This window comes from Impatiens glandulifera, chromosome 3 (genome assembly GCF_907164915.1).
Source record: "Impatiens glandulifera chromosome 3, dImpGla2.1, whole genome shotgun sequence".
Classification (NCBI taxonomy): Eukaryota; Viridiplantae; Streptophyta; class Magnoliopsida; order Ericales; family Balsaminaceae; genus Impatiens; species Impatiens glandulifera.
Genome location: NC_061864.1, coordinates 59,695,749 through 59,767,495, shown reverse-complemented (window position 1 = coordinate 59,767,495; position 71,747 = coordinate 59,695,749). Strand labels below are relative to the sequence as shown.

The following is a 71,747-nucleotide window of genomic DNA, read 5'->3' as shown; positions in this document are numbered from 1 at the left end:
ACACATCCGGCTGGAATACGTCTCGACCGAGCAACAAGTAGCGGACATCTTCACGAAACCGCTACAGGAAGCTAAGTTTTCACATTTTCGAAATATCTTGGGTCTTACTAATCTTAATCAATTGATATAATCATCATGTATGCATGTAAGAAACCGGGATATGTGTTCAGGGAAAAGCTAAAGCTTCTCAAACCATATTCAAATAGGCCATTAATAAGTCAAATATGCTAATCGGGAGGAAGTCTTCGGTTATACCCGATCACTTCATAATTTCGAATCAAATGTAGGTTTACTATACGGTTGAAATAACCGGGCTAAAGTGGATAAGTCAAAATCCAAAGATGAATAACTGTTGACATTAATCAACTTTTCTTCACAAATGGAAATATCCTACTAAAACCGGTCATGGAAAACCGCTTAGTACAAATGCATTCTGGTCTGATGAAATGAACTTTTCCGGTTAACCTGGGATAACTGACTGAGTTTTCATGCATATTTTGAAAAATGAAGCCTGTAATTAATAAAAACAAGTCTACCACAATCGAGATGACGACATGTGTCCATCATCAAGAGAGGGAGACTCACATCTTGTCAATAGATATTCTTCATCAATGTTATCTTAGTAATAATTAGATTTACCTTGGAAATAACCATTAGTTACTTCACCAAGTTAAGTCTATTAAGTAGTTGATGACATCATCAAGCATGCTTAACCTCATTAAATATCAGCCGAATCCCGGGCTATATAAACCACCCTCAATCCTTTTCAAAATCTCACAAGTTCACTATTCACAAGTATCATTCATGAGATAAAATCCTCTCTCTCAAAAATATGAACACCAACTCATTAGCAAAGAAAATCCTATTGGCAGATTTTGAATCAATCTACCAATATGAAGATCATGAGGTCAAGGAAATGTTCTTAGTCATAGAAAGGAGCGGGCTAAGAAGTTTTCTTGAGAACAGATTCATCCTCGACTACCTTGTAGTCGAAGAACTCTTTCAGACCGCGAAAGAGGTGCATCGAGATATACTCGTTGCACAGGTCTACGGTCAGAAATTCCTATTCAGCGAGACGGATTTCGCTGTATATTGCGGTTTGCCCAATGAAGGGGTAACCGATCTAACATACTCCCCGGTGACAATGGAAGAGATGTGTCGCCGGTTCTCAGGATCTGACATCCCGGTTAAACCCTGGGTGCTAAGAGTCAACTTTCTCACAAGTACCAGCTTTTCTGCGAGATTCTGGGAAAATCTGTCTTGTGCAGAGAGAAGAGTTACTACTACACCCAAAGGGTCTTAGAGATGATGATCGCCGTAACGGTTGGGACACCGGTTAACTGGTCCTAGATCATTTTCAGTAATCTAAAGAAGATGATTCTCTCCAACAAAACCGGCTACGCTCCCCAGCTGAGCGGTTTCTGTGCAAGTCTGGACATCCACTCCGGACCCTTCGTCACTCTTCATCCAAGGCATGTGCTCACCAAGGAAAGAGTACAGGAGATGATCGACCGGTGGGAAGCTGTCAAAGCCTGAAGAATTCAAGCGGCTGAGGCATTAAACGCTCAAACGGCTGAGTCATCAAATGTCTAAACCTGTCCCTTCTTCTTTCTTTTTATCTCTCTTTCACAAAACCGGTAATTTTGCTGTACTACCGGTTTTGCACATCAATCAATGAATCAGAAATTCTTCCTTTTTCAAGATAGAATTTCAAAAACTAAAATGATCAAATAATCAATGTGCCGCATTTAAGATCAAAATCAAATCTATTGGAAACAGAAATCCTTTGAGCATGCTTGGCTTGATTTGACAAGACATGCCTTTATTCCCTTGGAAAATCACAAAAACATTAATGACTAGTCATAAACGGCTAGATTTTTCAAATATTCTCATTAAATGCTCTCATTCATTCTAGGCTATAAAAGGGGACTCAACCCCTCATTTTCAAATCACGCTTCCAGCATTTCTTCTCTCTAAAAACTCGAAAGCTCAAAAATCCTCTCAAGATCTTCTTCACTACTCATCATGTCTGTCGAGTTAAGAAACACTCTCATTATCGACTTTGAGGATATCAAACATAGCGCTTTCTATGATTGCATTTTTCAGCATATCATAGATTCTGGGCTGCAAGGCTTCCTTAAGGGTTCAGACACCATACTCGTGGAGGAGGTGTGTGAATTTTTCAACAATGGTCACATCTTGGATGATGGCAGCATTCGCACCATCGTCGACGGTCAGTTCCTCTAGTTCACCGAGGAGGAATTCGCCACCTTCTTTCACCTTCCGACCGAAGGTTTTTCTGATTTTCCAACGCCGTTCTTACCGGCTAAGGAAACCTTCTTCAAGATCTTCTCTTCTTCCTACACTCCTATCAAGGACTTCGGGAAGAAAGAAAATCTCACTCCTCACTACCAGCTCTTTCACGATCTGGTCCAAAGGTCTATCATAGGCCGAATGCCCAACCAGAACTACAGCCGGGAGGCATTCGACATTATGATAGCCATTATCCGCAACTCCGCCATCAACTGGGCATCCTATCTCTACAACAAGCTGAAGCAGCTTATGACCGATAAAAGAGGGAAGATCAGCTACGCTCCTCAAATCACCCGGTTTCTCATGTCCAAGCGTCGCAACCTTGGAACCGGTGTTCCGGTTGGACCATCCAACACCATCACCATAGACATGATTTATAGGTTTACGTCAAGAATTGAGGAACGGTTTCCCCAAAACACCATTGACAAATGGTATGAAAGGAGGATGGAAGGAGGATGGTTCACGGAAGACTAATTTCCTTTCTTTCTTTTCGTCTTCTTTCCGGTTTCCGGTCATTTTGCTGTACGACCAGAGCCGCCCCAATGTTAAACATTTTTCTTATATATTAATGAAATATATTCAAAGTCTCCGGTTCTCATTCATAATATTCCTTCCGGTTTTCTAAAACTCATACAAAAATGTTAAAGTTAACCTAAAACTTTCGGTTAGCAAGTCGTCAAGTAAAACCGGACCTTCGAGCAAAAATAAAAGTTTAAAAATTTAAACTGCCCACAGTTTTACCTCTCAAAATTTACCGCCCACTGAAATCCCGCTTTTACCGCCGAAAGTTACGGCAGTAACTTTTTGGAGGGAAAATTGGCGCCAAAAACATCAAATCGACGGTTCATCTTCAAAACCGCTTGAAACCACCACATATATAAGTTCATATCAATCCATTCAACACTTATGTTTTCTCTCTCTACAGAATCTTCAAATCTTCAAACCTTCATCTCTCCGATCTTCATCGTTCTTTCCAAAAACCATCATGGATCTAAGCAAGGATCCATTTCAATGGATGTTACAAGTAGATTTCGCAGATATTGACGAGCATGCTGACGATAAGAACAAAGCTGCTCTTCAACTTCTACGGGAATCTGGGTTGGAAAAATTTCTTTCTGGTCCGTTCATCATCCATCCGGCAGCGGTGACGGAGTTCTTGGCGATGGCGACGCTGTCGAAGAGGAAGATCTCTGCATCCGTCAACGGGAAGGCCATCCTCATAACCGAATAGCTATTTGCTGAAGCTCTCGGTCTGCCAAACACCGGTATGGATCTGAAGACAGACCTAACCGATGGAGAATCCAACGCTGCTAGGTTGGTGGTTTCATTCTCGGATCAAGATCTAGTGATCCACTCCAGCCGGAAGATCAAGCTCAAACCGGAATATAGATGGTTAGTGACCGTCATTGCCAAATCAATCCAGGGAAGGGGAGGTAACTTCGACAACCTCACAAAACTCAAACTTAGAATGTTGTTAGCTATTGTCCGAGGTGACAAGGTGGACTGGGGGTACGTCATCTATGAAGAATTTTGTCAAATGGTAATAAAGAAAGATGGCCGGGTGCAGGCCTTTGCTATGCAAATCGTCAAAATTCTTGAGTTCCTCAAAGTGGAACTAGGTGAAGGCATACCGCTTCCGATCTCCAACATTCTTGACTCAGAGTTAGTGATCGAAAAACCGGAGAAGACACTTAAACCTAAATCCTCAAGGACCAAATCATCCAAGGGAGCTAGTTCATCGGTTCCGGTTGAAGAAGAAACCAGACAGAAGAAACCGTCAAGAAAAGCGGTTGAAGCAGAAGTTCCACCAGAACCAAAGAGGAGGAAGAAGGTAGCTGCGAAGAAGAGCTCAAAGAAACCGGCAGACTCCGAGAAAACGCTCTCCTCGGACAACCCACCGGAAAGAACCGCAGATGTATTCCAACCCATTCCCCTCAACACAGTTATCCCCGTTCCCGTTCCATCCCATTCTCCAAGGCAAACCGAGTCTTCGGGGAGCAAGGAGAACAAGTCAATCTCCAAGGAGGAAGCAGAGGTAAGCATTCACTCTGAAACCTCCAAGTCACCTAGTAAACGAGTTGGAGAGGTATTGGCCGATGTGGGCTTAAATACCTCTGAAGCAATTCAGAATGCGGTCCAAGAGATCACAAAGGAAACCGAAGAGGACGATGTTTCAAGTCGTCGGAAACCAGATGATCAGGTTGAGATACCTGATCAGACAGAAGCTCAACCGGTCGATGAGGCGGCCAATACAACAGAGGTTACACCTCCGGCTCAGGAGGGAAATTATGAAGAACAGGAACCTTCCGGTTCCGCATGAAGGAAGACCATCTCAGAAATCCAACCGGCCACAACACTTGACGGTTCCACTCAGGTAAACAAAGGCAAAGGAATTCTTATTGAAGATACAACGGTAACCGGAACGAGCGCGCTGCAAACCGACCCTCAACAGGAAGCTATAACCGGAGACGAAGTCACCTTCACCGCAGAGCAAGAAAATGAGATCTTCGAGGAACTCATTCAAGACATGAACCAAGGTGCAAGTGAAGCGTTAGCTCCATACATCTTGTGGGTGAAGCTCAGATGCGAAACCAAGTTATCCGACATGGTTCCAGGTTTAAGTGGCAACAAACAGTGGGATAGGCTCATCAAGCTGGAAGAGAAGGCACTTCAGCTAGCTAACACCAACCTAATTCAACCGGCGTTTAGCAAAGCTCCGGTAATCCTTGAAAACGCACGGTTACAGGCAGTTGAGAATGCCTTTCAAGAAACCTAAGGATCGACGCTAAACCCGATTGAAATGAGGATGGCTGAACGGTTTATTGCGGTACGAGAACAGCTTGTGCGAAATCTTGATCATCTTGACAAGTAGTGGAGGAAAGGTTGCCAACGCCAACTCAACAACGCCGAATCATATCAAAGCAAACCATTCTTTATGAGTGGTGAGACATCCGGAACCTCTGAAAATTTGGAACAAGAAACTTCTCAACCGGTCAAAGCTCTGGAAATTGATCAGATTAAGCAAGCGATGGCTGAAACAGTTGACTCATGCCTTGGAAATTTTAAAATCGTAACCGATGAAAGAGTTGTAGTGGCTGAAGATAAACTGGCAAACTCTCTAGGGTCCATGATGGACACGGCCATGCAGACAACAGTAAAAGCCATGATAAACGAATCCGTTCAAACCACAACCGCTCCACTATTGGATATGCTGCAAGCAATGGCCATTCAGATCGGGGAAATGTCCAAGGTTCAAGACACCACAACTCTGACGCAAATCGAAAAGGATGCTGAAACCGCAAAGAAATTGCAAGAGGAAGAGATAGAAAGGGAACGGTTACAGAAGGAGACTGAAGAAAGAGATTTTGAACTCGCTCAAAAGTTTACCGAGGAAGAGCAGGCCAACATCCAAGAACTTCCACTGGTTCAATCGTCCCATTCAATGGATACAAGGAACAAGAAGAAGCGAAGCGCCGTCAAGAACATGATCAAGCGGGCAGAACAGAAAACAACTTTACCAGTCATGATAAATACGCCACCGCTTGATGAAGAAGAAGAAGAAGATGTTGAGGAACTTAACCGGCGAAAGAGAAGGACAACCGGAGAATCCACCGCAACTCCAAGCTTCAGACCTTCAAATGCTCCACCGCCTCCACCACCGAAACCGGTTTGTGCAAACTTTAGTCTCAAGAATAAGGGCACCGGTCACTCAAGTGTATGGTCCGGTGTGCTGATTGATGCCGAAAGACGTGATAGAGAGTGGAAAGCAAGAAAAGAAGAAGAGAGAAGACAGAAGGAAAAGGAAAAGGAGCTTCACAAGGAGGGACCATCCAAGCCCTAAATCTCTTTCTTTATTTATTTCAAACAATTATGCCTTACTATGTTTCAGAACTTGGTTACTTTGCTTTTTCTGATAGGTTCTCACATATTTTCTAAAACAATCAAACTCATGCTTTTGAAACACTTTTCCAACAAGACAAAACACATGATTTTCAAAACCGGCCATACATTACAATTTTTGAATATTTATTCTAAATAATCAAAAAGGGAGAAATTGATAGAAAAATTAAGTAGATTAATTTTTCTAAACTGGCTAAAAAGCAAAATCTTTTAAAACCGGCCACACATTACATGTTTTGAATATTTATTCTAAATAATCAAAAAGGGAGAAATTGATAGAAAAATTAAGTAGATTAATTTTGGAACCGGCCATACATTACAATTTTTGAATATTTATTCTAAATAATCAAAAAGGGAGAAATTGATAGAAAAATTAAGTAGATTAATTTTGGAACCGGCCAGACGAACTAAAGTTAATCTTCGTGTGCAGGTACTTCTAAAACCGTATGAACAGGTTGGCGTTGTAAAACCGGCTGATACTACAATTCAAAGAAACCAGTTTCAAGTGATCAAGTTAAAGATCAAAGGAACCGGTTTTCACCTTCTCAAGCAACCGGTTAGCCAAGACAGAAACTTTCATTCCAACCGGATCATACTGCACAAGACACAAAAACCGGATGGTTCAGAACAAAAGTCAGAAGATTCAAACTTCAAGAGTGACGTACCATGACGGAAGAAACGTGTCTTGAAAGAATAAAAGAAGATCGGATCCGATCGGAAGCATGCGAGGAAAGCAATGATGCTTTATTGATCTGAAATTGACAACCGGAAGTGCATGTTCAACACGTGTCCAAATCTGAAAACCGGCTACGTCATCTTTTGCTCAGAGCTGCCTGCATGAATGCCAGGTGTTGAGGAAAGTGAAGCGTGCAAGCAACCTTTTCTGCAACAGGCGTGATGACGATCGACCAATCCGCAGGAGAGAGAAGAAAGTAACCGTTGGCTACTTTCAGCTATAAAAGGAAGATCAAACGTCTTCATTTAATGCAGTTGTGAGCATCATCAGTTCTGAAAGTTGTAAAAGCATTAAATTCTAGAGAGATAAAGTCCTATATACTGTAAAACCGGTGTGTCTAAAACCGGAAGCCTTTTGTGTTGAGTTGTTGTATTACATCAAAGTGTGAGTTTGGTGTAACCGGTGAGTAGCGAAGTTGGGCTCGACCGGCAGTATTGTTGTAACTCTAAAGAGTTAGTGGAGATCCTTCTCATAACCTGAGAAGAAGGGGTGACGTAGGAGGGTTTGCTCCGAACATCCATAAACAAATCCTTGTCTCGTGTTCTTTCCTTTGCTTTTATTACTTAGCCTAACCTCAAACTAATTATACTCCTAAAACCGGTCATTCACATCCATCAAACCGACTCCTTCTTAAACATCATCTAAGGTCGCATTCGTTGCTTCAACCTGAAACAGACATTTCCGCACTTGAACCCGGTTCAAGAGTCTGTGACAGTTTGTGCAGTGCTGAGAACGGTTTTAGTCTTTAACCGGACTATCACCAAAGAGTGTTGTGTGTTGTAAGCGGCCACCCTTCCTAAACCGGAAAACACCCCGGTCCTCCAAGGGCGTCCCCGATCCTAACAGAAACCACCTGCCAAGTGTTTGAAAAATATCTCTGACGATACTCTAACTCCCAAACAGCCAAAAATGAGACCAGGTTCTAAGAAACCGCTTGAACCAGGAACAACAATTGAGAGAAAGAATCTCAACATTGTTTTTCTTGAGGCTAGTAGTATAGATTTCTCGGGTGTTCCTTCTCCTTATTGTTCGTGTACTGGAATTGCTCGTGGATGCTACAAATGGGGTGTTGGCGGTTGGCAATCTTCTTGTTGCACAACAAATATGTCTGAATATCCACTTCCGATGAGCTCAACTAGGCCTGGTGCTAGAATGGCTGGTTGGAAAATGAGTAATGGAGCTTATGGGAAACTGTTGTGTAAATTTGTGGCTGAGGGTCGTGATCTTTCTCACCCAATTGATTTGAAGAATAATTGGGCGAAACATGGGACTAACAAGTTTGTTACTATTAAGTAGGATTTGTCCAGCGAATTTGTCCAGAGAAGTAAGATTGTTTATAATGACTGTTATCGTGTTGATGACATTCAACACATGGGAATATGGTTGTTTCATGTGTTTTGTTTTCATTGTATGATTGTGAATTTGGTCTGTTCTAGCTTTAGGTTATTACTCTTGACATTCTCAAGTAATGTTAAAAACTTATTTACCACTACAGCTAAATTGCTAATTAAAATTAATTTTAACAGCTAAATTGGTTATAAAATCTCAGAAACAAATTCTATTAATATTTTCCAAATTTCTAAACTAACAAAGAATAAAACAAATCAAGATTAGAAAAAGTAAATATTACTATTATTTTCTTCAATCATTACTCAACAAATCTTAGATTCATAATATTTCGCATTATCCTTATTCAACAAATTCAAGATTCATAATACAAATTTAACATTATTTCTCTTATTTGGCACGAACAGAAAGTAAAGAGATAGATTGATTAGGGGGCTTATTTATTTATTTATTTTTATTTTAAGTTTATCACCTAAATGACATTATTTTGGTGAGCAGTTGTTCAGGTCGGTTATTTATAATTAAATCGTAAAATCTTAAAGCTAGAACCACATTTTTTTTCCACCCGATCCACTTGTAGCTAGGATCACTCCCCTATTATCTAAACACATAAAAACTTAATTACGAAATTATAAAATAATATTGAAATTATTATATAACTTATTTGCTTTAATTACAATTTTATAAAATTATTATTTATTTAATTATGGATTTAATATGTAATTAAAGATTTTCTTATCAATAAACATGTAAATTCTTATTTATTGGACTATGTATTTATAAAATTGTAAAATTATACATATCAATACTGATTTAAAAAAATTATAAAATAATACTAAAAATTATATATATATATATATATATATATATATAATAAACCGAATTACTCCCTCATATTCGCCTCCCCTTTCATTTCATTACTCAATACATATATAAATAAATAAATTTAACTCTCAGTCCATTTTAAATCTTAAATTTTAAACTTTAAATCATAATTAAATCTTAACCAAACCCTTACATTCATACGAAATTCAATAAGACAGAAAGTTCCATTATTATTCAAAGTTCAGAAAATAAGAACTAAAAAATATTAAAAAAGAAAGCATTCTAAAATCATATCAGCATGAAGATCCCAAACGAGATATACTTTGTCCACTTCGCCCTTCATCTTCTCCAAATCCGTCTTCATCGCGGCCAAATGTTCCAAATCCTGCAACTCAAGATCATCGAAACCCATACTGTTCAAAATCCATCCGATCAGAAACCCAGAATCGTCGGAATCGTCACCCTTGATATCCTCTACGGTAGAAGGATCAGAAAGTTGCAAAATTGGGTCAACTACAACGTCAAAAGCGGGTCCGCTGTTGCCGGAGGTGTACATTTGACCGGCAGGGGAGAAGACTACGGCGGCAACATCTTGATGTCCAGTAGATTGTCGAAATTGAGTCACAGCTTGAAAGAGAGTGGCTTTACGCTTAGAAAAACAGACCATTCTTTGAGATTTATTCTCGATTCGCTTAATCTCGATCTTCTTCTTCCCTTGACCTCTATTATTCCTTCTCCCATCAGTTGTCGGCGTCTCCTTCGTCATGATCTTCTTCGTTCGTTGGTCGGATGAATCGTTGGCCGGATGAATCGCTTGGAGATAAAGGCACTCTGAGATTAGAATATAGCTTGGAGATAAAGGCACTCCGATAATACAATATGCCGATACCGGAGCAGCGATTATATATATATATATATATATATATATGGATAATATTTCGTCCGTCAACTTATATATATAATCTATCTAGGCAGTTTTAATTATTTTTGAAATATTTCCTTTATATTTAAATGCAGGGTAAATATAAAGTATATGTCAGTCTGGTGTTTATTGAAATCATATTAATTTATGTTATTCAAGTAATTAAGTAATGATGAAAAAAAATTAAATATATATAAAGATTAATAACTTTAAAAAACTACAAAAATATTAAATAACTAATTCATGTATATTCTTAATGCGTATATTATGGTTTTGATTATTTATAAAATATATATATATATATATATAATAATAAATAATTTGATTACATCTAATTTAAAAAAGGTTAAAATTAATAAAGTTAATTTTATTATAATAGAAATTTGGGAAAATATTATAAAATATTTAAATATTTGTTATTATTAATTATAATTTATTTTAGAGAGAAATATGATGGTTTATATAAGTATATCGTGTTGATGACATGTAAGAATGTATGTTTTTTTTAAAGGTAAACAGTTTAGTATTATTACATTAAAAAAACTCAAAAGAGAGAAAAAAAAATATAAAGATTTAAGATTAGATCTAGACAATTTTTAGATTTGATAATGAAACAATATTTGAATTACAAACAACAACAGCAATCAATTAGCGTTTTTACTTTAATTCTACTTGTGATTTTTTCAAACAAAATATCTCATATATCTGGCAGAACTTTATATTCTTTTCATTCTTTTCGATTCTTCTCTAGGATTGAATGAGTGCATTTTCATCTGAAGTTATATCTCCCCAAATATCTCCAGTATCCATTATGAGTTCTTTAATTTCTATCTTTCAGATATTGTAGATTACAGTTCCAAAGTAACATTTCAGCATACTTACATAAAAGGATCTTCATTTTGCTTTATTCTTCATCCACTCTTGGATTTCTTCCCATGTTCCTGGAAAGTTGGTAATGTTCATATTTGCAGCATACATTCTCTAGATTTGTATTATAAAAAAGTATTCCACAAATAAATGGTTTATGATTTCATCAACTCCCGAATATAGGACACAGTTGATATCAGGAATGTTTATGTATTTTCAAATACTGTCTTTTGTTGTTAATCTTTTCCCTGTATAACAGCTAGAGAATAAATTGGTGATGAGGAATAATCTTTGGAAACCATACCACATTATGTCAATTTACCTCCTATCCTCTTGTTCTAATCATTTCTCATGTCTTTCCTGTATTGAACTTCTCATTGTTTTCTGTTTTCCAGCATATTTTATCATTTCTTTCATTGAGTTGCATCTCTCTCATTAGATTTAGGATTCTATCACCTTCTGAAATACTCCTTAAAAGTGATTCATATTTACCTTCATAAACGTCTCTAAATGAGTACTTGATGAATTCTCTTCTAACTCTGCTTCCTTATATTTCTTTTTTGAATATAATTATCCAACCAAAGATCATGCTAGAATAGTACCCTTCTTTCATTTCCAATTGTGGTTTGCACCATTTGAAATGCATCTTTTCTTGTTTTAGGATCTTCTTCAATGACCATGTCATTCTTTCATTGATGTTTTGTGTCCAGATACTCTACTCTTCTGTCATAAATCTTGTATGCACTAATTTGACCCACAGGGAGTCCGCTTTCTGCTCCAACTCCCATAAGCTCATGATGGTGAGGGCTTTGTACCATTCAACACAACTTTTTATTCCTAGTCCGCATTCTTCTATGGGAGTGCAAACATCCTCCCATTTGACTTTTTTGCCTCATCTACCTTGTGTTCCCAAAATGTAATCTCTCATGATTCTATCGAGTTCATCCATTACTTTCTTTGGGATAACTATCTGTTGTGCCTAGTAGCCAATAATTCAAAGATGACTCTTTTAACAAGCTCAATTCTAACTGAATAAGACAGTTTTTTCGTAGTCCAACCCAATACGGTATTTCTAACATTTTCTACCAGTTGTCTAAAGTGATTATATCGGAGTTGTTTTGATGACAGGGGTACTCCAAGGTATTTCATTGATAGTTCACCTTCCTTGATTCCTATAATATTGAATATGTTTTCCTTCCTTTCTTCATTAACCCCTCCATAGAAATTCTGACTTTGGTCCTCAATGATGTATAAACTTATAATACTCGAAAAGATTGTTAGAGCTTCTTTGATTATACTAAAAGATTCAATATCCGCATAAGCCACAAAAAATAGATTATCTGCAAAACATATATGGGTTATTGCTTCTTCTTTGCAGTACGGGTGAAATTTAAAATGATGACTTCTCAAAATCATTTTAAAAATGCAGTAATAAATTTCCATTATTTAGACGAATAGGTAAGGAGATATAAGGTCTCCTTGTCCTACTCCCCTTTCACCCTTGAAAAAACCTCCATGAATATCATTCACGCTCACAACTAAGTCAGGAGTGGAAACATATTGCATAATCCAATCAGTGAAAATGATTGGAAAACTTGCAACAAGGAGGAATTCGTGGATTGATCTCCATCTGATCGAGTCAAAAACTTTTTTAATGTCAATTTTGAAAGTCACATGTGGCGATATCTTTTTCTTGCTATATTCATTAAATAAGCTCTACATGAGTAGGATGTTATAGGAAATAGAACGTTTAGGAATAAATGTCGATTGCTCTATTCCTACAAGCTTATCAATAACAATTTTTAAACATTGTAAAAGAATTTTTGAAAGAATTTTGTAAATAACATTGCAGCATGAAATATGACGAAAGTCATGAATTTTTTCCGGAATTGAATTCTCAGGAATCAAATTCAACATTGTGACGTTCTATTGCTTCAACATTTTCCTGTTTTGGAAGAATTCCAAAACCCCTTCGCTTACATCTTTACCCACTATTTCCCTGTTTTCTTTGAAGAAGTTCGCGTTGAAACCATCTGGCCTTGGGATTTTATCCTCTTTCATCGAAAATACTACTTTTCTGACTTCTTCCATACTAACTCTTGTAATCAATTGGTTATCACTTTATTTACTGATTTTCCTTTACACAATCTGTTGAATCAATCTTCGGTTGTCCTCTATTATTGTGCTCGTTTCTTTTCTAATCATCTCTTTGTAGAAATTTATTGCTTCCTCATGAACTGCACTTTGTCTCTATAAAACATCTCCATTTGAGTTTGTGAGCCTTAGTACCTGATTTCTGAAATTTTTTGATGAACATTTTTATAGAAGAAAGAAGTATTCTTGTCTACTAATGAAAGCCAATTTTTTCAAGATTTTTTCTTAGCAAAGCTTTTCTCTTTAGAACAAAGGTCTCTAAATCGCGTAACAACATCTTTTTCTTCTTCCCTTTTATAAGGTAGATTTGGGGCTCTTAGTGTCTTGCTTTGTATTTCCTCTAGTTTCGTTCTAGCTTTCTCTACTCTTTTAGAAATTTCACTATATTTTTTCTGGTCTAGTTTATTCAGCTTCCCTTTTAGTAATCTTAGTTTCTCACAAACTCTGAACATCTTTGTTCTATTAATTCTGATGTTCCAAGTTTTATTAAGGATTTCATTAAATTCTTCATTTTTCATCTAGAAGTTGAAGAACTTAAAAGGTATTTTTTGGTTTTTCTCCCTCTCCCAAAAGAATTTCAAATGGCAATGGTTAGAGATACCTAGTTGTAAAATCTAGATTTGGCTTCTTGGGTAAAACTCCACTAATTTTTCATTCACTAGCCTCTATCAATTCTGCTTTTTCTCATGTTGTCCGTCTCTCTTGAAGTTGACCATGAAAATAGATTACCTGAGGAAGACGGTTCAATCCAGCTTATGTCTCGAATGCATTCATTGAAATACTGCATGTCTTGTGTTATGTATGTCTCAGGCTCTGTTTCATTCATGAATCTTGTAACGTTAAAATCTCCCATAATAATCCATGGTTCGTCGTCTATAATGCTTTTTCTCAAATCATTCCAAAGTATCTTCCTCCGTGTCCTAGAGTTGCTTGCATAAACTACCGCAAAGAAGATTTTACCCTTGTCACCAGATTGATAACCTTTGTCAAAATAACTTTTTGCTTTCAAAAAAATTCTTGACTTCAACCTTTCTTTTATCTCATCCTACCCAGATTCTTTTTTAACCACATTAGAGTTATGAATAAATTCTCATTCTTTTTTGAAGCAACCCTGGACAACGTTTTCTATTTGACTTTGTTTGACTTTTATTTCAATAATTCTAAATACTGTGATTTCATTCTTTTCTGTTATTCTTCTAACCTCTCTTCTCTTTATAGGGTCATTTATCCTCTAATAGTTAATGTCATTAAGTTCATTAACTGGAGGATGTGTGACGCAATAGATGTATTTTCGTCAGAAAAAAAAGGGGTCACCAGCGCTATTTAAATTATACGCTCACACAAAAATGCATTTAGGCCTGATAGCAGGGTCATTTCCTCAAATTTCCCCTTTTGATTAGATGAGATAGCATTGAAAAGCACAAAGAAAAGTAGTTTAAGCCAGTCAAAAATCCAATTCCAAGAACAGTTTCCCAAACTAACCTTGTTTGGCGTTCACTTTCCCAAAATAACCTAATTTGTTCATTTATTCCCAAACTAACCTAGTTTACTATTCAAACTCAGTTTTTTATTACATTTCAAATTTATTATATATATATTTAAGTTATTATTTATATAAACTAAATTATTTATGTTTTGATATATATTTTAAATTATTATTTTTATAAATTTAATTATTTATATTTTGATATATAATTTAAATTATTTTTTTATAAATTTAATTATTTATATTTTAATATAAATATTTAATGATTCATTAACTTAAGACATATTTTTAGGAAGACAACACAATAAAAATTGATAAAATTTTTATTGTGAAATTATATCACAATAAAAGTTGTCAAAATTATTTAAATAAAAGACAACCCAATAAATATAAATAATAATTTAAATAGTAAAAAAAATAAATTTATGGGGATGAAAATCATACTGCCACATATATATGTAAATATATATATATATATATATAATAAATTTGAAATGTAAATGAATATATATATATATATATTAAAATATAAATAATTAAATTTATAAAAAAAATAATTTAAATTATATATCAAAATATAAATAATTAAATTTATAAAAATAATAATTTAAAATATATATCAAAATATAAATAATTTAGTTTATATAAATAATAATTTAAATATATATCTATATATATATATAATAAATTTGAAATGTAAAAAAAATAAAAAATAAAAAATAAAAAAAAAAATTGAGTTTAAATAGTAAACTAGGTTAGTTTGGGAATAAATAAACAAACTAGGTTAGTTTGGGAAAATAAACACTAGTAGGTTAGTTTAGAAACTGTTCCAATTCCAGACCTCAATAATCAGCAATAAGGGATGACGAAATACACACCAAGAACGTGACTCTCAGTTCCCGTCGCCATCTAAATTTCAATAACTCCATCATCCGTCTCGAGATTTGGGCGAACCTAAACAAAAACATACATTTTGCACAATCGAGCGTGAGGAGAGGAGAGGAGAGGAGAGAAAGACATCGACAGCGGATTTCTTGACTTGCATTTGTAAGCTCCAAATCCCTCTTAGCTCTGAACAATCATTGTTTTGTTTCTCCATCGTTTATTATTGAGCTAGCTATGATCTTCTAGAAATGGTGGAGGGTTTGGTGTTTAGTTTTGACTATTTCACTAATATGCTTTTATGGAAATCATAAAATTCTTCATCTTCAATGCATTTTGATCTCGGATTTTCCCTTGTCTAAATCATTATTATATTGTTCTGCTGCTGGGTTTGTTCACATTCAAATATATGATCAGGTTATTCAAGAAAAAACCCTAATAAGAAAAGTTATGAAGATGGGATCTTACCATAACAGAAATCCTCTGATATCAGAACCCAACATAGATGGATCTGTTCCTCATTTCTCATGGATTCATCCTGGAAACTTCTTTCCAGCAACTAAGATCAGCTTAAACACTTTCCAAGCAAGTCAGATCGATCTCAAACCTGCTCTGATCCCCGTTCCCTTCCAAACAATCACCACTTCACCACCACCAACTGAGCCTGAAAAGAACCATAAGCCTACAACAACAAAGCCCAAGAAAAGGAAACCGCCTGCCAAGTGGTTGAAAAATATCTCAGCCAATACTCTAACTCCCTAACAGCCAAAAAAGAGATCAGGTTCTAAGAAACCGCTTGAACCAGGAACAACAATTGAGAGAAAGAATCTCAACATTGTTTTTCCTGAGGCTAGTAGTATAGATTTCTCGGGTGTTCCTTCTCCTTATTGTTCGTGTACTGGAATTGCTCGCGGATGCTACAAATGGGGTGCTGGCGGTTGGCAATCTTCTTGTTGCACAACAAATATGTCTGAATATCCACTTCCGATGAGCTCGACTAGGCCTGGTGCTAGAATGGCTGGTAGGAAAATGAGTAATGGAGCTTATGGGAAACGGTTGTGTAAATTTGTGGCTGAGGGTCGTGATCTTTCTCACCCAATTGATTTGAAGAATAATTGGGCGAAACATGGGACTAACAAGTTTGTTACTATTAAGTAGGATTTGTCAAGAGAAGTGAGATTGTTTATATGACTGTTGTCGTGTTGATGACACATGGGAATATGGTTGTTTCATGTGTTTTGTTTTCATTGTATGATTGTGAATTTGGTCTGTTCTAGCTTTAGGTTATGTATATATTAGCTAGGTTTATTGCAAGATGATTGATGTTCTGCTACGATAAAATGATTTGGGTTATTATTATTTTTATGTGTATGTTGCTACCATTATTAACCTTCCACTATATTATCACATCAAATCTGTAATACTATCAAACAAATACTTATCACCTTTAATTTTTTCAAAAGAATCGCATAAGTGTAAGTGTGTTTGTATTGAGAAACAAATGATAAATTTAAATCTTCCTCAATTTCATTCGTATATGAGTTTGGACAACAAGGTTATCACTATTATAGATTAGTCATCTTTCCATTATAATGACTTCATTATCTTTTAGTAATAATTCATTCATTTTATTACTCTGGAAACAGAAGATGGGTGACGTAGTAGTTTTATCTTCGAACATTCATAAAATCTTGTGTTGTCTTTTTATTGCTTCATTCATTATTATATCTACCGCTTCAAATCCCGCAAGCATTTTTCGCACTTAAAACCGTTCAAGAGTTTGCTACGATTTGTCCAAAATTAGAAATAGATTTTCAATCTTTAACAGGATTAAAATCGCATTTAAGTATAAAATAAAACAACAGTATTCAACTCCCCCTTCTACTTTTGTCTTCGATCCTAACAGTTTTTAAATATTATAAAACTATTTAAATTTAAACTAATTTTTGAAAATAAAGAATGGAGATGGTTAAGACATCTTATAAATTTAATTTTAAGTGATATTTATGAATGAATTAATGTTCTTGAGTTTATCTTTTTAGTCTTTCCTAGGCCACAATGACCTAATACAAATCTAAGGCATAATCGTAAATAGTAAAGGTGTTGTATGTAATATAATGAATTAATTTTATTTTATTTGTATAATTTGTTTGACAATATTTGTTAAAATTCAATATAATAACTGTGATTTCGTTTGGATCGTAAACTTTAGTGTTAGTCCTTGAGTTTTCCTAAACCCTATTTAAGAATTTTATTTTATTTTTATTTAAAATAGGAGGAATAAAATTTAACTTTCAACCCATTTTAAATCTTAATTCTTAAACTTTAAATCATAATTAAATCGTAACCAAACCCTTGCAATCATAAGAAATTCACTAAGACATAAAGTTCCATTATTACACTTCAAAGTTCAGAAAGTAAGAACTACAAAAATATTAAAAAAGAAAGCATTCTAAAATCATATCAGCATGAAGATCCCTAACGAGATATACGCTTGTCCACTTCGCCCTTCATCTTCTCCAAATCCATCTTCATCGCGGTCAAATGTTCCAAATCCTGCAACTCAAGATCATCGAAACCCAAACTGTTCAAAATCCATCCGATCAGAAACCCAGAATCGTCGGAATCGTCACCCTTGATATCCTCTACGGTGGAAGGATCAGAAAGTTGCAAAATTCGGTCAACTACAACGTCAAAAGCGGGTCCGCTGTTGCCGGAGGTGTACATTTGACCGGCAGGGGAGAAGACTACGGCGGCAACATCTTGATGTCCAGTAGATTGTCGAAATTGAGTCACAGCTTGAAAGAGAGTGGCTTTACGCTTAGAAAAACAGACCATTCTTTGAGATTTATTCTCGATTCGCTTAATCTCGATCTTCTTCTTCCCTTGGCCTCTATTATTCCTTCTCCCATCAGTTTCGGCGTCTCCTTTGTCATGATCTTCTTCGTTCGTCTCTGGTTGGATGAATCGCTTGGAGATAAAGGCACTCTGAGATTAGAATATAGCTCGGAGAAAAAGGCACTCGGATTATACAATATGCCGGTACCGGAGCAGCGATTATATATATATATATATATATATATATATATATATATATATGGATAATATTTCGTCCGTCAACTTATATATATAATCTATCTAGGTAGTTTTAGTTATTTTGGAAATATTTCCTTTATATTTAAATGCAGCAGGGTAAATATAAAGTATATGTCAGTCTGGTGTTTATTTAAATCATATTAATTTATGTTATTCAAGTAATTAATTAATGATGAAAAAAAAATTAAATATATATAGAGATTAATAACTTTAAAAAATTACAAAAAATATTAAATAACTAATTCATGTATATTCTTAATGCGTATACTATGGTTTTGATTATTTATAAAAATATATATATATATATAATAATAAATAATTTGATTACATCTAATTTTAAAAAGGTTAAAATTAATAAAGTTAATGTTATTATAATAGAAATTTGGGAAAATATTATAAAATATTTAAATATTTGTTATTATTAATTATAATTTTTTTTAGAGAGAAATATGATGGTTTATATAAGTATATCGTGTTGATGACATGTAAGAATGTATGTTTTTTTTAAAGGTAAACAGTTTAGTATTATTTCATTAAAAAAACTCAAAAGAGAGAAAAAAAATATAAAGATTTAAGATTAGATCTAGACAATTTTTAGATTTGATAATGAAACAATATTTGAATTACAAACAACAACAACAATCAATTAGCGTTTTTACTTTAATTATACTTGTGAGTTTTTCAAACAAAATATCTCATATATCTGGCAGAACTTTATATTCTTTTCATTCTTTTCGATTCTTCTCTAGGATTGAATGAGTGCATTTCCATCTGAAGTTATATCTCCCCAAATATCTCCAGTATCCATTGTGAGTTCTTTAATTTCTATCTTTCAGATATTGTAGATTACAGCTCCAAAGTAACATTTCAGCATACTTACATAGAAGGATCTTCATTTTGCTTTATTCTTCATCCACTCTTGGATTTCTTCCCATGTTCCTGGAAAGTTGGTAATGTTCATATTTGCAGCATACATTCTCTAGATTTGTATTATAAAAAAGTATTCCACAAATAAATGGTTTATGATTTCCTCAACTCCCGAATATAGGACACAGTTGATATCAGGAATGTTTATGTATTTTCAAATACTGTCTTTTGTTGTTAACCTTTTCCCTGTATAACAGCTAGAGAATAAATTGGTGATGAGGAATAATCTTTGGAAACCATACCACATTATGTCAATTTACCTCCTATCCTCTTGTTCTAATCATTTCTCATGTCTTTCTTGTAATGAACTTCTCATTGTTTTCTGTTTTCCAGCATATTTTATCATTTCTTTCATTGAGTTGCATCTCTCTCATTAGATTTAGGATTCTATCACCTTCTGAAATACTCCTTAAAAGTGATTCATATTTACCTTCATGAACGTCTCTAAATGAGTACTTGATGAATTCTCTTCTAACTCTGCTTCCTTATATTTCTTTTTTGAATATAATTATCCAACCAAGGATCATGCTAGAATAGTACCCTTCTTTCATTTCCAATTGTGGTTTGCACCATTTGAAATGCATCTTTTCTTGTTTTAGGATCTTCTTCAATGACCATGTCATTCTTTCATTGATGTTTTGTGTCCAGATACTCTACTCTTCTGTCATAAATCTTGTATGCACTAATTTGACCCACAGGGAGTCCGCTTTCTGCTCCAACTCCCATAAGCTCATGATGGTGAGGGCTTTGTACCATTCAACACAACTTTTTATTCCTAGTTTTCCTTCTTCTATAGGAGTGCAAACATCCTCCTATTTGACTTCTTTGCCTCATCGGCCTTATGTTCCCCAGATGTAATCTTTCATGATTCTATCGAGTTCATCCATTACTTTCTTTGGGATAACTATCTGTTGTGCCTAGTAGCCAATAATTCAAAGATGACTTTTTAACGAGCTCGATTCTACCTGCATAAGACAGTTTTTTCGTAGTCCAACCCAAGACAGTATTTCTAATATTTTCTACCAGTTGTCTGAAGTGATTATATCGGAGTTGTTTTGATGACAGGGGTACTCCAAAGTATTTCACTGATAGTTCACTTTCCTTGACTCCTATAATATTGAATATGTTTTCCTTCCTTTCTTCATTAACCCCTCCATAGAAAGCCTGGTTTTTGTCCTCATTGATGTATAAACTTATAATACTCGAAAAGATTGTTAAAGTTTCTTTGATTATACTAACACATTCAATATCCGCATAAGCCACAAAAAATAGATTATCTGCAAAACATATATAGGTTATTGTTTCTTCTTTGCAGTACGGGTGAAATTTTAAATGATGACTTCTCAGAATCATTTTAAAAATGCAGTCATAAATTTCCATTATTTAGACGAATAGGTAATGAGATATAGGGTCTCCTTGCCTTACTCCCCTTTCAACCTTGAAAAAACCTCCATGAATATCATTCACGCTCACAACCAAGTCAGGAATGGAAACACATTGCATAATTCAATCAATGAAAATGATTGGAAAACCTGCAGCAAAGAGGAATTCGTAGATTGATCCCCATTTGATCGAGTCAAAAGCTTTTCTAATGTCAATTTTGAAAGTCACATGTGGCGATATGTTTTTCTTGCTATATTCATTCAATTAGCTCTACATGAGTAGGATGTTATAGGAAATAGAGCGTTTAGGAATAAATGTTGATTGCCCTAATCCTATAAGCTTATCAATAACTATTTTCAAACGTTGTAAAAGAATTTTTTAAAGAATTTTGTAAACAACATTGCAGTATGAAATAAGACGAAAGTCCTGAATTTTTTCCGGAATTGAATTCTCGGGAATCAAATTCAACACTGTGACGTTTCATTGCTTCAACATTTTCCTGTTTTGGAAGAATTCCAAAACCCTTTCGCTTACATCTGTACCCACTATTTCTCAGTTTTCTTTGAAGAAGTTTGCGTTGAAACCATTTGGCATGGGCTTTTATTCTTTTTAATCGAAAACACTACATTTCTAACTTCTTCCATACTGACTATTGTAATCAATTGGTTGCCACTTTCTTCACTAATTTTCCTTTGCACAATCTGTTGAAGCAATCTTCGGTTGTCCTCTATTATTGTGCTCGTTTCTATTCCAATCATCTCTTTGTCGAAATTTATTGCTTCCTCATGAACTGCATTTTGTCCCTGTAAAACATCTCAATTTGAGTTTATGAGCCTTAGGACCTGATTTCTAAAATTCCTTGATGAACATTTTTTATAGAATAAAAATTTGTCTCTTAATGAAAGTCAATTTTCTCTAGATTTTTGCTTAGCAAAGCTTTTCTCTTTAGAACAAAGGTCTCTGAATCGCGTAACAACATATTTTTAGTGTCTCTTCCCTGTTATAAGGTAGATTCGGGGCTCTCTTAGTGTCTTGCTTTGTATTTCCTCTAGTTTCGTTTTAGCTTTCTCTACTCTTTTAAAAATCTCACTATATTTTTTCTAGTCTAGCTTATTCAGCTTCCCTTTCAGTAATCTTAGTTTCTCACAAACTCTGAACAACTTTGTTCCATTAATTCTGATGTTACAAGTTTTATTAAGAATTTCATTAAATTTTTCATCTTTCATCTAGATTTTGAAGAAATTAAAGGATCTTTTTTTATTTTTCTCCCTCTCCCAAAAGAATTTCAAATGGCAATGGTCAGAGATACCTGGTTGCAAAACCTAGATTTAGCTTCTTGGGTAAAACTCCACTAATTTTTCATTCACTAGCCCTCTATCAATTCTGCTTTTTCTCATGTTGTCCACCTCTCTTGAAGTTGACCATGAAAATAGATTACCTAAGGAAGACGGTTCAATCCAGCTTATGTCTCGAATGCATTCATTGAAATATTGCATGTCTTGTGTTATGTTTGTCTTAGGCTCTATTTCATTCATGAATCTTGTAACGTTAAAATTTTTCATAATAACCCATGGTTCGTCGTCTGTAATGCTTCTTCTCAAATCATTCCAAAGTGTCTTCCTCTGTGTCATAGAGTTGCTTGCATAGACTACCGCAAAGAAGATTTTTACCCTTGTCACCAGATTGATAACCTTTGTCAAAATAACTTGCTTGCTTTCAAAAAATTCTTGATTTCAACCTTTCTTTTATTTCATCCTACCCAGATTCTTCTTTTAACCACATTAGAGTTATGAATAAATTCTCATTCTTCTTTAAAGCAACCCTGTGCAACGTTTTCTATTTGACTTTGTCTGACTTTTGTTTTAATAATTCCAAATATTGTGATTTCATTTTTTTCTGCTATTCTTCTAACTTCTCTTCTCTTTATAGGGTCATTTATCCTCTAATATTTCATGTCATTAAGTTCATTAATGAAAAGAAGATGGTCCAACTTTACTTCCCCTTACTTTACATTTTCTTCCTTTCTATTTGTCTCATGTATTAGTGCTATAAGGAATTGTATTTTCCTTAATTTGCTTACCTTTTATTTTGGGATTTTCGTGTTTCTCTAGTCAACATTCTTCTAAATTGGAGATTGCACAGTTTCACCGATTTAGTTGCCACTTATTTATCTTTCCCATTTCCTTCACCCACTTCCCCTTTCTTACTTTCTCCCATGCTTTCCCTTTCCACAGCCTCTTCGGTATTGATTTTTATTTCCGGGTCAAGTTTCTTTGTTATCCTTCATTCTCAGCCTTTGATTTTAAATCTTTTACCACTCTATCTTCATTCCCCTGTTCTTCAAACCCATTTTCTGAATTTCCTTCCTTATCTTGATCCTTCTACTTACTCAATACTGATTCTTTAGTAACCTCTTTATGCCTTTCATTCTCATCTTTTTCCTTTTCCAACCTTTCATCTTCTTCTTTCTATTTCTTTTTTGTCTCTTGCTCGATCTTCTTCTCCCCTTCTTCTTCAATCATTTTCGGGCACTTGTAACAGACATGTTTGAATGTGTTACAAGCAAAGCATCTACTCGGCCTCCACTCATGTGAGATTCTCATAATTGTGGGTTCACCTTTTTTGTCTTTTATCGCCATCTAGTACGAAAGATTTGATCTCGGGTGTATCTCAATGCACATCCTAGCATAAGTCATATGCTCACCTTTTTCTGTAGTTGAGTCCATATAGAGTGGACTCCCCAATAGGCTCTCAAAGTGACTTTATACTTTAGGGTTATACATGTGGGGAGGGATGTTGCAGAATTATAACCAAATTTGCGCAGTTTCTTTGGGCTTGCTGAAGAGGTTCATACCTTCTGCCCATTTTTCGAGTTTCATGCAGTTTTTCCCAATAAATGTGTGTCCGTTGATCATAATACTTTCGAGATCTGATCCTTCTTTGAATTTGAGTAAGTACAAGTCATGAATGTTCGATGTTACATTTTCTATACCATTGTCCCCCTATTGTTCCATTAGGGGTTTTTTGGTTACTAGAAATGGCACCTTGTTTCTTCCAATGAAGTTGCCCACTATGACATTCTTCCATGACTTTACATAGTTTTCCTCAACTTCTTGGGGTAGTTTGAATTCAAATGGGGAACCGGTAATTTCAACATTTGGCTTAAATGTTCCATGGAAAATATTTTCCCTTTTTGAATTGGGTTGTCAGTTTTTGTTTCCCCTTTGTTCTTTTGTCATGTATTATGTTTATGTTGTTTATTCTGTTCATTACTCTAGTTTGTCCTATTTCTTGATTTTTACTATGCTTTTTCTCTGTTTTCTGATTCTTCCCTTGAGTTTTGCTCTGCTCTTCAACTTTCTCCAGATCAGGTCTACATTCCAATTAGAATTGTTCTTGATGAAGTAGACTCTGGTTTAGGGCATTTAGAGAGCTCTCTCAAAGTTTCAACAGACCAGTTCACAATAGTATTGTATTCCTCTTTTTTTAGGAGATTCCAATCTTGCAGGTAATGCAGGTTGATCTGCTCTATGTACTGTTGGCTTTTCTCTTTTCTTAAAACGATTTGGGTTTTCTTGCCCAGTATTAATAATTTTGTTATCTGATTTCTATGCCCTTTCAATTTGGCCCTTTCATTAAAACCGACCCTCCATTTTTACTTGGGTTTGTTTCTTTACCCAATGATTTCGCTGTCGTTCTCTGCGTTTTTTCTGTTTCACCCAAATTTTCTGCATTAATTCTTTTTCTTTTCAATTTTTTCTGGATTACTTTCCCGCTTCTTCGTCTGAGTCGGGTATCTCAATAGTCTCAAGTTGAATTTGATTTCCATTGGAATCCGAGTTAATAACCTGTGCATTTTTATTTCCTAAACTATTTTCTAGAACTACTCAATCTTTTCCTAGAGAATGTCTTACACTATCACAATCTAGACTATCATCATGTATTCCACTAACAGTTCTATTATCATTTGCATTCATCTCATGAGTGTTATTGAGATTGATAGAAAATATATTTGGCATGTTGACTGCAAAATCCTTATTATTGCTCTTGTTTGCGTCAGTCTGATCTCCAACATTTCCTTCTGGCTTTGGAGATCCATGATTTTCAAGAAGGATATTCGTGGGACTCTCTCCTGAGCCTTTGTGGAGGTTAATTGCATTCGAATTTTTTGTCTTAGGATCAAGGGAGCAGGTGTTGGATTCACCCATTGCCCGATTAAGAGAGTTAGTCGGGCTTGTACCAACAGTTGACAAATAGGGAATTGTCCGTACTGTTGAAGCTATGATGTTTGCAAAAGTCATATTTAAAGTGGTCGACATAGACGGATTCGTATCAACGAAGCTTTTAACAACTTTACAGTACACATAGGTTTAAAATTTGTAAAATTTCAAGGAAATTGATTTCCTAATATACTCTAGTCTTGACCGAGAATGGTATCAATTGTCAATCGAGAGAGATCAACGAAGAGATTTAGTAAATTTCTGCAAAAAGACGACTCTTCCGACCGAGAGATGAAATCGTGACGCACACGGCACACGGATCTCACAGATGGCACAGTTCGCACGACAACGAATGGTGTGTGATTTTTTTGTGACTGGGACCAAGGGTTTCTTCAACGACGATTACGACCGCGACAATATTGTCGGCATATCGCGGCGCACACGGCACACTGATCGCACAGTTCGCACTTTAGTTAGGGTTTTTAAGATGTCATTTCTCCCCATACCAAAATTGAAGATGTCATTTTTCTATAATAATAGTTGAAAGTATAAGAATATAGTTGTTTCATGTGTGTTCGTTGTTTTCATTGTAAGATTATGAATTTGGTCTATTATTACTATATATTATTTATATAGTGATTATGTTACTTACAAGATAATCAATGCTCTACATATTTATGTTAAGATAAAAAAAATTGAGTTATTATTATTTTTATGTTGATACCACCACTAACCTTTGACTATACTAACACATCAAATGTTTTATTATCCAGTTCCGCAAATATATCAATCTTCAACTCTTTTTTTCTCAAAAGAATCACATAACTACATGTGTTCACGTGTATTTGGACAACAATGTTATCATTATTAGACTTTAGTTATCAAATGCTCTATTGCCGGCTTGTTGCTGCATGTATGCAGAAAAGGTTAGAAACAATTTTTTTTATATTTTCAGAAGTTCTCAGCTAAGGAAAGGAAATAATAAAATTATAAAAGATTTTAAAATGGATAGATAGAATTTGTTTCTCTTGTTTTTCTAAATAACTATCATATATCCCGTGCATTTGTACGAGTAATAATATAAATAATCGTGAAAAAATATTACGGTAAAAATGTTTATGGACGGGTTAACCCACAATCCGACCCAAGTATTCATTTACTCTCACATATATATCCAAATCAACCACAGCTCTCGACCCGGCAATCCGAACATTTTAAAAATTAAACATCATTATATATATATATATATAGATAACTCAACAAATTCTAAATTCATAATATTTGACACTATTTGTTAATTATTTGGAATCTAAGAGAAAGTAAATGTCACAATTTATTTAATTTTTAGAATTTTAGATTTATCACCTCAAGACGTTGTTTAGGTCATTAACCGTTCATGTCGAAGAAATAAGATTAGAAGACAAAAGATAATGAGAAATAAAGGGTTAATGATCCATTAAACAAAAAGGACCATCACACTCAAGTCAACATTTCCCTAAAGACTACTTAAGCGATGATATGCATAAGAGGATGATTGAATTCATTATTTTTCCTAAAAGTATGTGGGGGTAATAAACCTGTCAGAGGAAAAAGAAACATAGAAATTTAGTCAAGTTTTCAACCTTTCATTTTAGCAATCTACTTAATTTGATGATTATTGTTTTATTTTCATGCTAGGCCGAGTACATCGCAGCGGGAATAGCAGCATGTCAAGGTGTCTGACTTAGTCGTCTTATCAGCGAGCTAATTGGGTGTAAAGAATTGAAATTCAAATTATTGGTTGATAACAAGTCAGCCATTTTTCTCTGCAAAAATCAAGTTCATCATAAAAGAAGTAAACACATTGCAACGAAGTTTCATTACATCCGAGAATGCATTGAAGCAAGCAAGATGGACATTGACCACGTTGACACTGATGGCCAGCTAGTTGATATCCTAACAAAGGCGTTAGGGATAAACAAGTTCATCGAGATGCGTTTAAAGCTCGGTAGGTATCAAGAAAGTTGAAGTCGTATAACGAGATTAATTGGGATGATTTGTTGGATAATATCGTTAAGCCCAATAAACCAGACCCTAAATAATATCAACCTAAGAATTTTATCTTAGAAAATATGTTAAAAACATATTTTAGGAATATGCTAAAACATACCCTTATATTATTTTATTTTATTAAATTATATTTTATTCCATTATTTATTTCCTTTTCAATTAAATATTGTAAGTATAAATAGGCGATGCCTAGAACTTAATAAAATACATCAAAAAAATTTCTCTTTTCATTATATTTTTCTTTTTTGCAATAACATTCTCGCAACCTCCTATTAAACAATCTCCTATTAAACAACCTCCTATTAAACGCTAGACAATGGAACTAAGTCATTGTACTAGAGCATAAACATTGACAGACGCAAAAGATAGTCTGAAATCTCAAGTCATTGTACTAGATGGTGTATGAGGATATGGTTATTTCATGTGTATCTTGTTTTCATTGAATTTAGTCTATTCTTCATTTAGATGTGTATATAGTTTCTAGGCTTGTTGCAAGAAGATCCATGTTCTAGAACTTTATATTGCTGCATAGAAATGTTTTCGGTTATTATTAATTTTATGCCTAAATATTTAGACTATCATTTTGTCGAAACTTTATATTAAAAAAGTTATCATGCTTCGGTTTCACTTACAGACTATGACGCGAGAAAATTGAGCAAGATCGTCGTGTTTAATATTCATTAATTCGCCATTGAAATTCAACTTTAAGTGGACATATTATGCTTGTAAGTTTTTTTTAGTATAAGAAACTAACCCCACTTAATTTAAGGTAGTATTATTTTTGTAAGTACATAAGAAAAACAAAATAAATGAATAAAAATAGAAGAAAAATAGGAATTATTATTTTTTGTATTCTCATATATTACATTATGTCTTAATAACAACAGCAAATAGATACAAGCTGATCAAAGAGTTTCTATGAAAAGATGAAATTAAGAGAATATAATTCTGAACAAGAAAAAGCAAAAAAAAATGATGGGAAATTCTTCTTTCATCTCATCCTCCTTCCTCAAGCTTTAGCTTCAACAGGAGCAGAAGCTCTACTAGCAACAATTTGTTCATAAAGATCTCTGATCTTCAAACCAACAATAGTCTGAAAAAATCCAGTTCCATTGTTACTTCCCGGAAAATCAGCATGTTTCAGCATTTGTTGAGTAACTTCTCCATAGAACTTTGATGACAAATTGCTCAAATGACTCTCAACATAGATTAGTTCATCTAATCTATCAAACTGACCATCCATCTCCAACACAGATACCTGAAATGATGAATTAATACATGCATGTATAGATTTATGTTGATAAAGGAGGGGTAATTTGAAAATCGAAAAAAAAAAAGGTACCTCTTGGCCAAAGTAAGTGTCTGGTCCATATGTGAATTTGATGCCTGGGTAAGAACAAGTGAGTTTTCTTCCACATGGAATCCATGAAATGGTGGAGCCTTCATCAAAGAGATAGACTGGATTGAAATTCTTTATGCCTTCTTTCATTATAAGTCTAACTCTTAAAACTTTTCCACCATTGTCATCTGGGATTAGTTGGGTTGGTAATACTTCTATAACTGCATCTGCATATTGCTTTTGTGGGTCTGCAAAACATTTTATGTTAAACTAGGGGATCGATTTAATATGAGAGTCTTTTAAACACAACGATAGTCGACACATACTTACCAATGTAAGCATCGAAGTCGGGTTTTCGAGCTTCAATACTTGCCTTGATACTTTCAAGGCTGTGTCCTCTCTCGGCCATGTCTCTCTGGAAGTAAATTGGTCATGCTCTAATATTTCTTAAATTATATGAACTAAATTATTTATTTTGTTTTTTTACCTGAATTTTCCAAGCAAATTTAACATCATTGCTTATGTCCAAATAGATACTGAAGTCCAATAGATCCCTCACACGTGCATCATACCTGATCATCATCATTAACGACACACAAAATTTAGTTCTCCCAATTGAATTAAGTACAAATTATCATCACTCAAAAAAAATTCAAAAAAAATTCAATTAAAGACTAAGGTAAGAGATTCAATTCGATTTTAAAAATAATTGAAGTTAAGGTTGGGTTTCTATAGTTTGTAAAAAGTATTAAAAAAAAATAGAGAACACTATGTTCTGCTTTGAAGTACAGTTAATTCTCACGTGTTAAACAATATAACTCGCAAACACATTTAACCATTTAATCAGGCGCAGAACTTTTCATATGACGGGCTCAAACTCAGGACTTTAGGGAGAGGCTAGGGATATTCATCTTTTGTTACCGCTAGAATTGTGTGATAATATAATGCTACTATGTTTTTTTCTATAAATTTCATATTAAAATAGATAGATACCTTCATTTTATTTTATGATTAATTACTTATGTTCTTTAAGTTCATTTATATGAATCATTTTAGAATAGTTTTTAATAGTTTTGATTTGATTTTTTAGAAAGAAAATATATTTATCATTTTAACTATCAAAATATTCATTTCATAACTAAAATACTAAAATATCTTTACTTTATTTTTATTAAATTTCAATTTTAAATACTAAATGACATTTTAATAACTAAACCAACTAAAAACCCAAATAACTTACTATTTCTTCTATCAAATAAAGAAAATTAAAATCAAACAAGATCTACCTGAACAAGTATAAACTAACACTAACACTAGAGACTTGGGGAAGAAATTTTGACTGCTAAATCCAGAGGAATATATGAATAGACAGTTATTTTCTTTGGGAAACCGATATTCGAGTTGAAATTTTCGGTAAAAAAACTTACATAACTAAATTGTTTATAACTATAGTTCTATATATCCATTCCATTTATTTATGGCTAGTTTAATTTTAGTTATGTCTAAATGAGTCGAGCCGCTCGGTCAAAACTCTGTTTGAGTTTGACTTGAACCAAGTTCGAGTAGAACTCGAACCGGTTCGTTTAATATTCGAGTTGAGCTCGAGCTCATATAAATACTTACTCGAAGGCTTCTTGAGTGTGATAATAAATAATATATTTTTTATTTATTTTAATATTAAAACCTAAAATTTAAAATAAAATTTTTTCTACATAAATATTTAAAAAATTTATTTTATTCAAATTTTTCGAGTCAAGTAGGTAAATAGTCAAGTCCAAATTTATAAATTCTTTTGAGCTCGAGTCAAACTAATAAATACTTAATCAAAGTAGAGCTCGTTGCAGCCTTAATTTAGCTAGAAAGACAACACATTATTAATAATTTTGTTTATTTGTCCATACCTTTTCTCTAAATTAATTATAATATTTAATAATTAAAACCAATAATTTTAAAAATGAGAACTCATTGAATCCAAATAATTTTAAAAATGAGAAGTCATTGAATCCAATAGCTTAACATCTCCTCTACATACTATAAAGATGGTTTACGTGGGTTTTTTTTAGATTCTTTTAAGATTTATTTCAATTTTTATAAATTTCTATTTATCAAGTTAATATTATTCAATCCATCAAATTACTCATTTTATCAACTAAAATATTTTTACTTTATCTTTAAAAAAAAAAAAATTAAATATAAAAAATTTTTAATAATTTAACAAATTAAAAATTCAAATAACCTTTTTCTTCATTTTTTTTAAGACAAAAATTAAAAACACCTCCCAATAACAATATGAAACAAGACCTAATAGATCATAATTGAGATAAGATTTGTATAGGAATTGAACAAATTAAGTACTTACATTGGATGCAATCCTTCAATGACAAGAATCTTAGGTGGTTTAATAACCTCAGCCGGATCAAGAAGACCAGTAACATGATTATAAATAGGTTTATCAACAGCAATTCCTTCCTTAATAGCCTTAACTTGTTCATACATAAGATCAAAATCATTTGCTTTTGGATCCAAAGCAGTGACACCTTTTTCTTTCCTTCCAGTTCTATCCAAAGAATGATAATCATCCAAACAGATCACAGTTGTAACATCACTAATCAAAGTGTTTGAATCTGGATTCCCTCCTTTTGGTGGTTCAGCCGCCCCTCCAAAAACACTAGTCAGTCTCCTCATGAATGTACTCTTTCCACAACCAGAATCAGCAGCAAGTCCAATTACAATAGTCTTCCCGTCGGCAGCACATGTTATGGTCGTGTTGCCTGATCTCCGGTTGGTTTTCTTGCCGGAGGAGAAGAAAACCACTTGTTTTTGGTGAAATCCTATGTGGGTTTTGGCCGGAGTTGAGATTGAGCAATTTGAGTGGAGAGATTGGACAGTGTAGACAGTGCTAACTGCCATTTTTTTCTTTTTTTTTTTAAAAAAAAAGTAATTATAATTCTCTCTACCAAAGAAGGAAGGGAGAAATGATGAGTTCTTATTTGAAATGGGTTTTTGATAATCTGAAAGATGTGGGTTAGAATTCTCTCAAAGGAGATAGAGAAAAAAAATGCTTGGTTTTTGTGAGGATAGGCTTACAAGGACATAACAGGGTTTAATTTTATGGAATGAGGGTATATCAGTCTGAATGAAAGGTTAAAGAAAGTTTCGAATGTTTGGTGTTCATTCCTTAGCAGTTTGGATATTTGCCTTGCCACGTGGAAGTATGGGAGTGGCTAGATGAGGATGAGGGTATGTATGGGTGGAGGAGATATGTCTATTTTGTTTTTATTATTTATGGATCCTGTTACAATTATTTTCTTTCTTTTTCAAGCAAATATCATCCCAATTTTTTTTATTTTTAAGAAAGCAAGAGTTCAACAATTTTCCATTTCATGTTAATTTTCATTTTTGTATGGTGTTAATGACATTCAAATCCTAATAGTTATTAGATAGATCCATTCTCTATTTTAAGACAAAGATCTTAAGTTTAAAATATCAAAAATCTCTTAAAATTTTAGGGATTAGAAAAACAAATTAACAAATTTAATCAAAATATTAAATTAGTTAAACTATGGTCATTTTATGAGTTTATTAAATTATTTTCAATTATACGATTTTACAGAAATAAAATAAATTCTTATAATTAAAAAATTTTATTATTTAATTTTGTAATTATTATTATTTTTAAATATAACTAATATTTTATTAAATAAACTCTCCAAGTTTACAAAGACATCAATTTTAACTTGATTTTAAGCATAAGGCGCGATTACAAATAAACTGCTACAATAACAATCTGAACAAATAAATCAAATCAAATGATCATATAACCTAAGGATAATGATAGACTTTGATACATAGCAAGGATGAAGATAATATTTTTTTTTTACTTAAGATTCAAAGCTTCAAAATTATCCAAAATGATATTACAATTAAAACTCGCATAAAGATTAATATCAATAAAAATATGCTGCATAATAATGCAATAATTAAGCATTATGATATATATATATATATATAAAATAAATTTCTATGACAATCAATACAACAATGAGACAACCTATGCACAAAACATTGAGCTTAGAGTTAGCAATTCAACTAGTAAGCTAATAATACATATTTTATCAATGCCACAAGAAAGATTAGTAACTGTTTTAAAGAGAAACAAAATCCATTTTATCAATTTGAAAGTTGAGAACTTTTTCCAAAAATAAACACACAATGTGAAGAATGATATATAATGCTACAAGTGAGAAGAAATGTACTAAAAATGAGATAATGGTTTGGTGTGTTAATAATCATCTGAAATATACATACCAAATGCAAACAACAGTGAACATAATTCTCAATTCAGTTTTTAACTGCTAGATATGAGGAAAATATGGAGGAAGAAAGAAGAGTCATACCAAATATACTGAAAAAACCTCAACAACAACCGTGCAGCAGTGCATGCGCATTCACTCACTTGTTACCTCGGAAGAATGTGTAAATTTTCTGTAAATATCATAAAACAACAAGACCTTTTTAAGTATAAATAAAAAACAAATCTCAAACAAAGCAGGATAATTAACAACTCTTCTTACAAACCTGAAGAACCCACAAACTCAATAGCGTTTCCAAGCAAAAGAAAGCAAATCCAATTAAATAAAATACCTGCACAACAACAATCAAGAGACAAAAAAAACATAAATATATCGGGGGATTGATTGATTAATAATAGATGAAAGAAACAATAAACCTACCCCAACCAAAACACTGTCACCGAAGACATCAATTGCTGCAAGAATACCCCTGAAATTCAAAATTCCAAAAAGGAATAAGTGTAAGTTATGAATGAAAAATAAGCTGTTACAATTATCCTATTTCGAAACACTTATATTTCATACATTGGCCCTGTTTCGATACTGTTGTCTTCAAATACATGAACAAAAATAAAATTGTTTCTAAATGTGATCCCATCTGAATCCACATCTAAATAAGAACAAGATGTAGCCTCTTTTCATGTGAGCTCAGACCAAAATAGGAAACCTAATTCTCTTTCAAAAGCTAAAAGCATAAATGGACCATCAAACATGAGATATCTCATTTTTATTTTTAGAAGGAAGATCCTTGCATTAATAATGATTTTCTTTTCTTATTTATTGAGATGAGATGTTTACATGCTCGGTTCTCATTTTAAAAAGAATCAAATCTAGCCTAATCAGCTACATCATGTTTGTAAGATTTGGTGTTTACTGCTGAAAGATCCCTTCAAAACAAATATTGACCCGTCTTGAAAAACCTTTTTAGTAAATTTGCATGTGGTTGGGTCTTACTCATATCACAAGCCACCTATTTAATTTTGAGACACATACAAAACAAGTGTAGCTGATTGGAATCACCATCAATGTACATAAACATATAAAGTGTAACTAGGCTAAGATGATCTAAGTGGGATGGATGAACCACAACTTTTTAAACATGCCAGAACATGCCAATAATGGAAAAGGTCATTTTAAAAATATAAATAAATAACTTACTAAAAGAATATGTGAGGAGCAAGAGTGATGAAAATATTTTCAAATTTGGACATCCATAGTGAAGGACTTACGTTAAAGACTTCCCATGGAAGACAACAGGAGGAGCAATAGCAGCAAATGTGCAGAATGCTATATGAAGCTGCAAAATGCAAAAAAAAATATACATATTATATGAATGGTAAGAAATAAAACAATTAGAAGAGCAGCATCTGCAACCTTTACTGATCCAAGCTTACCATGTAGAACAAGAAAAACCAACCAAACTTCAAGGCACTATCAGTCCTGCAATTGATGGAAAGAAAAACAATAAGCTCATACACTCATCAAATGATGGAAGTTGGATTCTTAAAACATTTTTTTTCCCTAAAACCACACATAACTTGGAATGAAAGCTCTTCAAGTAATGGTTTAGGGTTTACTTATTAGAAATACTAGCCATGTCATTTGCAAAAAATCACACATGTAAATATATAAAAAAAAAATGTATAGTTTTCACAGAAAATTTATATAAGCTCAAACCATGATTTCCCAATTCCCATTTATGGACACTATTAAGGACCTCAACCCAAAATATGACATCTAAGACATTGTTTGATCTGGGGTTATCTGAATAACCAGGAGGTTATTTGCAAATAACCTTGTTTGATGTAGTTATGAAGAACCACAAGCTTTGTTTGGTGTTGGTCTTTTAAATAATCTGATTGTTTTGAAAAAAAACCTTGTGTTCAATAAATTTTTGATTATTTGGGTTAACTTACTAAAAATATAAGTAATAGTATTTTTTACAATGATTTGATTAATGAAGTGGTTGTGATGGGGATAACAGTTTAATCCAAATAACCCTTCATCAAACAAGACTTAGGTTATTTGGGTAGAAAAACAATAGTGTGTAAATATATAATTGAATAAAATAAAATAAAGAGGGTATTTTGATTGATGAGTAGGTTGTTGATAATGGGTTATTTGAAAACAATCTCAAATAACCCACATCAAACAAGTTCTTAATTACCAGATGAGACATCTCAGCAGCTATTCATTGATAGAGTGTAAAAAGCTGACCACTCAATCAATAATTCAAGGTAAGATTTTCCTTTGCAGGCCCATTTATTTAAATGATTTACCTTGGACCTTGTTCGGTTTGGGTTATATTTAACCCAAAGAAACCCAAATTGATCAAACCAAGATATGAAAAAGTTATAATAACCCATTGATTAGTACCTCATCGCACGATAAAGTGGCCGGTACCAAAGGACATATGAAAGAGGGCATCCAAGCAAACCATATATTGTTGCAAGGAAAAATATTTTCACACCTGAAAATAAGATAACCATAATATCAGCAGTTTAGCCTCAAATTTTGTATTTATATATTCAACAGAAGGAAAGAATCCAAGTATAAGCACATATATGAGAAAACATACCACCGCCTTTAACCCAACAGACAATCACCGCAATCACATTGAACACTAGGCAAAAAACTATACCTGCACAAAACAATAACCATTTTGAGAAAGAATGTAAGGAATGTAACTGGTCATAGCAGATACATAAATACAGGTCGACTGCCAAACACAAATACCAAGAAAGCAATGTTAATCATTTAAAGAGTTGGAACTGATTCCAAAAAATTGAAGAAAACTGGTTTGCACTCAGGCTACCATACCTAACCAACTTGCAAATGCCAGGTACTGCAACTTCTGAGCATGAACAGGTATTTCACTGGAGATATCGTGATGAATGATTGGAAAAAATGGAGGCCAGTTTCTATCATCAGTAGGCACGCCAGCTGAAATGAACAGAAACTGCAGTAAGATTATTTTCAATCAATAAAATTACCAAATTATTCATTATACTCTATTTCCTACCTCGAGTAACAGCATCTTCCCTACGTTTGATGTCCTGAAGGTCAACAAAAATGAGAACAGAATAAATACCAAATGTTATAAATGCATAAACCAGGAAATGTAAGCTAGTTTATGCATCCAAGAATAAACAATAGTCTTAAAATAAACTGGTGTAAAAAAATATGAAAATCTAAAATCTACTATCCAACAAACAAACACTCATTGTTGTATGAAAAAAGTAGAACATGCTCAGTGAATGAACAGCAAACTTAACCTGTTCCTTCCTTCTTAGATCTGCTTCCCAGGCTGCAAGTTCATTCTGCTTTTTCCTTGAATCCTTCCATATAAAATCACCAATAAAACAATTCAGTGAAGCCAACAGCATAAGAGACTATATAACACACCTAAAGAAAAACAGAGTCCTTACATTCATGTTATCCAAAGGTATATCAACTGTTGCATCATGTTTCTGGCCAAAACCAAAAGTCTGAGCAACCATTTGAGGAAGGCGTGATTTTGATCCAGCAGCAGCATTTCCATTCTATAATACAACCCAAAATAAGATGAACACAAGCAAAATTTTGAACATCCTAGACAATACACTTTTCCCTCACCAAATTTAGTTTGTATACTTGTATAACACAACCATCTTACAAAATCTTACTATAGAAACAAATTCTAAGCCACAAATAGGGACATAACAATGCATATCGATACGGATACACCACTTGAGTAAACTTCCACTTCCAAAGCATGTGAATGCTCAAACTATCAATAAATTTACACTCAGCCTTGTCATTAAGTTGAAACTATCTCCAAAACGTCCAAAACAATAAACAGTTCAAATAGAATCACACAATTTGTATCCAGCATCGCTTTTAATCTCCGCTAGATAGAGACATAACAATATATATCAATACAGATACACCACTTGAGTAAACTTCCACTTCCAAAGCATGTGAATGCTCAAACTATCAATAAATTTACACTCAGCCTTGTCATTAAGTTGAAACTATCTCCAAAACGTCCAAAACAATAAACAGTTCAAATAGAATCACACAATTTGTATCCAGCATCGCTTTTAATCTCCGCTAGATAGAGACATAACAATATATATCAATACAGATACACCACTTGAGTAAACTTCCACTTCCAAAGCATGTGAATGCTCAAACTATCAATAAATTTACACTCAGCCTTGTCATTGAGTTGAAACTATCTCCAAAATGTCCAAAACAATAAACAATTCCTATAGAATCACACAATTTGTATCCAGCATCGCTTTTAATCTCCGCTGGAACTAACAAATTCATTACAGTCTACTTCAGCAATTATAAATGACAACAATCCCTAACTTTCGAATAAATAAATCGAATCTACCGTTATCCGTCATCTAAACCAAACTTAAAGCAGTAAACGAAAGCAATCAGTGACGAACATTGGCATAACATGTAAGATATCAATTCCTCAAGTAATTTAAGAAGTAAAAAATGAAAGTAGATCCAAATAGCTCAATGAATGGTGGTGATTTACCGCAAAAGGATTGACTCCTGTATCTTCTTCAAAAGGATTCGGATCATGCCGATTATTCATGGCTTCTTCTTCTTCGCAAGGCGATCCAACAAATTCGCAGAAAAAATAGCTAACAGATTTAGAGAGAGAAATAGAAAAGCGGTGAGGAAAGGTATCTTTACTGGTTAAACGCGGGACATTGAAGAAAAAAAGAGAAATCGGGTTTTTATTTGCTACATGCGGTTCCATAGTAAGGAGAGAATATACAATTGTACACCAATTGAACGGCTTGATTTGAAATCGTACAATGTGGTAAGTTACATTTGAAAATAACTGTATCAAGTTAATACCAAAATTTAAAATATTTTAGCTACTTTAGAACACTTTTAGATGCTTTATATTTAAAAAAAAAAAAAAAAAAATATATATATATATATATATATATATATAAATTAGCCTTTACTGACGACATTAGTATTCAATCAAAATTATTATTTTTTAATTTCTTTTAAATATATATAGATAAATATATAATTAAATTAAATAAATCCATTTTTAAAAATAGAAAATGAAAAATATACCATATAATAAGATATATTCATTTTTAAGTTATTCATATTAAAATGTATATAATTACTCTAGCTAGAAATATTATTATTTCTAAAATAATTAAAATGTAAATAAACCGATTTTAAACAGTTGAACTGAAATCGATAATTCGATTGATTTAGTGACGTTCGAACCCTCAACTCAATCAATAATAATTAAAATAAAGAATAATTATTTCAGTTAACAAAAAAAACTAAATCGATTTATTATTATTACTATTGTCATAATTTTGTTTTTAGTTATTTTGGAAGTATACTTATATTATTTAGTAATGATTATTATAAAACAAATAAAAATCAATCACATAGTTCAAATAAGTCTACATCATTTGATTTATTTCTTTACAAAAGAAAAAAAAAACTTTTGAAGCTTTTACTTCTTTATTCACCTATAAAGATTTTTTTTCCTTGGTGCTATTCTCTTTGGGAATTTGTTGATATTAATTTTTTTTTTCATCTTTTTTTTAATAATTATTCACTTTTTCTAGAATTTATAAGTTTTCTTTTTTGATGGATTTCATTCAATATAAATTCCTCCCTTTAAGTTGTTCCGATTTTAAAATTGTTTAAAACAAATTAAATTTAAAGCACTACTTAACCACTTGTGACATTTTTTATCTTATTTTTATTCCAAGGGTAATTTACAAAATAAAACAATAGTCAAACCTAATTTAATATTTTTACAGCCAGCCACTATACCCAGTTGGTGAGTTTTCTTCAGAAACCCATTATGTACTGAATGATCTTAACATGTTTTTTAACATTCTAATGTACAAATGACATAACTAAAGGAATTTAAAATTATAAAATAACATTTATCACTAATTCTTTATTCATGATTTACTTAATAGTCTAAAATTAAATATATTTTTATTATGGAGTCCAAATTTCACTTTGTTTGAAAAGTGGTCTAGACACCATGAGTACATTTCTTGTAAGAAAATCTTACTAGAAATAAATGCTATTATTATAGATAGATAGTTAAGATAAGAGAGAAAAACATGTATTATTTGAACTCCAAAAGAAGTAGACTTTTCACTAGATTGTTAGAATTACCTCCCAAAACTAAACATGTCCTTACTTCTGAGCAAAGCCTTGTACATATCAAAAATCTGATAATAATCCATCCATTGCAATGGAGACATTCTCCTAAGAACCGACCCTTCGGCTTTCATGGTTTTGACCGTTTTGTTAGTTGTCGTGTCATGAATAATGGTAGGCGCGCAGAAATCCAAAATGGTGCCAGCCCCATATTTCCAATACTCTTTCAAAATCCAAGCCCCATATTTCCAATACTCTTTCAAAATCCATCTTCTGATGGTTATTGCTAGTCTCGGTAAACCGCAAAAATATGTTATTTTCCAAAATCTAGACCCATCCTCCTAATGGGTGATTGATCAATGACCAGATTAATAATAGTTGTCGCCTAAAAATGCAAAAACCCTCTTTTTGAATACTCGAGCCAAATCAACAACTTCTGATTCCCTTATCTGCTTAGTCAAGCCATCTGACTGCCATGACCATTTGGTTTTGCGCGATAGCCTGTTTGCAATATCAACAGTCAGGCTCGTCATGTCCCTTGTACTTGTCAGTAGCCGTAAAACAGGAGTGGAATATTGAAGATTTGAAACAAGCCTATTTAAGAATATCAATGCCTCTCTAATGAGCAAGGTTCTGCAACAAAGAAAGAATTTCATTTGTCATCCAGCTTGAAATCCATGTACAATTTTAAATGAAATGAATACAAATTTAAAAATTTTGTAACTCAAAATCCTGCAAAAGTTCTTGTGATCTGATTCAGTGGCGGTTCATTTTACCAAATGAAAACTAATTTATTTCTAGAAATAAACAGGAAAAATCAAAATTGAATCGAGATACAACCAATTTCTTTTGGATAAATCCTAGGTGTAAAGGTTTTCCGCGAGGGTCTACATATTGGATTAGAGATTAATTTCAAATAACCTACTATTCAATCATAAATCTATTCATTAATCGCATCGCTCATATCATCAACCAATATAATCTATTAATTTTAAGGAAAATATGTTTTCATTATATATATATACCCCTAATGTCTTTTCACCCAAATAACATGACTTTCAACAACACACATTAAACTAAGGTTATTCGGAAATAAGCTCAAATAAGCCTAGATCAAACAAGGCCCTAGTCAAAATGTTTGTGATAAGGATTTTAAATATGATAATGGGAGGAGATCTAGACTTATTTCAAAAAAACTTGTTAGTATTTAAAATTTTTAAAAGTATTATAAAGAATAAAAGTAAGAGTATTTTCCCGGGATTCTTTATTTGAATGGCCCTTTAGATTAAACAAGGCCCTAGTCGAAGGATTAAAATACTAACGATGTTCTTCTTCCCAAGATTCTTTATTGGAATGACCTAAATAATCCACTTTCCCATCAAACAACAATATTTTCATGTACTCTGATTATTTTAAAATAACCCAAAGATACACTAGGATACAACAACTGAAACTGCACTATGTTGGGATTTTTTATTGACTAATCATGTAAGAATATGACAGATTAATACTCTAGAAACAAGTAAAAGCTGAAGCAAAAATAATACAACAGTTGCACATCATATATATACCTTTCTCTGAAGAGTTCTTGGGGTTGAGCAGAATCTACTACTTCTGCATCCATTTCCGAAGTCAACATTTGCAAAATTAATTGAAGAAAATTCGACCTCCTAAAAATCTTGTGAGACAACACAATTTCACAACTAGATTTTCCAGAGGACGCCAAGTAAGCTAGAAGCGTAATGGTAATCCTGCGAAGTTTCAGTTCCTGAAAAGTTCAATTCAAAAGGAGGCAGTGAGAGGGGGAACAAACCCATAGTGGTAAGCAATGGCCTACAAGATTTTAGCAACAACAATTCCTAAAAATCTATAATTTAAATCAGTCGGCGTGAAAGTACTTTCAAATGAACATAAACAGTAGTCACCTTTATACCACTTCCTACACATGTTAAGCAATCAGCCAATCCGTCGAGAATGACCCTACACCCTCCAGAAGAAGACTCGATCTTTGAGTCGTCGTTTACAACTCCAGCACTTTCCTCTTCTTTATAGAAGGCAATGAACATCGCCAGAAGTTCTGGACCTGCAAAAATAACTGTTTTCTTAAAAACTCTTCCTGTTGTACCTACCTGCCTATCACATATTATGGTTTTGACTAAATAACCAACAGATAAAACTACATTTGGCAAGGAGCCAATATGTTTTAAATCACCCCCCATGATTTTACCGAAAACCCATCTATCACGTCATGCTTCTTTTCAATCATCCAATCACTCAATTCATCAACGAAAAATACCAAAATACTCTTTACTTTATTTTTATAGAATTAAAATTTAAAATATAAAAGGAAATTATTGTAATTTAATTAATTAAAAACCCAAATAACCTACTTTTTCATCAAACAATATTTAAAAAAAACAATAAAACCCTGAATAACCCAACATCAAACAAGCTCTACATGTCGAACAAGTTAGTATATGAAAAACAAATGTTGAATAAACCAAATGAAAATACCTAAATTTTAAGTAGAATGTAAGTTGATTTGATAAAATGTGAAACTAATGTCGGGACGTACTTAAAAGACTATTTTACTCTATATAATGACACAATTTGATTCATTTTCAGTGTTAAAGTTGTCTTTTGAACGCTCCTACTACTAGACTACCGAGTTAAGTCTTTTATATACTACTGAATTAAGCCAGAATGTTTAGCTTAATTTAAGTTGAGGCTAAATAATTAAGTGATTTTAAGTAATAATTATCAAATGAACTTAATTTAAGATAAGCATTTAATAATTTAGATTAAACAATAAGTTATGTTAACAAGCAACCCCTCGGTATGGCAATATATATTATATCCATCACTAAGATGTTAGAAGTGCTTACAGTTTATCAGTAAGTACAGAAGATGTACAGCTTGTTTTTGGACACTTGAACCAGCATCCTTCTGTAACAATAGCGAAATACTTTGAAACACGGGTTTGCTTCCATACCTATCGCAAAAGGGACTTTGTTTAGAATATAATGAAGGAAAAAGATATGCATAAATGAGAGACTCTAGAAACTTACTTCACCCTGCCCAAGTATGCATTAGTTCTCAAAACTATCAGATTCGTAATGGAAACTGCTTCCAGTTTTACACATTCTTGAGTATGCCTCATTATTATTTCATGCATAGACTTGAAAACAAAAACCCAATCCAACGAGCACTTGGAGATCAAAAACTCATTTCCAAGCAACCGATTGTTTCGTTGTATTCTTGAACTAGACGCTTTATTCCCAGAGAATGTCGCATTTGTGTCTACATCAAAGATGGTTCTAGTTTCTTTACTTAGACGTCCATACGGATCTTCAGTTTTGCTTCCAGATGAAGGTTCTTCATCAACTACAATATTATCCCTGGGTACAGTACACTGGAAAATCAAGTTAAAGTTCATAAGCATGGGACTTGGATAACAGATCTGGAATACAATCCAACTGGGCAGTTGAATAACATAACAAGTTTAAGATGAAATGGCACAAAGGTATTCAAAAACAGATCGCATGAATGAGAGGGAATAGAGAGCATGTTAGCCATAAAAGGGTAGCTGTATAATAACCAATCTTGAAACATTTTTCTTTAGTTGAAGACTTCGAGCTTGTTTGATGTAGGGTATATTGCTTGAAATAATTTGATATTTTGAACAAAACAAAAAGAACTTTGTTTGGTGAAAAAGTGGATTATTTGGGTAAAATGACTAAAATATCATTTGTATTTAATTTTTAAATTGTTAATAAAAATTAAAGTAAGGTTTAGTATTTTAGCTGATGATGTTATTTGGACAAGGGATTCGTATGTTAAGCAAAGCATATACAGAAGGATTTAGGATCCAACACAACTAAATATCAAAATAAGTGGACAGATTTTCTTGAAGCCAGACATAAGTGTTCTATTTGGATGAAGACATCTAGGAAACTTTAGAGAATCAGAAAATATTTCATTTTTATCATAGATGTAATAAATTCTATGCTGAAGCATCTGCAGAGCATTCTATCAAGTGAAGGCATCTGTTTGAGGCAAATGATGAGAAACAATGAAGACATATTGGCAAAGATGACAGTACCTCTTATCTGGTTCTTCTCCCAAGCTGGATAAGTGATTCAAAACTATGTGCAAAATGTGGAGAGCCCTATAAACAATAATAGCCTGCTTCCAAGCAAAATGATTGATGTCAGACCAAATTTAGAAGAAAAAAAACTAGACAATAGCCATAAACTTAGACTAAGATTCCAAAGACATCAGACTGACATTTTCAGTCCTGCACAGATCAACTAATGCATCAATTAGAGTATCCAATTCCACAAGACCAGAACCAATCTGCAATAACAAAAATGACCAATTTAAGAAATGAACTAATTCAACAGTTATTTCAGCAGGCTTTTTTGGTTTAGCATACCTTTGTCAATAAAGAATAGAGGTGGGATATTTTTGTTGTGTCGGCAATATGCACATGGGCCTGAAAGTGCACTTGCAAAGAGCTTTCATGTGGAGCAGATAATGTCGCCTTCTCAAGAGAAGAATTCGTGCTCAAACATCCAAAAAGAATGTGGAAGTCTGATTCACAAGCCAGAAATAACTTGGAAAGTATGTCTTTTTGAAGTCCTCGTTTTTTAGTTGGGTTCCAAAGAGAAAGCAATCTGCTTGAACATTGTTGAAGACTTGATGAATCAACTTTTGGCTTCACATTGTCTGAAGTTAAAGGGGATCGCTCCGCTGCTTCCTCAGTTTGAATTCCAATTGCTTTAAAAGTTGATGGGACTAAAATGCATAAATAAGATCATAAAATAAACAGATGTTAACAAAACAAGGTGCATAGATCAAGTAACAGGAAACAAAATGTAATAATAAGTAACAAAACAGGCAATGGCAAACAAATGTAGTATTAGTTCACACAGATACCTGGAATTTGATCACTTAAAGAGTTTCCATTTGGAAATCTTTGATGACTACTACTGGGGTAATCTTTTGTATGAAATTCATGCTCCCTGCCATCAATATAAAAACCAGAAACAATATTCTCAATTACTAATGTCAGTAACACTAAGACGTTGTTTGATGCAAATAAACCAATGTTTCATCATAGATCACTTCTTTCATCAACTAAAATATTAAATACAGGAATATTTTGGTCATTTTACATCAAGATCTAAAAAATAGATATTTCAAAATAACCCCAGATCAAACAAGCCATAAGAAATACATATAAAAGAAAAACTAAACAAAAAAATGAAATTTAATAGATTGAACTACAAGTAAAATTCAGAATGTTGAGCCTTTATAGTAAACAAATAGATGGAAAAGATTGATTCAATGAAGGGTTCCAAAACAATTTCAGTTTGAGATCATATAAAATTGAAAGAAGAAAAAACAACTTATTCCATCCTGCAGTTGATAGTATGCACCAACAACTGAACATAAGAAGATACCATAAAATGTAACCCAGAGGGTCCTTCTGGCAAGGGTCTTACCTAAGAAATCAAAGTCTTAAATTCGATTCCCAATTTAAAGGGGGTCATACTAGCTACCCAGGAATAAATTACAGAAAAAATTACCATAAAATGTATGTTTCCCTAAACCCTTTTTCATAGGAAAAAACAGTCTAGACAAGAGTACTCATTTTTGCTTACAAGTTCTTACGCTTTCTCAAATGAACCTCAGCATCATTTTCCCTTGTGTGCAAAACTATAGATTGAAGTTGTTCCTCCTTTTTGGTTCTTTCCTTTTTAAGCTCAAGCTCCTTCAAATAAGATAATGGTTCAGCATTAGAATACTCGGTTTTTGTACTAAGCAACTAAACAGTCACTGAATTCATATATTTCATAAAAATAAACTTATACCAGATCAGAAACTTGCTTGTGAGCACGATTAAGCTCTCTCTGCAACAATAACCAAGTTAGCCGTCATTATAAGGGCTACAAGATTACAACTAGAAAATAAAAATAAAAACACTCGAACTAGACCTTCAATCGATCAATTTCTTTTTCACCGGCTTTCGGAGAGCGCAACAACTGAGGAGGAGGGAGGCGAGGTAAGCCAGGTATACACGAATTTAATGTATTGGTATCGTAGTCCACGGTTCTCTGAGACAACTCATGTGGAGGCGAGAAACATAAGCCGTCCGCTTGCGGTACGAGAATATGCAACGGCAAGGGCGGAGAATGAGACGACGTCGACGGTGGTGGTGGTGGTGGTGGAGGATGGTAGTTAGGGTTCGTGGAACAAGTCAAGGCATGTCGTTCTTCAAACTGTTCGAGAGCCTCCAGGAAATCGTCATCCAAATCATCGAGAAGGTCGTTGTTCATAGTAAATCCTCTTCTTCTTCTTCTCTGCAAATGGTTATGAGAGAGAAATGGACAGCAATGGCGGATTTGACGGCCTCAGGTTTTCTGCTATTTCCAAGAATTGGGGTTTATGGGTGCGTGATGACGGAGACGGTTCACTGCAGTTAAAATAAAATGATAAAAATAGATAAAGAAAGCTCCTATACTTTAAATAGAGGATTAAATAAACCTCTTAACTTTTTAATTAAGATATTATTTATTTTATATATTACTAAAAATAAATAAAATAAGTTATAGTTATAAAATAATAATTATAATAATTCATGTATTTGAATAAGTAATGATATTTTAATTTTAGGATTTTAATTCATAAATTAAATAAAATGATTTATAACAAAGAAATAATGTTTGATTATGATTAAATTTAAAAATAAAATAAAAAATTAAACTGAAACCTAAAAAGGAAAGTACACGAGACAAATCACGACAAATCAAAATGTCTATATTGCATTCGTTAGAGATGACAATGGGTACTTTACTTGTCAGGTAATGAAGTACTCATCCTCGAACCTGATTATCATTTTATTATATGACTCTAACCTCGACGGGTATCTCTCTTCATTCCCGATTCGTTAGATACTCGATTTCCGACGAATACCCTATTACCCAATTACATTTTTATAAGATTATATAAGTTGAAATAATAAATATAACTTTATTAAATAATAAATAATTTAAAAATTAGTAAATCGAAATATTGAAAAAATAAATGAAAACATTACTTATCTTACCTACATATTTATGTTGTAGATGTTGATAAAAATAACAACTTTATTGTAGAGTTAAAGAAACATATTAGAATAAAATTTGAAAAAAAAATTAAAGAAGAAGAGAAAAAAGATAAAAGAAAATTAACATTTTGTTATTTAAAGAAAAGTTGACGAAAAATTGAAGAGTAATGAAAAGAATAATAAGTTTTCTTTCTTTGAATATTAAAAAATAAAGTTAGAGTGGAGTGTGAATAATAACAAAATAAATAATGTATTTAAGATAATGTTTGTAATGATGAGGTATTTGAGAGGTCACGTTAATTTTTAATATAAAACATTTTATTTTTATTATTGATATAAACTAGTATCGAGTTTGAGTTTCGCATGCTCCCTATCCCCAAACCCGATCATGTACTTTTTTTTATCTCCCTATGCCCCAACCCCGATTTAAAAGGGAAATTTGATGGAATAACCCTCATAAGAGGGGAATTTCCACTTTTAACAGGTGATTAATAAGTTTTTCATTTTTGACATTTTGCCAAGGCAAAAGGTCAGTTTTACCCTTTATTAAAAAAAAAAAAAAATTGATTTTCATTCTCCCCCGTCTTCCTTTCCCCAGTTCTCCTTTCACTCCCTCTCTCTCGTTTCCAACTTCCCGAAGACGACTGATCAACCCCGAAGACGACGACGACGCCGAAGAGCCCCCGAAACATCGACGACGTCCTCTCCCTCGAACCCTCCCTCGAACCCCGACGAGATCCGACGACAAACAAGAGCCCCCGACGAGAATCTCAACTCAAATACGTCGAATGTGAGTTTATCTTCCCCGTTTCTATCCTAGTTCTCCGTTTTATATCCATGCATGCTATAATGGAGGAATAGTTTAGGGTATTGTTTAGGTTTAGGTATGTGTTTAGGTTTAGGTAGTGTTTATTGTTTAGGTTTATTGTTTAGGTTTAGTTTTGGGTTTAAAATGCTTCTGTCGAAGGCTGTTGCAGGGTTTTGGGTTTATTGTCGATGGCGACGATGCATTTTCGCAGGCGACAGTGCATCTGTCGCAGACGACAGTGCATCTGTCGCAGGAAGAATATACTGCGACAGATGCATCTGTCGTCTGCGACAGATGCACTGTCGTCTGCGACAGATGCACTGTCGTCTGCGAAAAATGTCATATTTCCTTTAAATTAGTGGTATTTACTTTCATTATTCTGACTTATTGATTTTTTGCAGATGGCACCAACCAAATGCAAAAACAAAACTGTAATTGAGAATTTTCCTGGACGTGTTTCATGGAAATCTACTTGCACCTGCTTGTTAAAGACCAAGGACAAGTTTAATCACTTTGGTCTTATGGAAAGGGCTATGAAGAGTCAATTTCAGTATCTATTGAAAGCCCCGACTCTCATTTTCTCAGGAACAATAATCCACCAGATGTTGATCAGGAAAAGCAGCTCCAATTCGAAGGGAATAAGTTTCTTAGTCAATGGTCAGCAGCTTTACTGGGGCATGAAGGAATATGCCTTGGTAACAGGCCTAAATTTTGGAAGATTTCCTGTCATTGAAAACTGGAACGCTGAAGAAATTCCACCTCTAGTCCATAAATACTTTGGTGGCAAAACAGTTGTTAAAGTGACAGATGTTCAAAGTGTTTTCCTCAACTGCTCTGAGAAGGAAGATGCATGGAAGCTTGGGCTCATCAACCTTATCTACCAGTGTCTCTTTGGATCTGATAATAGGAAGAGGGTATGTTTGAAGATCTTCAGCATGGTGGAGGATATGGAAATGTTCCTTCAATTTCCATGGGGAAAGGTGTCATTCAATTCAACTTTGAAGGGTATTGACAAGGACATGAAACATCTTCGGCAGCTATATGTGGAGAAGAAGGAAACTTGCAAGGGGAACTGTGATGTTGCTTATACTATTAGTGGCTTCGCCATAGCCTTCCAAGTTTGGACATATTTGGTTATGAAGACATTTGTCCCCAAATTTGCGGATATGATCGAGGAAAAACATACATGCCCAAGGATATTACTTTTTACAGCCTCCAGAAGCAACACCAACACTAGCCAAGAGGTATCCAATGCCCTTTTCAAATGCAATGTCTTTAACAAGATTCATGAGTCTGAGGAAGAGAAGAGGAACTACTGTGGGGATGACTTTGAAGAAATGGGAGATTACATTTATGATGATTTGTTTGAGGTGGATGGTAGGAAGAGAAAGAATGAAGATGGTACTCCCAAACAAACGCCCACGAGGAGAACAATTAAAAGGACAGCAATTAAGATGATCGAGTCTAGTGATGAATCTAGCGAAGACAGCTCTCGGTCTACTACTAGTGAATCAACCCATGTCCCTTCAGCAACGAGTCCTCAAAAGAAAGAAGACAGTTCTCCTACTAGGCAAGACAAGTTTGACAATCCGGTGACTAAAGCCCAGAATGATGACAAATTTGATGAGCTTACAAAGGATGTGAAGGAGTTGACAAGGGATGTGAAGGAGCTGAAAACTGAAATGAAGGTAATGAAAGAGGATCAACGGGTTATGTTCAAACACATAATCCAATTATTGGATGAAATAAAACAACAAAAGAATGATGTTTCTGCTGCTGATATGAATGATGTTGGGTTGGAGGATGCTGTTGCTGCTACTGATATGAATGATGTGGAGAAGGATTTGGAAATCAACAAAGATGTTGCTGATGAGAATGATGATGTTGATGATCTGCCGAATGAAAAAGAAGATGCTGCTGATATGAATGATGTTGGGTTGGAGGATGCTATTGTTGATGGTTTGGAGATGATAACCAATGATGATGTTGGGTTGGAGGATGCTGTTGTTGATGGTTTGGAGATGATAAACAATGCTGCTGTTGTTGATGATGACAAAGATTCTTCTGCTGTTGATGGTTTGGAGATCAACAAAGAAGCTGTTGTTGATGATGATCAAAACAAGGATGCTTCTGCTGTTGATGGTTTAGAGATGAACAAAGAAGCTGTTCAAACTGTTGAAACTGCTGTTGTTGAAATTGATGATGAAGAGGCTGTTGATGAAGAGGTTGTTGATGGTTTGGAGATCAACAATGAAGCCGAGCAGAATGAAAACAAAGTTGAAGAGGCTGAAAACAAAGTTGAAGAGGCTGTTGATGAAGAGGTTGTTGATGGTTTGGAGATCAACAATGAAGCCGAGCAGAATGAAAACAAAGTTGAAGAGGCTGAAAACAAAGTTGAAGAGGCTGTTGATGAAGAGGCTGTTGATGGTTTGGAGATCAACAATGAAGCCGAGCAGAATGAAAACAAAGTTGAAGAGGCTGAAAACAAAGTTGAAGAGGCTGTTGATGAAGAGGTTGTTGATGGTTTGGAGATCAACAAAGAAGCCGAGCAGAATGTAAACAAAGATGAAGAGGCTGCAGCTGTTGTTGATAAGAATGCTGAGTTGGGAAAGAAAGAATTGGCCACGAAGAAGAAGAGGAAGGTAGTTTTGGCCAAAAATAGGTTGGGCAAGAAAAGGAAGATGAATGAAGAGGCTGACATGGGAAAGAAGAATGATGAAGAGGATGACATGGGAAAGAAGACTGATGAAGAGGCTGAGTTGGGAAAGAAGAAGGATGATGATGTATTGGTATTGACTCCAACAAGATTTCAGGGACAGAGTTTTCGGAGAAAGAAGAGGTCCACACAATTGGGGAACTATACAGATCCTAATGGAAAATCCTTTAAACTCATTGATCCAGTAACTGTAAATCCTCTTTTAGATTATGATAGTGAACTGTTGGATGATTTGAAACAATGGATGAAGCTGGAGGATGATGACAAGATAAATCTGGTTCTTTTCCATACTGGTCGAGAATTGTTTAACAGAATGTTGAGGCCTCAGAATTGGCTACATGATCAGGTAAGTTTTTGTTGTTGAAACTGTATTTTGGGTATTGTATTAACAGGAGGTTAAAGAGAAATAGCAGGAAGTGCATCTGTCGCAGGCGACAGTGCATCTGTCGCAGGCGACAGTGCATCTGTCGCAGGTGGGAAATGCATCTGGCGCATGCGACAGATGCATCGTCGTCTGCGACAGATGCACTGTCGCCTGCGACAGATGCATTTCCTGCTATTTCTCTTCATGTTCTGTGCTTAATTCATTCGATGCTCTGTGCTTACTTCATTTTCTCGAATCTGTCGCAGGAGATAGATGCAGCATGTTACATTCTTAAAAAAAGAGTTGCCAATTTTCCCAAGACTTATCAACCGATGGATTTCTCAATATGTGACTGTAATGTCTCTACGAGGTTGTCGTTACGTTATTCAAAGTTCTCCAAAAATCCACAAACATACACATTCGACGATGACTTGATGGAATATTTCAGGGGTGATGAAGAAAAATTGATGACTTCTTGGATGATTGTAGATAAGATATATTTCCCTATGAATCTTAATATGAAGCATTGGGTCCTTTGTGAGGTGCAACTACAAGATTGGTGCATCAATGTTTATGACTGCGAACAAGGATTTATCAAAAAGAATCAATATGACAAGTTCATGAAACCACTATGTGAAATGATTCCATATCTCTTTCTATTTGGAACGACCGAGTTTGACAGGATCAAGTATCCTAAGTTCAGTTTGGAAGGAATGTCATATGTTGTAATACCACACCCAAGAGTCCCCAAGTGCACGAAAAGTGGAGACTGTGGTCTTTTTACAATCATGTATTTGGAGTACCTTACTGCAAAATTGGATATATCAGCTGTGACATCAGAGAACATTGTTTTTTGGAGACAAAAATGGGCAGTTAGGTTGTTCCACCATATAATAGACCCATAGAAAATGGACATAATTTAGCTATGTATATTTTTGTATGTAAACCTTATGTATTTATTTTTGAATGTAATTTAGTTTGCTATTTTGAATTCAAATATAATATAGTATATATAATTAAGCACAAAACATAAATGAAATGCATCTGTCGCATGCGCCAGATGCATTTCCCGCCTGCGACAGTGCATCTCCATCAAAGAGTAGAAAAACACCAACATTCATGTGATCTGCAATTGAAAAAAATTCAACGAAGTCAGTGACAGTGACCAGTCAGTGATAATTGCAAGGAGGAAAATGCAGGGAGGAAAATGCAAGGAGGAAAATGCATCTGTCGCAGGCGACAGTGCATCTGTCGCAGACGACAGTGCATCTGTCGCAGGCGGGAAATGCATCTGGCGCATGCGACAGATGCATTTCCCGCCTGCGACAGATGCACTGTCGTCTGCGACAGATGCACTGTCGCCTGCGACAGATGCACTGTCGCCTTCGTCACCTTCGTCGGATGTATATTTCACTGTAAAACAAATCAGCCAAGCTCTAAAACCATTATTCCATGACCTAACCTACATCCTAGACTCTAAACAACAAAACCCTAAAACGACGAACGTCTAACCTGAATGTTGAAGACGATCGTCGATGATGAAGGAAGGATCCGTTGATGATGAAGGAAGCTTGATGATGAAGGAAGCTTGATGATGAAGAACCTTGATGAAGGAAGCTTGATGATGAAGAACCTTGATGAAGGAAGGACGGGGAAAGGACGGTTGGTGGAGAGGAGGGAAATGGGTGAAGATAGTGACATTTCAGTAACTGAAATGCGCACTACTGAATTAAATTTTTTTTTTTTTTTTTTTTAATAAAGGGTAAAACTGACCTTTTGCCTTGGCAAAAGGTCAAAAATGATAAACTTATTAAACACATGTTAAAAGTGGAAATTCCCCTCTTATGAGGGTTATTCCATCAAATTTCCCATTTAAAATACCCCACGTATGAATAAGGGCATGATCATCAAGAACAATATCACACCAAACTTGATATTCATTCCTTAGAAAAAAAACCTAGCATTTCATGACATTAAAAAAAAAAAAAAAAAAAATTTTGGCCTTTTCCAGCACCAAATCCTTAATGTGAATCCACTCATTTGAAAAATTTTGCAATCTCATGAAGTTTACAAATCTTTCCCAAATTGTATTGGCATATGGGCATTCTCTAGACTCATCACCTACTAAACAAATAACACAACTCAAACTAAGAATAGTCATATACTTGCTTATAATATCTCTTATCATTAGCCTTTCATGGAACGCAAGCCAGAGTATCACTTGATGTCGATGTATGATCTTAAAATATCAAATCAAATGAGACCAAGCAACGAACTACCCTCTAACTCGTAAAACAATTCAATGCCAAGTTCAAATTGAACTTACCATTAACCTCCACTCCCCATTTATGATTATCGGAACATCATGAAAAAGTAAGTTATTCACCTCCTCAAAAATTCTAACACCTTATGGAATTCACCTGAGTACATTCCATTTGCCACTCTTACTCTTGACTTCATTCACATTCGCAAATGAGCAGCTAGAAAATAATATCTTTACCAACTAAATTATCTTTCTCTCAATATGTTGTAACTTGAGGATTTTTTTTCATGATCTCGAATCTCACCCTCACCGAAATACAGCTAATACAAAGGCTCAAGTAGGTGAAAAAATCAGAACCACTAGCTCTCAATAAAACATGCTTATTCAAACATAACCACCATCTTCTCCTCTCCCATTTTTTTATCTTCAAAAGGAATGTATATAAACTTAATCCAACCCATATACAAATACTTAAAAAAATACCACACTTTATTTAATTTTAAAATTAAGAAGAGTAGACAGACTCTTCTATAATAGTATCCAAGGATACTGACAAGAGTAAAACTCGAATAGGTAAAAAAAAAATGGAGCAACCCACTGGCTCTCAACAAAATAAAATAAAAAAAATTGAATAACTAATACTTATTCAAACACAAACACCATCTTCTCCTCTCCCATTCTTTATCTACATATCAAATAATCCACTCTAAATCTTCTATTTTTTTTTTTCTCATTTACTCTTGCCTAACAACAAATGGAGAAGAGCTCACATCAGTTGTACTATAGAAAGAATCATCTTGCACTACATAGTTATCTTCCTTCTCTTCATCCCATTTAAGAACCTCTCTTACATACTTAAACCCTTCATCAACAGTCACTCTTTCCCTAGCTCTAGCTTGCCAGACGAAAAGCTTTCGACCCATCGTCGACGCGTAAAGGTCTTTAAACTTCATTGCGATGTAATAGTAAGCTTGGTGAGCTAACGATTGGTTGCTGTGGTGGGTAGTAACCGGGCTGAAGTCCTTGAACCACTCGCAAGAGCTTAGTGGGACCCGACTAACCTTTTCTTCGAATACATCGTATTTGTTTAGTACGAGGACAAAAGGCGTGTTCTTGAAACACGGGTGAGTGATCATTGACTCGAATAAGTCTCGACTTTGAATCATCTTGTTGTGGAGTAGGGATCCACTGCCGGAGGGTTCAGGGGAAGGTGACATTTGATCGTAATCGTTTAGAGATACGCAGAAGATAACCACTCGGACATCTTCGAACATTTCTACCCACTTGCATCCTTCGCTCATTCCTTTGGTGTTCAATCTTATTAGTTGGTACCTATCGAACAAAACATGTAGAGACTCACTCAAATTATTCCAATCATTAACTAAAATAGCATTCCAGAATACTTATTTCATTTCTGATAGCATTTAGGCCATATTTTAGTCATTTAACTCAAATCATTGTTTCTTTTTATAAACATGTTTTTTTTCAACCAAATGGTTATTTTTAAAGACAGAAGCCGCCTGCGACAGATGCACTGTCGTCTGCGACAGATGCACTGTCGCCTGCGACAGATGCACTGTCGCCTTCGTCACCTTCGTCGGATGTATATTTCACTGTAAAACAAATCAGCCAAGCTCTAAAACCATTATTCCATGACCTAACCTACATCCTAGACTCTAAACAACAAAACCCTAAAACGACGAACGTCTAACCTGAATGTTGAAGACGATCGTCGATGATGAAGGAAGGATCCGTTGATGATGAAGGAAGCTTGATGATGAAGGAAGCTTGATGATGAAGAACCTTGATGAAGGAAGCTTGATGATGAAGAACCTTGATGAAGGAAGGACGGGGAAAGGACGGTTGGTGGAGAGGAGGGAAATGGGTGAAGATAGTGACATTTCAGTAACTGAAATGCGCACTACTGAATTAAATTTTTTTTTTTTTTTTTTTTAATAAAGGGTAAAACTGACCTTTTGCCTTGGCAAAAGGTCAAAAATGATAAACTTATTAAACACATGTTAAAAGTGGAAATTCCCCTCTTATGAGGGTTATTCCATCAAATTTCCCATTTAAAATACCCCACGTATGAATAAGGGCATGATCATCAAGAACAATATCACACCAAACTTGATATTCATTCCTTAGAAAAAAAACCTAGCATTTCATGACATTAAAAAAAAAAAAAAAAAAACTTTTGGCCTTTTCCAGCACCAAATCCTTAATGTGAATCCACTCATTTGAAAAATTTTGCAATCTCATGAAGTTTACAAATCTTTCCCAAATTGTATTGGCATATGGGCATTCTCTAGACTCATCACCTACTAAACAAATAACACAACTCAAACTAAGAATAGTCATATACTTGCTTATAATATCTCTTATCATTAGCCTTTCATGGAACGCAAGCCAGAGTATCACTTGATGTCGATGTATGATCTTAAAATATCAAATCAAATGAGACCAAGCAACGAACTACCCTCTAACTCGTAAAACAATTCAATGCCAAGTTCAAATTGAACTTACCATTAACCTCCACTCCCCATTTATGATTATCGGAACATCATGAAAAAGTAAGTTATTCACCTCCTCAAAAATTCTAACACCTTATGGAATTCACCTGAGTACATTCCATTTGCCACTCTTACTCTTGACTTCATTCACATTCGCAAATGAGCAGCTAGAAAATAATATCTTTACCAACTAAATTATCTTTCTCTCAATATGTTGTAACTTGAGGATTTTTTTTCATGATCTCGAATCTCACCCTCACCGAAATACAGCTAATACAAAGGCTCAAGTAGGTGAAAAAATCAGAACCACTAGCTCTCAATAAAACATGCTTATTCAAACATAACCACCATCTTCTCCTCTCCCATTTTTTTATCTTCAAAAGGAATGTATATAAACTTAATCCAACCCATATACAAATACTTAAAAAAATACCACACTTTATTTAATTTTAAAATTAAGAAGAGTAGACAGACTCTTCTATAATAGTATCCAAGGATACTGACAAGAGTAAAACTCGAATAGGTAAAAAAAAAATGGAGCAACCCACTGGCTCTCAACAAAATAAAATAAAAAAAATTGAATAACTAATACTTATTCAAACACAAACACCATCTTCTCCTCTCCCATTCTTTATCTACATATCAAATAATCCACTCTAAATCTTCTATTTTTTTTTTTCTCATTTACTCTTGCCTAACAACAAATGGAGAAGAGCTCACATCAGTTGTACTATAGAAAGAATCATCTTGCACTACATAGTTATCTTCCTTCTCTTCATCCCATTTAAGAACCTCTCTTACATACTTAAACCCTTCATCAACAGTCACTCTTTCCCTAGCTCTAGCTTGCCAGACGAAAAGCTTTCGACCCATCGTCGACGCGTAAAGGTCTTTAAACTTCATTGCGATGTAATAGTAAGCTTGGTGAGCTAACGATTGGTTGCTGTGGTGGGTAGTAACCGGGCTGAAGTCCTTGAACCACTCGCAAGAGCTTAGTGGGACCCGACTAACCTTTTCTTCGAATACATCGTATTTGTTTAGTACGAGGACAAAAGGCGTGTTCTTGAAACACGGGTGAGTGATCATTGACTCGAATAAGTCTCGACTTTGAATCATCTTGTTGTGGAGTAGGGATCCACTGCCGGAGGGTTCAGGGGAAGGTGACATTTGATCGTAATCGTTTAGAGATACGCAGAAGATAACCACTCGGACATCTTCGAACATTTCTACCCACTTGCATCCTTCGCTCATTCCTTTGGTGTTCAATCTTATTAGTTGGTACCTATCGAACAAAACATGTAGAGACTCACTCAAATTATTCCAATCATTAACTAAAATAGCATTCCAGAATACTTATTTCATTTCTGATAGCATTTAGGCCATATTTTAGTCATTTAACTCAAATCATTGTTTCTTTTTATAAACATGTTTTTTTTCAACCAAATGGTTATTTTTAAAGACAGAAGTTATTAAAAGTTAAGTTATTTGGGGTTATTTAGGTTAAAAGCACGTTAGTATATAAATATATAATAATTGGTATTTTAGTAGACGATTTTGAATGATGTAATCGAGTAGATTGTTGATTCATAGTGGGTTATTTGAAATTGATCACAAATAACCCTTAAACCAATTATCAAATCATATAGTAAAATGATATAATACATTTGTTTTATTTTATTTTAACATTTTAAACTATTAAATACAATAGATATTTTGGTTATCTATCCCAAATAACTCCAAATAATCTACTTTTTTTTATTAAAAAAATTCTTGATCATTGACCTAAATAATCAATTTTCATCAAACAAGTATTTTTTTGTAAAATAAACAAGAACAGTTTATTTCGAAATAAACCCATATCAATCAAGCCCTAGATTTATGGTTATTTACCTGTTTAATAGTGGCGGTTGGTTTTCGAGGCTGCCAGTGTAAGTTTCCGACATTGGGCTACGATCATCTAGGGAAAACTCCATAAAAGCCAAACCATTCCCTTGTGTGACACCTTCTGCATATAGTATATCTCGTTCTGAAGGCTCGTATTCATTACTCGATATTTCAATCGCCTAATCACACAAGAAAAAAAAACCCATCAGCCTCAGCTAAATTCTAAAAGAAAAGAAAAGAAAAAAAATGTTTAAAATGAATTATGACCCTGCTTAAGAAGTATTCTGCAACATCTGGAAGAAAGTGAAGCTCATTTTTCCTTCTACATGTTTCTTGAATGGCGGGATCCTTCCACACCTCTTCAACTAGAGGTGCATATTCTCGTGTGGCTGCTGGAAAAAATGCGTCCAGGTCCCCTGTTGCTATAATATCTAAAAGCCAGTCTGAGAAATGCTTCAACCTCGGGTTAAGGGAATAAACGCAATCAAAATCTCCATCTGCATACAACAAACATGAATCGTTGAACACAGTTTATTCAAATTAGTCAAATCATGAAATTGTCATTTGCTCATGAAGGCTAACCGATATTACGAGAATCTAACGCCTCCTCTTCAAACCTCTCACGTGCATCTAGCAGTATGCTAAGATATCTATACATATTACTCTGAATCATGAGCTTAATCTCTAGCAATTCTTCTGCAGTGAACTTGTTTCCATACAAAAACTTTGCCTGCTCAATCACGAAAAATAACAAAATTGAAACCAAAAAACTATCAAACTTGATCCAACTGAAAATTAAATGATGAATACTGAATTTTGAGTGATGAATTAGTTAAGAGCTTGTTTGATGTTTGGGTTATTTGTAAAAAAATGCATTAAGAATTCAAAATCTTGTTCAGTGAAAAAGTAGATTGTTTGGGTTAAATTACTAAAATATCCTTTTGGATTATAAATTTTAAATTTATTAAAATATATAATTATAAATATTTTGGTATTTTAGTTGATGAATTGAGTGATTCGATTGATGAAAGAATATGTGATGCGATAGAAGAGGGGATCAAACAAACTCTAAATATCTGAACTTATGTTTTATGTATTTGATTTGTAAGTTGGTTTGATAACATGTGAAATAATGTTGGAAAAGTAGATTATTTTACCTTACAACCAATGAAGTAATTTGATTAATTAGGTTAAAGTTACCTATTCTTTGCTTAAGTCAATCTTATCAAATTTATCTAAATAATTAAGTAATTTTGAATAAAAGTTATAAAATGAAGTTAATTCAGATTAAGCACTTAATTATTTGGATTTAGATGAGATATAAATTGTGTTATCGAACAGCCTAAAAAAAAAGAGTTGATAAAAGGATAACCTGCTTGAATATAGTGCTGGTTCCTGAATTTTCAAGCCCAAGCAAAAGAAATTTCTGGATTTTCTTCTGCTCGTAATTCGGAGTTGTGGTGTGATTGCTTGGCTCGTCTCTATGACCGCGAGGCTGGCCACGTGGCACTGGCAAGGATAACAATGTACAGAGAAGCCGAGTAGATGCCTGTCTAACAATGAGGAATCTATAAATGTCATATAACATGTTCAATTGACAAAAAAAACATTTATTAGTCATGAGATATTATTACCTTCTCCCAAATGTTCCCTCTAATATTGTTTTGGCCTTCTTCCTCATATGTTCCATCGTCGTACACCCAGAAATGAGTGTCACGTGGACATTGCACATTCGCGAGCTGAGAAGAGAACCGAAAGGTTACAATCAGTTTCATTTTTTAACAAAATTCATTTAATTCAAAAGAAAATAAAAACAAAGCAAATGTTATGTACATCAAAGAATAAAACAGAACATAATGGAGATGCAAAACCCCCTTCACAATCTGGATGAGAAATATAGAAAAGACACTTAAGGTACATATGGTTGCTTTTATTTTCATTTTGGGTTTACATATGAGCAGCAATAAGCATCCAATGCAAACGATGATTTAATTTGGATCAGAAACAAAAATAAAATAAAATTACCCGTTTCTAGATAGGCTCATTGTGTAGGACACACATGGGATCAAGCAAGAGCCTCATGTCAAAACCCATATCAAGATGAACTTAAGGATAAAAATAAATTACCCGTTTCTAGATAGATGAGACAAAGCAAGAACCTCATGCCAAAACCCGTAACCAAGAGATACTTAAGGTACATATTTTTATTTTTCATTTTGGGTTTTATTCATATCTATAGCTCTAAGCAATCAACCCACTAGGGTAACTCAAGTGAAGTCTCAGGTTCGATTTCCATTAAGAATGCCTTAAGTTAAAGCAAGAGTAACACTAATCACCCAATGCAACTATACCAAACGGTCATCATCTGAATGAGAAAAAAATAATTACCCGTTTCTAGATAGTCTCATTATGTTGTAACACACACGAGATCAAGCAAGAGGCTCATGCCAAGAGCCACTTGAGGTACATATTTTTCTATTTTTCATGTTGGGTTTCATTCATATCAACAGCACTAAGTAATCAAAATGCAATTCTATGCACTTATTCCAAATGATGATCTGAAAGAGAAACAATCAAATATACCAGTTTTCGTTCAATCAAGCAAGAGACTCACGCTAAAACCCATATCAAGAAGAACTTCAGAAAGATCAGATAAAGAAAACAAACCTTTAAGACTCTCAGTTCAACTTTAGTAATTTCCCTTCCATTAATATAAACTTCAGTATGGCCATTGCTGGAATGAGGATCAAGTTTTCCAGTGAAATTCAAGTTTGAACTTACAATTCGATCAGGTTTCTCTCCTCCCTGTCATATCAATCAATCGTATATCTTCATGAACAACTACAAACGGAAAATATAGAATAATTATAAATAAAAGAATTGATAAAAAGATTACCTTTCCCCAAAATCCAGATTCCTTATCATACCAATAAATTCCTGGCTTCAATTTTCTCGGAGGCAAAGGACACTCGATTAATTCAGCCATCTCTTCAGTCTTAAGAGGGAAACCATTCACAATTAACTGTTCAGCCCGAAGCTGATTCGCAATACATTCCTTCTCAGCTTTCATTATCTGCTTAACTTCCAAAGGACTGAGCAATCTCGACAAAACTCTAGAGTGTTTACCCAATTTGGGTCGCTTAGATTCATCTATCGATTCTCCAATACAAGTCACGCATTTGCGTCCTTCTGGCATCGATCCCATCGCTCTTAGCACGCAACCGCTACAATACTTAGCATTGCAAACGAAGCACGATTCCTTCCTCTCCCATTTCCCTTTCCCACATCTGTAACAAACTCTCCTCTTGTTCCTCTTCTTCCTTTCCTTATGAATGTCGACACATTCTGGGAAAATCTGTTTCTCAAATTCGAATTCCTTCCTTTCAGAGACACCCACTGTGTTAAAAGTAACCACAGGAACCCTCCTTAATTCTTTTCCTTCCGGATTATGAAGAGAAACTGGAGATGTCGAAAGGGAAGGGGAAGATGATTGTTGAGATTCCGATCGTTGATCAGGTAATCGGACAGGGTCTATTATTGGAGGCTGATAAGATACTGGAGGTCCTGAATACTCCATGGCAATGGAATAATCAAGATCAGATTCGTTTTCAGGAATAGGAACACCCATCTTCTTCACCATCGCTCTCCAGTCATTCACACCATCTCTGTCCATCTCTTCAAATAAAAGCAATTGAGAAGATGGGTTTCAATCTAAACAGGGGATCAAGAGAACAAATGGATCTAGAGATGATATTACAAAAAATTCAACCCAATTTCATAATCCTGGTCACAGTCCAACTCGATAAGACGAAACCCCCTCTTTTGAAAGGTAAAAGAAAAACAGCTGAATTCAACAAGCCGAAAGTATTGAATGTTTCAGAGTCAAATAAATAAATAAAATCAAAAGTCGTAGTAGGTTCTCTGAAACTCGTATATGCATGTATATATGTATATGTCTAACCCAAAAGAATAAAAGACATAAGCTATGAGTAACGCAATGCAAGCATCTCAAAAATTTTGAACTTTACAGTAAACTTTCCACTTTTATAAAGAGTAGAACAATAGAGAAAGAAGAGGAGCCCACCTGAGAAAGGGACAAACGGAGATCGAATCTTAAGAGCTCTTACTTTTAAAACTTTCGAAAGTCTGAAAAATCACAAAGTGGGAAGAAGTTTTCCTGAAAAACCCATCATCCTATGAACATATAGGAAGCAGAGCAGCAGCATGCGTGCGATCTGTGAAAGAGGGTGGGGTGAGATGAGCTTAAAAAGCTTGAAAGCAATTTGGATTCTGAGAATGAAGAAGACCAGCAAAGAGAAATGGAAATGGGGTCCACGTGCGCCCCACGATTAGTCCAAGATCGAAATTGGATTATCTGATAAAGATATATAGCCCAGTGATGATGTGAACTTCCACTCTCTAATTTGACCACCAATACATTAACATACTTAATTAGGTTCCTATTCATATATAATGGTTGAAGAAGGCTCATTTGAAAAGAAATATTGAGTTGTTTTATTTATTTAATTTTTTTTTGGGTAGGGGAATTTGACTGAATGACCATAGAGATGCACTTATTTGATTTTTTTTTTTTTTTTTTTTTTATCAGTGCATAAAATTAAATGCGCTCGTGACAACCTTTTTTTTTTTTTTTTTGACGAAAAGGCCTCCGTTGCGAAAAGTCTATAATCGCGAGACGCGTCTTTACAAAAAAAAAAAAATTGCGTATCGCGATTGCCGGTTGCGTCTCGCGAATGTCGGTTGCGTCTCGCGATTATAGACTTTTCACAAGGCATTGTTGACTTTTCACATGGCATCCGATTACGTCTCGCAACCGGCGGTTGTGTCTCGCAACATAGACAATTTCGTCAAAAAAATATAAAGGTGTCACAAGCGCATTTAATTTTATGCCCTGGTCAAAAAATCAAATAAAACCATTTTTATGGTCATTTCGTCAAATTTTCCGTTTTTGTTCTGCTTTAACTATCATAATTTTAATTATCTTTGCCTCCTTTCTCTAATATAATATTTTTTAAAATTAATTTATCACATTTATAAAAATAGCAATTATCTATTTTTTTTCAATTATTCTCAGAGGTTATATATTTTTTAAAACATTCAAACGATATATAGATAATTTTGAAATTGTATATCTCGAAAAAAATACTTAATTTAAAACATAAATACATTTAAATTGGTAGACATCACATAAAGTTATTTCGTTATAAAAAAATACATCTGTAAATTTTTTCTTTAAATTACACTTTTTTTTGTCACTCAGATCAATTTGGACAAATTTAAAATGTGTAAATCTCGAAAATAATACTTAATTTAAAAAAACGTCCAAAACTAATATAAATATTATTTTATTTAAAAACGTGACAATTATTTTGATAAACGAAAATGATAAGTAAACCGATTCCGGATGTTTTATCAATTTGAGAAAACCTCACATAACTAAAATTTTAATAGTTTAAAATTTATATATCACAATTTGAAGTTTGAATCACTTTAAATAAATAAATAAACAAACAAATTCGATCCTTAATTAAGAATAGAGCTTATACTTTTTATTCATACAAGGTTAAAATCTCGAAATTTAAAGATTATAAAAGAGACTTTAAAGTATAATTTAGGTAAATTATTAAAATAAGAAAACACTTACAATTTTAAATTTATTACTTACTATAAATAATTTGAATTTTATGATTTTATTGGAAATTCTTATTATATTTATAAATTTAAAAATATTATTTATTTAAATAAATTAATTAATATAACTATAAATTTTATAATATTTTAATTTATACTTAATTATATATTTTCAAAAATAGAATTATAGAAATAATTAATTATATATAAATAAATCGTATTATTTTTATAAAATATTTTTTTATAATTTTAAATAAACTCTAATTAAAAAAAAAAAGCCTTCCAAGAGAGCTTAAAAAACAATCAATATTAATTTATACATTTCAACAAAGATTTTTGTGTTGGTCAAAATCCATATAACATAAAATCTAGATAATGAGTACAATTGTACTTAAAATGCACACATTTTGGTAATAAGTAATAAATTAGGTAACACTAATTATAATTAGGTCGGATTGGTTAATTCAGTCGTTTTATAGAGTAGAATGAACAACTAAATTGTTAACGTCAATTTGTCTAAATAAAAAATTATCGGTTTCAATTTATCGATTTGGTCGATTTAATCAATTTGAAGAAGATTATTTCATTCGATTTTATTTGTTAACCAAAATTTACATCTCAGTAAATTAAAAAATAATAAATAAAAGTCTCTATAATTAGTAATGTACACATTAATTTTGTACAATTGGACCAACAACATAATATATTGTAGATTCATAATATCAACATTATTTACTTAAAGAAGAGATTACACAAATTCAGATTACACAAAATTCAGATTTTTACATAATAAATCTGTATAAAATAGGAAAGTGTAGGAAATAGTAAATCTTAGGCAATTTATACTATGGAATACTAAATCTTCAGCTTTCAACCAATATGTCACATATTAGGTCAATATTCATCTTACAGTGAAATATGCTTAAACTAGTAATATTAATTATGAATTTTAGGGTAACTGAAATAATAAAATTTAGGGGTATATCATCCTAATTTCTTACATTAAAAAAATTGAATTATACTTTTAAAAACTAAGAAATGAATAAGGAGGGAATGAAAGATGAAATGATGTGTCACAATCTCATTGGCTGAAAAAATATTTTTTTTTATCTTTCTACTCTCTCCTCACATTTTTTTTTTCCAGTAAATGACGTGATGCCCACGTTATTCCATCTCCCAATTTTCCTCCCCTATAAATATTATATTGAAATTGTTTGTCACCAATTTTTCAAAATCTTCAAGATTTTAATCTAGATGAACTATCATAATGAGTGGAGCTATAGTTAATGACTCGATAAAAGAATACAATTCGTTGTTCTATTTATTCCAAAATGTAAACTATATACAAGATTACGACATTGAGATCCACTAATCTAGCTACTAATCTAGAGATCCCAAATATATTAATTTGGCCAACCATATATAGACAAACCCAAAATAACTATTAATTGATTACATTTATTATACCCTCGTAATTGAAGCAGGTGGACAATGTATGTTGAGATTAGATCAAAATTTTTCAAAAAGAACTCTCGGAAGCCCCCTTCATAAAGATATCCGCAAGTTGAAAGCGAGATGGGAAATGAAGAACTCGAACATGACCGCGTGAGACCTTCTTACGAACAAAGTGAATGTTCATCTCAATGTGCTTGGTCAGTTGGTGCTAAACGGGATTACTGGAGACGTAAATCGTAATCATATTATCACAGTAAACAAGAGTAGGGTGGGAACCGGACAATGAAGTTCTAGGAGTAAATTCCATAGCCAACAAGTTTCTGAAACCATATTCGCAACTGCCTAATACTCAACATCGACACTAGAATGGGACAAAGTGGTTTGGCGCTTAGCCGACCAGATTATATATCTCCGAAGAATACACAGTATCTAGACGTCGAACGTCGTGTGTACGGACACCCACCACAATCAGCATCAATGTAAGTCAAGAGGGATGTAATAGAGGATGGAGACAAATGAAGCCCAAAATTAAGAGTTCCCTAAATATACCGGATAATTCTCTTTAAAGCCGTCATGTGTACCTCCCGGGGATCATGCATGAAAAGACAAACCTGTTGAACCGCATACGTGATATTAGGACGAGAAAATGTCAAATATTGCAGAGCACCAGCCAAATTGCGGTATAAAGAAGAATCTAGCACATGAGAAGACACTAAAGCCCAAGTTTCGGTGTGGTATCAGTTGGAATAGTCGATGACTTAGAAGATGACATACCCGCACGGTCTACAATCTCAAACGCATACTCTCAACAGAGGAATATACCATTTGCATGAACCCTTACCAAAATGCCCATAAAATAATGTAAGAGACCTAAATCTTTCATAACAAATTTTGTACTCAAGTTGGAGATGAAGAATCGGCTGAAAGAGTCAAAGGTGTCGTCAATATTATACCATCAACATACAATAACAAGTATGACATGTGCTCACCTTGGCGAAACACAAACAATGAGTGATCTGAAATAGTCTAGGAAAAACCAAGTGTGGACACAAAATTCATAAAGCGTATGTTCTAAACTCGAGTAGGGCTACAAATGAGTCGAGTCGAGCTCTAGCTTGTTGAAGCTCGAGCTCGACTCAATTAAGTATTTATTAGCTCGACTCGAACTCGAGCTCGAACTCGAACCAAATTTATTTATAAAATTAAAATATCAAACTTTCGTACATATTAATAATTTAAAACATGATATTTCAAAATTAAAATATGAAACAATCATAACTATTCAAAATTTTAAAACATAATAATCCAAAATATTAAATCACCATTACTAATCAAAATTCTAAAACATAAAATTCAAAAATTAAAGTACAAAACTATAAAAATTGTTTGAACATTCAATATATTAATATTTTTAACTCATGTTCTTCAATTATAGCACACGTATAACTACCTGCATTCAATAATATGAAATGTTTAATCTTAAAAATAATTAATATAAAAAATAAATGCTAAAACAAATAACTAAAATTTAACTTATTTTAAGAGTTAGAAACCGACAACAATCTAACTTATAACAACAATTTATTATTATTTTTATATATTATAATATATATTATTAATCTTATAAATTATTTTTTTCTCTACATATTATATAATATATATATATATATATATATATATATATATATATATATCATTTCCTCTCTCCATATTATATATAATAAATGAGAAATGATTAGGTGAGGGAATTTGGTAAGGGAAATAATTTCTCTATTTTCTCTCTTTCCTCTCACTTTTATATTTTCCAACCAATGAAGGTGAGTCATTCCCTCACCAAATTCCCTCTTTATATCACTTCTCATAATAAATATATTAACTTTTTTTTTCTCTTTAAATATTATATATATTATACATTTATTATATAAAATATATTAACATTTTTTATCTCTTTCAATAATATTATACATAATAAACATTTTTTATATATAATATATTAACTATATTTATAAGTAAATAATTATATATTATAATATACTAATTATTATATCCATAATATTAATTTATTTTTATTATATATAATATATTAAACTTTTTTTTATCTCTTTTCAATATAAAATATAAAGTATAATATACTTTTATTATAAATAAAATATTAACCATTTTTTATTTCTTTTTATACTAAACTAATATACTTTTTATAATATATTAACCATTTTTTTTTTATCTCTTTCAGTATTATATATAATATACTTTTATTATAGAATAATCAAAGTCTAAGTTTATCCTAATACGTTGAATATATATATATATAAGCATAAATTTCTTTTAATACATGAAAAAAAGATGAATAGGACTTACCTTATCACTAAGTTCACCAATAAAATAGTTTTTTCCTTTCATTGCTGAATTTCCTTAAAGTAAAAAAAGTCAAACTTAAATAAAAAGAAAAAACAATAGTTATCATAAAAGTGAAAATAAATTTAATTACCTGTAAGCATCTATCGATGTGAAGACGAAAAAAAGAAAAAATGAATAGATGAAGAGTGAAAAATATGTGAAGACTAAAGAATACGAGATTAAGAGCTAAAGAAATGATGAAGAATGAATGAAGAAAAGAATTAAGAGTGAAAGAATGAAAGAAGAGGCGATTAGATGAAGAAGATTAGGTTAGATGAGAATGAAAGACAATTAGATGAAGAATATTAGGTTAGATGAAGAGTAACAGATATGTTAGAAATTAGGGTTTTACTTATGGATTGTGGGCCTTCATAGGCTTTGAAGAGAAAGAGAGGGAAAATATATATTATTTGAGTTTTAATATTAAATAAAAAAATTATATATTATATATTTAGGCTCGAAAAAGCTCGACAAGCCATCGAGCAAGCATTATATGAACTCGAGCAGCTCGAGCTCGGTCAAAGTCAAGCTCAAGCCGAGCTTTAACCGAGCGGCTCAAGAGTGGCTCACGAGTAGCTTGACTCATTTGTAGCCCTAAACTCGAGGAACCTATTTCAAACCATATAATGATTTCCTCAAACGGTAGACATGATGAGGAAATGAGGAATGTCTTAACCCAAGGGGCTGATGCATGTATACAAAATCATCAAGAGTGCCATGGAGAAAAACATTCTTTACATCAAGTTGACGAGTTGACCATTTTTCGATAGGGCAAGACTGAAGACCAATTGAATAGTGACCGGTTTGATAACACGATTAAAAGTTTCCCCACAATCAACGCCAACCTATTGAGTTTTTCCATCACCTATAAGACGGGTATTATGCCTCTCAAAAGAACCATCAGTACGGTCTTTATGAGTAAAGACCCATAAAACGAATAATATTAACATCACTTGGGCAGGGATCAACTCTCACGTCTTATTAACAATTAAAACATTAAACTCTTCATGCATGTCTAACTTCCAATTCGAATCTTATAGGACAACTACAAGGTTATGAGGTAAATGAGATTTAAAACCAACAGAAAGAAGATTAAAAATATGTTTGGGTCAAAATATCTCCCGCTGACTTCGAGTGACCGATCTAAGTGAAGAGGGAGGATGGACGGGAGGGGGAGGAGGTGGAGGTGGAGATGAAGGTGTATACTGATGATGAATCACATATGGTGATGGAGTATCATCGAGAAAATCATACGAGAGTGGAGAGAACTGAATTTCAATAAAAGAAAAATGAGACTCATCAAAGATGACGTGACGAAAAATAATGATTTTATCATTTGATATGTTAAAACACTTATAGCCCTGGTGATTCGGTGGGTATCTAGGAAAGTCACATGGGGTAGAACGTGAAAGAATTTTATAGATGTTGTTGATGAAAATAAAGGGTAACACAAACACCCAAACACGCGTAAATGGTCATACATTGGATCTTTGCAATACAAACGCTATAACGGAGTAACGTATGCCATGTGTTTATGCGGAAGAATATTTATGAGGTACGTGGCCATTTGGAGAGAATGATGCAAAAGTGAGGTGGTATCTTGGCATGAGTGAGTAATGTACAAATCATATTATTGATAGTACGAATCTGTCTCTCGGCCTTGCCGTTCTAAGACGAAGTGTGAGGACATGATAAACGAAAGGTCATCCCATGCGTGGACACAAATTCTCTAAACAAATTATTATCGAATTCCCTCCCATTATCACATTGAAAAGATTTTATATCCCTCTCAAATTGGGTTTTGACGAGTGTTCGAAATTGCAAGAAAGCACTAAATACTTGGGATTTATGAGATAAAGGGAAAGTTCACAAAAAGTCATTGAGAAACAAAACATAATATATATGGCCCATAGAACTTAACACATGATACTTCCATACATCACTATGAATAATGTAAAACGGTAATAAAGAAATCGAAGTAAAAGTCTTAAACGGAAAACGAACATGTTTTCACAATGAACACGAAGGACAAATATGAGAAACATCTTGTTTATTACATTGAATTAATTTATTTAATATAAGAGATTCAAAACTAGAGTTGTTAGGATGACAAAGCGACTATGCCACAAGGATGGCAACAAAGCAACAAAAACAGAAAACAACACTTGACTCCCAATTGTGACCGCATATAGATTCCCCCGACTGTCACTTCTCATTAGACGTGTTCCCGTCTGAAAATCCTTAACAGAAAACCCAAAAGGATCAAACTCAATAGACATATAATTATCCGTAGTGATTTACGAACAAAAACAAGATTTTTAACAAGAGTAGGAGCATGGAGAACATTATTCAAAGTAATTTTAGGATTCAAAAAAGAAATAGTGGTATTCCAAATACCCAAAACTAGGTATTATCATTACCTACAAGAATATCATGTTTAATGCTTGAATTGAAATAAGATGAGAGAGTACCTTGTTGAGATATCATGTGGGACGTCACACTCGTGTTCATGTACCATGTCGGATCAAGAGACGTAATACCAATGGTATACATGGACGCTTTAATGTCCGTCATAGTTGGTGGAGATTGAACCATGTATGCTTGTAAACGCGGGTCAAGGAGACTCGACTATTGTTATGGTGTCGATGGACGAGAGCTAGAAGGAGGTCTCTTCCATTGAACCATTGGATACATGCATGGAAGAGAAGTCAGTAGCACTACCAAGACAATAATGGTGGGCCTAAATGACAAGTATATTGTTGCGGCCAAGGAGAAGGAGGCCGAGTTTGAACTTAGTACTAGGACTGCCCCGATTGACCTCCATTACGAGATCCCTTCTTCTTTGGCTTCTACCAAGATTCCCACGATGACATACGATGTGATACATTCGTCCCAAACGCGTTAAAGACAAGAGCTACACCCGACGTCAATGCCGAACTAGAGGCCAGCCGCTTCGCCAAGCTAGATTCCTCCTAAATTAACATGAATCGCGCTTGGTAGAATTAAGACAAATGATCACTCTGCCGGAGTAACGTCGCCACCCCGTTGTATGCCTCTACCAGGCCCGCGACCAACTACAATATGAGGCAGTCATTTGAGACCGGGCTATTGACGCCCTACAACTGATTGACCATGACTTTGAGATGTTGACAATAAGACAAGACCCTGGGAAAATCTGCCATGATGGTGGTGGAAAACTCTTGCTCAAGGGAAACCACACGAGAATGACGATTATCTTGAAAAATCCTACGTAGCCGTGTCTAGGCTTGCTCGGTTGTAGAGTCTGGTTCCAAGATCGTGTGAAGGAGATCCTATGAGATTGTGGCATAGATCCACTGAAGGATAGTGGCATCGAGAGTTAACCATATATATTTCCCTTCATCCATTAATGGAGATAGTAGAATAGGGACTGGCGGGATGATGTGATGAAGGACTCGATGAGAACGGGCATGGATCTTGAACAACTCCGCTCATGTTGTGTATTGAACGTTTTCCAACTCAAGAACAATAAAGACGTGATTCTTGATGCTAGAAACAACAAGGTCCGGGTGAAATCAGTGTTTGTTACTCGTCATCAGAAAAGAAAAGTGATTGAAGAGAAGATGAAAAGAAGATGAAATGTTAGGATACGACGTAAAAGAGTGATTGAAGAGAAAATGAACAAAACATGAACTGTTAGGATACGACGTAAAAGAGTGATTGAAGAGAAGATAGTAGAAAATGGATTGTTAGGCTAGGGCGCGGTGGAAGAGAGAAAAACCCTAGACTCTAATACCATAAAAGAATACAATTCGTTGTTCTATTTATTCCAAAATGTAAACTATATATAAGATTATAACATTGAGATCCACTAATCTAGATATCTCTAATATATTAATTTGGCCAACCAGACAAACCCAAGATAACTATTAATTGATTGTTGTTGTTGTCTGTAATTAAATTCTTGTTTCATTGTCAAATCTAGAAATTGTCTAGATCTGATCTTAAACTTCTGTATTTTTTCCCTCTTTTGGGTTTTTTTAATGAAATGACACTAAGCTATTTCCCCCCAAAAAAGATAACTATTAATTGATTACATTTATTACTCTATTTAAGAATGAAGAATGAAGGAAGCGAGTCGAAGACAAAGAGTTCTCTAGTTTCCAATGGGCTTTGTTGCTCGAGGAAACATCGAAGCCTGAATGAAAGAAACTTTATGCCATTTGTCTAGTTGAATCTAACCTGATCAATTGGTGGGACAGTTTGGTATCAAGGAACCAACTAATCGAAGGGATGAGTTTGGTTCTCATACCTAGGGGTGTAAACGAGTCGAGTCGAGCCGAGTACCATAGTACTCGAACTTGATTCGAATTACATTATAAATACTCGAGCTCGAACTCGATCGAGCACCAAAATTATACTCGAACTCGACTCGATGACAGTTCGAGCTACTCGAGCTCGAACTCGAAAATTCGAAAATTATTTTTTATTAATTAAAATTACATTTTACTACCACTAAATGATATCTCAAACATAATATAACATATATTTGATAAACTACACATATATAATCAAAACATTATTTTAAAATAACAAATATAAATACCATTACATAATTTAAAGATAACAAATATTCATTCAATCACAAACAACATTTAAAAATTACAAACGAAATTGAATATTTAGAAGATGTTCATCAAAAAAATACTATAAGTTACAAAATAAAAGTTGTTGAATATTGAAATACATCATCACAAATGTCATTAAGAAATTACATAATGAAAAACGAGAATTCTTGATGGAGGAAGTATCAAGTCTTCAGCTATTCAACATTTGATAGTTTGATGGAGGAAAAAAGTCTTCAGTTGTTCAACATTTGATGGAGAAATTCATGGACGACGGAGGAGGAAGAATCGGTCTTCAGTTGTTCAACATTTGATGGAGAAATTGATGGACGAGGAAGAAGAATCGGTCTTCATATGATGGAGGAAGAATTGGATGAATGGAAATAGAAGAGAGAGAGAAAAAGATTGTGAATGTAAATGGGGGCGGCGGCCACGGTGCTATTAGGGTTTTTTTAGTTTATATATATATATTATATTATTATTTATATATATTGTATTATATAAATAAATATAAATAACGAGCTATTCGCGAGCTACTCGAACAAGAAATATAAAGCTCGAACTCGAGCTCGATTTTATACTCGAGCTACTCGAACTCGACCCGAACTCGGTCAAATCGAGTTCGAGCCGAGCTTTGACCGAGCTATTCACGAGCAACTTGACTCGTTTACACCCTTACTCATACCGCCACTTTCTCACTTTGATCGGTTCTGTTGGATTAATGTGGTTCTGTTAACCTGTTAGGTTATGTTGATTTCTTAATGGCCTAGTTATGACCAAATTCACATTATCTTCATGTAACCCAACCTAATTCAAATTAGTAAAGTTTCAGTTTTACTATTTAATTTTTAATTTTTTAGTCTTTTTTAAAATAAAGTTTACATATTTAATAAAACCAAAAGTAAATTCAACTGTCATTTATTTCAGGTTCGAATTTTGAATTGTGTCATAGGTTCGGACTATCAAACTTGTAGTAATTTAAAGTTTTTTCAAATTGATAAAACGTCTGTGTAGTTATTT

General features: G+C 33.7%; 8 protein-coding genes across 9 annotated transcripts; 2 read left to right on the top strand and 6 right to left on the bottom strand.

The window, feature by feature from the left end:
* Positions 1-9,386: 9,386 nt before the first annotated feature.
* On the bottom strand, positions 9,387-9,887 carry LOC124930519 (pheromone receptor transcription factor-like). Its single transcript, XM_047470854.1, has one exon. The coding sequence runs from the start codon at positions 9,885-9,887 to the stop codon at positions 9,387-9,389; it is 501 nt and encodes a 166-aa protein (XP_047326810.1).
* A 6,307-nt stretch (positions 9,888-16,194) lies between these two features.
* Positions 16,195-16,737, top strand: LOC124932104 (protein BASIC PENTACYSTEINE7-like; the record flags this gene model as incomplete). Its single annotated transcript, XM_047472708.1, has 1 exon — positions 16,195-16,737. A coding segment is annotated over one exon (396 nt), but the record flags the coding sequence as incomplete, so codon positions are not given.
* Positions 16,738-27,924: 11,187 nt separating this feature from the next.
* On the bottom strand, positions 27,925-31,490 carry LOC124931026 (phosphoribulokinase, chloroplastic-like). Its single transcript, XM_047471413.1, has 5 exons — positions 30,806-31,490; positions 28,934-29,018; positions 28,777-28,861; positions 28,450-28,694; positions 27,925-28,365 (listed from the first exon to the last, which is right to left on the bottom strand). Exons 1-5 carry the CDS (start codon positions 31,354-31,356, stop codon positions 28,117-28,119), a joined length of 1,215 nt encoding a protein of 404 aa, XP_047327369.1. The 5' UTR covers positions 31,357-31,490; the 3' UTR covers positions 27,925-28,116.
* A 1,129-nt stretch (positions 31,491-32,619) lies between these two features.
* Positions 32,620-37,489, bottom strand: LOC124931027 (secretory carrier-associated membrane protein 4). Its single transcript, XM_047471414.1, has 11 exons — positions 37,333-37,489; positions 36,227-36,340; positions 36,074-36,136; positions 35,821-35,854; positions 35,619-35,741; positions 35,377-35,439; positions 35,175-35,268; positions 34,193-34,238; positions 34,028-34,095; positions 33,180-33,228; positions 32,620-33,090 (listed from the first exon to the last, which is right to left on the bottom strand). The coding sequence occupies exons 1-11, from the start codon at positions 37,390-37,392 to the stop codon at positions 33,004-33,006; spliced, it is 801 nt and encodes a 266-aa protein (XP_047327370.1). The 5' UTR covers positions 37,393-37,489; the 3' UTR covers positions 32,620-33,003.
* Positions 37,490-38,932: 1,443 nt separating this feature from the next.
* On the bottom strand, positions 38,933-45,418 carry LOC124932379 (protein SENSITIVE TO UV 2). Its single transcript, XM_047472997.1, has 12 exons — positions 44,960-45,418; positions 44,837-44,875; positions 44,627-44,736; positions 43,899-43,984; positions 43,396-43,757; positions 43,248-43,316; positions 43,063-43,145; positions 42,029-42,358; positions 41,846-41,952; positions 40,886-41,043; positions 40,532-40,728; positions 38,933-39,593 (listed from the first exon to the last, which is right to left on the bottom strand). Exons 1-12 carry the CDS (start codon positions 45,299-45,301, stop codon positions 39,329-39,331), a joined length of 2,148 nt encoding a protein of 715 aa, XP_047328953.1. The 5' UTR covers positions 45,302-45,418; the 3' UTR covers positions 38,933-39,328.
* Positions 45,349-50,864, top strand: LOC124930518. The gene is made up of 7 exons (XM_047470853.1): positions 45,349-45,414; positions 47,281-48,170; positions 48,261-48,955; positions 49,028-49,104; positions 49,411-49,521; positions 49,591-49,941; positions 50,226-50,864. Exons 1-7 carry the CDS (start codon positions 45,349-45,351, stop codon positions 50,862-50,864), a joined length of 2,829 nt encoding a protein of 942 aa, XP_047326809.1.
* Positions 50,865-52,824: 1,960 nt separating this feature from the next.
* Positions 52,825-53,576, bottom strand: LOC124929132 (extra-large guanine nucleotide-binding protein 3-like). Its single transcript, XM_047469411.1, has one exon. The coding sequence runs from the start codon at positions 53,521-53,523 to the stop codon at positions 52,957-52,959; it is 567 nt and encodes a 188-aa protein (XP_047325367.1). The 5' UTR covers positions 53,524-53,576; the 3' UTR covers positions 52,825-52,956.
* A 1,711-nt stretch (positions 53,577-55,287) lies between these two features.
* LOC124929131 (extra-large guanine nucleotide-binding protein 3) lies at positions 55,288-60,882 on the bottom strand. Of its 2 annotated transcripts, XM_047469409.1 has the most exons (9): positions 60,704-60,882; positions 59,516-60,294; positions 59,287-59,424; positions 58,254-58,358; positions 57,992-58,168; positions 57,202-57,349; positions 56,887-57,116; positions 56,626-56,798; positions 55,288-56,017 (listed from the first exon to the last, which is right to left on the bottom strand). In XM_047469409.1, exons 2-9 carry the CDS (start codon positions 60,290-60,292, stop codon positions 55,420-55,422), a joined length of 2,346 nt encoding a protein of 781 aa, XP_047325365.1. In that variant the 5' UTR covers positions 60,293-60,294; positions 60,704-60,882; the 3' UTR covers positions 55,288-55,419. The 2 variants fall into 2 exon arrangements, with proteins under 2 accessions (XP_047325365.1, XP_047325366.1); XM_047469410.1 differs by lacking the exon at positions 60,704-60,882 and having other exon boundaries at positions 57,211-57,349; positions 59,516-60,559.
* Between the last annotated feature and the right edge of the window lie 10,865 nt (positions 60,883-71,747).

Bases quoted from the DNA above. Each gene is read 5' to 3' on its own strand.
- LOC124929131 (XM_047469409.1), bottom strand. From the start codon at position 60,292: ATGGACAGAGATGGTGTGAATGACTGGAGAGCGATGGTGAAGAAGATG. The intron at 59,425-59,515 runs GTAATCTTTTTA...TTGATATGACAG, and splicing joins AATCTGGATTTTGGGGAAAG to GGAGGAGAGAAACCTGATCG. The intron at 58,359-59,286 runs GTTTGTTTTCTT...TTCTCTTCTCAG, and splicing joins TTGAACTGAGAGTCTTAAAG to CTCGCGAATGTGCAATGTCC.
- LOC124930519 (XM_047470854.1), bottom strand. From the start codon at position 9,887: ATGACGAAGGAGACGCCGACAACTGATGGGAGAAGGAATAATAGAGGT.
- LOC124932379 (XM_047472997.1), bottom strand. From the start codon at position 45,301: ATGAACAACGACCTTCTCGATGATTTGGATGACGATTTCCTGGAGGCT. The intron at 43,985-44,626 runs GTAAGCAAAAAT...TATTGATGGCAG, and splicing joins TTGAGAAAGCGTAAGAACTT to GGAGCATGAATTTCATACAA. The intron at 41,044-41,845 runs GTAAGCACTTCT...TTATTTTTGCAG, and splicing joins TCTGTACTTACTGATAAACT to GTCCAGAACTTCTGGCGATG.
- LOC124930518 (XM_047470853.1), top strand. From the start codon at position 45,349: ATGGACAGCAATGGCGGATTTGACGGCCTCAGGTTTTCTGCTATTTCC. The intron at 48,956-49,027 runs GTTTGGAGATCA...TTGATGGTTTAG, and splicing joins AGATTCTTCTGCTGTTGATG to AGATGAACAAAGAAGCTGTT. The intron at 49,105-49,410 runs GTTGTTGATGGT...GATGGTTTGGAG, and splicing joins AAGAGGCTGTTGATGAAGAG to ATCAACAAAGAAGCCGAGCA.
- LOC124931027 (XM_047471414.1), bottom strand. From the start codon at position 37,392: ATGAATAATCGGCATGATCCGAATCCTTTTGAAGAAGATACAGGAGTC. The intron at 36,137-36,226 runs GTAAGGACTCTG...TTTATATGGAAG, and splicing joins TACCTTTGGATAACATGAAT to GATTCAAGGAAAAAGCAGAA. The intron at 35,440-35,618 runs GTATGGTAGCCT...TGTTTTGTGCAG, and splicing joins GGCATTTGCAAGTTGGTTAG to GTATAGTTTTTTGCCTAGTG.
- LOC124929132 (XM_047469411.1), bottom strand. From the start codon at position 53,523: ATGAGCGAAGGATGCAAGTGGGTAGAAATGTTCGAAGATGTCCGAGTG.
- LOC124931026 (XM_047471413.1), bottom strand. From the start codon at position 31,356: ATGGCAGTTAGCACTGTCTACACTGTCCAATCTCTCCACTCAAATTGC. The intron at 29,019-30,805 runs GTAAGTACTTAA...GATGATGATCAG, and splicing joins ATTGAAGGATTGCATCCAAT to GTATGATGCACGTGTGAGGG. The intron at 28,695-28,776 runs GTAAGTATGTGT...AATGTTTTGCAG, and splicing joins CGACTTCGATGCTTACATTG to ACCCACAAAAGCAATATGCA.